Raw genomic sequence first — 72,089 nt, forward strand, 5'->3', positions numbered from 1 at the left:
AGATGAATATATCCGTCTAAATATATTGACGAGTTATATAATCTCATTTTTACATGAAAAGTAACCCATTATTCTATTTGTTGTTTGTCTTATTAGGTAAGTGATCACATATTTGACCCGTCTACAATTTTAGACCGATAATATCTATCTAAAATGAGATTTTGTGTTTTTAATATAGTCATTTAAATCTCATTTGTGACGGTATGTATCTGTCACTTTGCAGTGACGGGTACCATTTGCTCTCACAAATGACCCAAATAGAGGAGAGAGGGAAGCACATGGAGGTGCCCCCACCTTGTCCCCCCTATTCGTTTTGTGAGTGACATTACCCGTCACTTGGTCCGACCCGTCTTCAGCAAGACTAATTGTTTTAATATAGTCATTTAAATCGGGTAAAACTTCTCTTGTCGTGCTTATCCCTTTAGCTGCTTAAATACGTTGAATGAGTAAAGAGCTTCACTTGTTCTTTTAAAATGGAACTAGTTTAGACCCCGTGTATTATATGCACGGTACTTATAATTTAATATTTTTATAAAATTATTTATATAATATTGGTACCCTATAGTTATTTACATTTCTTATCATTGTATTTTGCTTTGATAAATAAAAGCTAGAACTGAAAATTAGTTAAGAGAATTAAATAATTAGTTGAAATATATTTTAATAAAAATATTTTATACCATAAAGTTAATGAGTTTCAATTTATATATTTTTTTTCAATTTTTTTTTGTTATGAAAGTAATAACAACGATTTCTAGTTTTTGTTTTATACAGAATATGGGTCAACTCGTCATCTAATAATAGGATTAATAAAAGATTTAGCAATTTATAATTTTATATCAATTTTATTTTGTTTTAATTAAAATATCATAATTTAGAGTTTAGTGAAAATAATATAATTTGATGAAAAGATTAATTTTAATGAAAGCATAATAGATGAATTAAATTGTAATTGTTAGTTGATCACTTGGCCACTGCAGCCCCCGAAGGGGATGGCTTACACGGTCCATGTGGTGGTGCGGGAATGCATGGGCCCGGGGGGGATTCAACCCCCTCGTCATCAAAAAAAAAAAAAATTGTAATTGATAGCTTCCTTATTAGTGAATGAACATAATTATCATTACTTTCCTTTTTTGAGAATATGCTTTTTGGCGGCAAAATGATAGAAATCACCTATTCATTTAGTATTGATGGGGCATATTCTGCACCGCTGCCCAAGTCAACATATTGAGCAAGGTCAAAGGTATTCACAGCAAAGTCAACGACTTAGACAGCCTAGCCGATGCATCCCATCGGCCTGTCACCTGGGTCTCGGCCAGGCAACCAGCCAGCCGGGACACATATCCGCGTACTCATTTCCAAGGACCCTCGGTCGGCCTGCCATAGGTCTATCGGCCGAGGGTAGAACGGTCTTTCCGCCTGCTAGCCACTTGGCCACTACGTGACAAAAGGTGAAAGTCTATAAATACTCCTCAACCCTCATTGAGGAAAGGATCCACAAATTGACCTAATAACCACTATTCATCTGGTAATAACTTCCTTATCTCTCTACATTATACTCTTAGCCAAGTAACAACAACTTACCTCTCTAAGTTAACTGACTTGAGCGTCGGAGTGAGTACGCTCGGCCAAAGCCGAGCCCTCAGTTTGTTCATCGTTTCAGGAAACCGCAAGGAAGATCCAAGTAAAGACATCGTTCTACGAGCTACGAGTGGTAACAAATATCTGCTCTGGAATTACACCCGGAACAAGTATATACAGGATGACTAATTCAGTAATTACTTTTTACTAAATTATTCTTACTTATCAATATGATTCATGTTATATATTTAATTTTTCCCTTCTTCATATACTTATAAAAATGTCGCTCAATCGCTCAATGATTATGAACAGTGGTAGATAGTTATGTTTCATACAAAAATTCATGATGAAGTTTTGTTTATCATAATAATCTTTTAATTAACAAGTTATTAGCGGTTAAAAACTTGATTTGATTCGGTTCAAGTTGATAATATTCATACTCAAGTTCAGTTCACCAGGACAAAACGAATAACAGTGACGACTTTATACTTTGGTTTTATATTTTGGAGAATAATTGTATAATATACAACAATCTTATAATTTATACACATTATTTATTTATTTATTATTATTATTATTATTATTATTATTATTATTATTATTATAAAAAATGTATTGTATAAGGTACGAGTATTAAAAAATTACTAGTATTGGTGCCCGACATCGTCTGGGCTACCTCTACTTATCATTAAAATTTATCTTCAATTAAACATAACTACTTTAAACTTGCATAACTCATAAATTTATCATTAACATACTTTTCTATGACATATCTTTAAATTACGATGGAATAAATTATGAGACAAATTCACAACTCCCGCTATTAATATTTTACTTAAATCGATTGGTTAGCTAATTGTTCATATATACTTTCTTTTGTTGTTAGTATTGTTAGTTTTATTAAATTCGTTGTTAGTTACTACTGTTACTTTCATTGCTCCCGCATTAATTAGTATTACTTTCACTACTCCCACCGTAATTATTGTTAATTCATTACTCTCGCACTAATATTGATAATTTCACTACTACCGTTATTGCTTCTATTACTTCCACTACTCCAGCTGCTAATATTGTTGTTAATATTGTTACTTTTACTATTCAAATAAGTGATTACTATCATTTTACTATATCCAATATTATTACAATTTTTTTCACCACTAACATAATTACTCTATTATTTAGCTATACAATTTTAAGAGACTTATATATTTATATAAATATATTACATACATGCATTAAATCAAATAGAAATAATCATGGAATATTATATTTTTTAGAAATCTAGCTTGATTTATTTACCTTTTAATAGTTTTCAAAATATAACATAGTAATAATATTATATTTGTGTATGTTAAATAATTAACATCTTTAAGCTAATTAATATTATAAGTGGGCCATGTTTATTTTAAGGAAAATCACCATATTCTGGTGTTGTCTAAATTTATACTTCAAACAAAACTATATAATATTTATATTGGAATTCTTTGGTCAGATCTATCACACAGTGCTATCGATTGATTGTTTAACCTTTCAAGCTAGCTTCAAAGCTCGAAGCTTATTGTAAACTGACAAATATTGGCCAGTTCAGTCATTGAAATTATTTAAATTGTTCGATTGATATATATCAGAATATTTTTTATGAGCGGGCTTGGAGGGGTGGTCTATGAACATTTTTCTTACTCCATACTCACCACTTAATCTTATTGGGACTATTTTTATTATCCGTTACTCTTTTTTAAATGAATTTTTATGACCAAGCTCGCTTAACTAGTGGGCTAAATGAGTCAGCTTGCATATGATCAGCTCTATCCAAAAGGCATATAAAATCGGAGAATACTAGTTTATAATTGTAGTAATTGGTGCTTGACTGCTTGGTTGGTCTCGAGGGATGACAAACTGACATGTCAAGCTAGAAATAGTGTACAGAGAAGCTAATCGGGCAGCTAACCTTATTAAAGAGTTTTAAAAGGCGTAAGTGGCATTCACGCTTAACTAAAGGATGTTTTATGTGTGCTCTAAAATTAAGAGGACCTACTAATATATATACTGTTCCGGGCGTAATTCCAGAGCAGTTATTTGTTTACCACCCGTGCTTGTAGAATGACGTCTTTGCTTGAATCCTCCTTGCGGTCTCCTGGAACGATGAACAAACTGAGGGCCCGGCTTTGGCCGAGCGTACTCACTCCGACGCTCAAGTCAGTAAACTTAGAGAGGTAAGTTGTTGCTTGGCTAAGTATGTGTTGTAGAGAGAGAAGGAAGATATTACCAGATGAATAGTGATTCTTAGGTTAAAATGTGGATCCTTTCCTCAATGAGGGTTGAGGAGTATTTATAGATTTTCACCTTTTGTCACGTAGTGGCCAAGTGGCCAAGTGGCTAACAGGCGGAAAGACCGTTCTACCCTCGGCCGATGGACCCATGGCAGGCCGGCCGAGGGGTCTTGGATATGAGTACGCGGATATGTGCCCCGGCTGGCTGGTTGCCCGGCGGAGACCCAAGTGACAGGCCGATGGGCTGCATCGGCTAGGCTGTCTGATATGTCGAATTGTTGTGGATGTCCTTGACCTTGGTCAATATGTTGACTCTGTCAGCGGGTGCAGAATATGCCCCATCAATTTGCCCCAGCGTAGTCTATGCCGTGGTATGGGCTCCGATGTGTGTTGAGCGTATATTCTGCGATCATTTTTAATAAAGCTTGTTTATTTTGCCTCCGGCTTGGCCGGGGTCTTTATCTCATTTTCATCTGAGTTGTCTTCTTACGTTATTAATTGAGCGCTTCTTTTCTGTTTCTACCATCGGCCTAGCCGGGGCAGTTAGAATGCGTATCTCAACTGTAAACGTTTTTAAACATGTTGGCCTGTCGGTGGCGTCCTCGTTCAGGCTCGATCTTAGTTAGCCGAGATGTCAGATTTGCGTCTCAACTGTACTCATACGTTCTTAAGCTCGGTCTTAATTTGCCGAGAGCAAGTCGCGTTTCCCTCGTCTCTTCCCGGCTTTAGCCGGGGCAACTGAGTTTACGTTCTGACTGCTGTTGTAAATATCTAGGCATATCGGCTCGTTCCCCCGTCGCCCTCGGTCTTAATTAGCCGAGGTGATCGAGGTTTTGGCGCTGTGCCGTCGTAAATATGTTAGCATGTCGGCTCGTTCCCCCGTCACTCCCGGCTTTGGCCGAGGTGATCGAGGTTTTGGCGCTGTCTGTTGTTGTAAATATCTAGGCATATCGGCTCGTTCCCCCGTCGCCCTCGGTCTTAATTAGCCGAGGTGATCGAGGTTTTGCGCCGTGCCGTCGTAAATATGTTAGCATGTCGGCTCGTTCCCCCGTCACTCCCGGCTTTGGCCGAGGTGATCGAGGTTTTGGCGCTGTCTCACTGTTGTAAAAATATCTAGGCATATCGGCTCGTTTCCCCGTCGCCCTCGGTCTTAATTAGCCGAGGTGATCGAGGTTTTGCGCCGTGTCCGTCGTAAATATGTTAGCATGTTCGCTCGTTCCCCCGTCACTCCCGGCTTTGGCCGAGGTGATCGAGGTTTTGGCGCTGTCTGCTGTTGTAAATATCTAGGCATATCGGCTCGTTCCCCCGTCGCCCTCGGTCTTAATTAGCCGAGGTGATCGAGGTTTTGGCGCTGTGCCGTCGTAAATATGTTAGCATGTCGGCTCGTTCCCCCGTCACTCCCGGCTTTGGCCGAGGTGATCGAGGTTTTGGCGCTGTCTGCTGTTGTAAATATCTAGGCATATCGGCTCGTTCCCCCGTCGCCCTCGGTCTTAATTAGCCGAGGTGATCGAGGTTTTGGCGCTATGCCGTCGTAAATATGTTAGCATGTCGGCTCGTTCCCCCGTCACTCCCGGCTTTGGCCGAGGTGATCGAGGTTTTGGCGCTCGTTTCTGGGCCTCCAGCTATATACTTGCTGAGGGCCCCCTTTTGGATTAGCTCTTCGATGGCGTTCTTCAGTTGCCGACAGTCGTCGGTCTTATGGCCGGTCTGGCCGTGGTAATCACAAAATTGGCTTGCGTCGCCTTCCCCCTTCATCTTGGGGGGTCTTGTCCACTTCTGCCCTTCGTTCTTGCTCAGGGCGAAGACCTCGGCCGGTGAAGGGGTGGGACCGCTGTACCGCTTATAGGTGTATGGTCCCGAACTCCCCCCGGCGCCCGTCGAGTGCTGTTTCCTGTTGGATTTCTCGGGCCGTGACCGATTATCGTCACGGCGTCCTTCATCTTCGTTGTCCCGGCGGCTCCTCCGTTCTGAGTGCCCAGATTCACTGTGGCTCACCCAGGTCTTGTAATAGTCCTCCACCTTTATGGTTTGGTCGGCCATTCTTCTGGCGGAGTCCAGGTTGAGGTCCCCGCACTTGATCAGCTCATTTTTGAGCTCGCCTTTCGGGAGGCCCTTCATCAGTGCGAAGGCCGCCAGTTCAGTGTTCAGCTCTCGGATCTGCTGAGCTTTTGCGTCGAATCTCTTCACATAGCTTCGGAGGGACTCGTCCTCACCCTGTCGGATAGTGAGGAGATCGGAAGTCTCCACGGCCCTCCTCTTATTGCAAGAGTACTGGGCTAAAAAGGCGTCCCTTAGGTCGGCGTAACAGTATACCGAGCCGTCGGGCAGCCCCTTGTACCAACTTTGAGCCATCCCATGCAAGGTCGTTGGGAAGACTCGGCACCAAACTTCATCGGGTTGTTCCTACACCGACATGTACGACTCAAAAGCCTCGGCATGGTCGGTGGGGTCGCTATGCCCTTTATATGTGAGTGCTGGTAGTTTCAGCTTAGTTGGCACGGTGGTTACAAGGACATAGGCACTGAGGGACTGTCTGACCACGTGTCGAACGACACGCGGCGATCGGCTCCTCGCATTCCTAGTCCGGCTCCTCTCCTCGTAGCGGGAAGGGCTTCTTCTCCGGCTCGGGCTTCTTCTCCGGCTCTGCTGAGTCGGACTCCTCTGGCTCCTTTGGGGTGTGCCTCGTTGGTGCCGCGGCGACGCTGTCCTCCCATGAGTGCGGGAAGGACTTAGGTCTACCACGACCACTCTGGGCTCCCCCGGCGTCTTGACAGGGCCAGCTTCCTCCAAGGCTTCGTTCAAGTTTCTCGGAGTCACATTTTCGGCCCTGGTCTCCTGGACGGGTTCCGCCGCTCTTGTCGGTGTGACAGTGTGAGCCGGCGTACTACCAATTAGGTCCAGGAGTAGCTTCAGTCTTGCTGTATCAACCACGTGTCCCATGATGGTGACTTGGTCGGCGGGCAGCGGCGTATCTGGTATATTTGGCATCCCGAATTCCGGTTGGATTACTCCGCCGGTGGAGGGTCGCGAACTCCGTAATGTGGACGGTATCATCTTGGCGTAGTTCGGTTTCGTTAGTTACGAATACCTCTTGTTGTTTCGACATCTTCTTAGCTTTTTGGGTGGGTTTTTGTTTTGAGTTTGGGAATGAATATGACTAGCTTCTAGTATCTTTTCCCACAGACGGCGCCAATTGTTCCGGGCGTAATTCCAGAGCAGTTATTTGTTTACCACCCGTGCTTGTAGAATGACGTCTTTGCTTGAATCCTCCTTGCGGTCTCCTGGAACGATGAACAAACTGAGGGCCCGGCTTTGGCCGAGCGTACTCACTCCGACGCTCAAGTCAGTAAACTTAGAGAGGTAAGTTGTTGCTTGGCTAAGTATGTGTTGTAGAGAGAGAAGGAAGATATTACCAGATGAATAGTGATTCTTAGGTTAAAATGTGGATCCTTTCCTCAATGAGGGTTGAGGAGTATTTATAGACTTTCACCTTTTGTCACGTAGTGGCCAAGTGGCTAACAGGCGGAAAGTCCGTTCTACCCTCGGCCGATGGACCCATGGCAGGCCGGCCGAGGGGTCTTGGATATGAGTACGCGGATATGTGCCCCGGGTCGGTTGCCCTACGAGACCAAGTGACAGGCCGATGGGCTGCATCGGCTAGGCTGTCTGATATGTCGAATTGTTGTGGATGTCCTTGACCTTGGTCAATATGTTGACTCGGTCAGCGGGTGCAGAATATGCCCCATCATATACATTTGCCGATTTTATTTGAAGTTAAACAAAATTCTTTATAATAATAATTTAATTAAAAAATACATTATATTAATAATCCTGTACAATGGTCTATATATTATCTATACAAAATTTTCTTCTGTTTAATATGAAAATCTATTTTGTTAAGTTAATCGGTTTTAAGTACTAACTTTACAACTCGTCACCTTGGTAACTGTATTAGATCAAACTAGTATTGGTGCCCGGCTTCGCCCGGGCTACCTCTATTTACCATTAATTTTTTTTCATTAAATAAAATTACTTAAAGTTGCATAATCCATAAATTTATCATTAATATAATTTTCTATGACATATCCTCAAATTACGATAAAATAAATTTCGAGACAAATTTACTACTCCCGTTATTAATATTTTACTCTTATTAATGAAACAATAGTAATAACATTTCACTACTTACCCATAATCATTGTTACTTTCACTACTCCCGCCGTAATTATTGTTACTGTCACTGCTGCCGCATTAATACTGATAATTTCACTACTCCCACCGTAATTATTGTTACTTTCACTATTGTCGCATTAATATTAATTATTTCACTACTCCCGTTGTTGTTTCTACCACTTTCACTAATATTACTGATAATATTCACACCAAAAAAAAAAACTAATATTTCTGATAATATGGTTACTTTTACTATTCAAATGAGTGATTACTATCATATAAACTAATTTTCAAAAAAAAATTATATAAGGGTGTAATTTTCAAAAAGTGGTTTTTATAAGGCCGTAATCAACAATTTTCTCTAATTAATATCATAAGTGTGCATGTTTATACTAATTAATTACAGTATTTTATTTTAAGGAAATTGACCATTTTCTAGTCTTCTATAAATATTTAGGAAAATTACCAAGCATCTTCTTTCTTTTAATCACCTTGAAATTGACCGTCTTAATTATTTTATTTTAAGGAAATTGATCATCTTAATTAATTATTTTATTTTAAGGAAATTGACCATGTTTTAATCTCTTACGAATATTTAGGAAAATTACGAAACTTCTATATAATTTAATTTTAACACAAACTAAATAATATTTGCATTGAGATCCCTTAATCGGGTCCATCACACGGTGCTATTGATTTAAAACTATATAGTATAATTAATTTGTATAACTTTCTTTAATTACATTGAAGTCCCTTGGTTTCTGGAATTAATATATAGTATTGATTTATTAGTCTTTGACCTAATAAAATTTGATGAAAAACTAGGCCTTGTTTGGTTCATCTAGGAATTTAATTGACACCGGAATATCCAATTCATGTGAATTACTTTCCTTTATACGAATTCACATGAATTCGGAAAAGTCGTTTGATTGGGCATGCGGGAGTTGAATTTCACAGGAGTTGTGAACTACCTAGGGGGAGCTTGGTCATTCAATTCCACCAGTAGGAATTCAATGTTTTTTGAAAAATTGAATGCCTATATTTTGCCAAAAAAGTGACAACCAAACATCTTCCCCTTTTTACAATTCATGGGATTTTTATTTGGGAAATGCTATATACAACCCAATGGGTTGTATTTAAGCATTTAATACCCTTCCAAATTTGGTATTAATTTAGAAATTAAAGAACAAATTACACATAAATTCATGCAATTAATGCAAATATTAAGTGTTTATTTCCTTTTTTAGTTTCTTAAATACAACCCAATGGGTTGTATTTATCATAACCCTTTTTATTTTCCAATGAATTGAAAAAGGTAACCAAACGATGCCTTATAACACTCCGTATCACTTAAAACCCTTATAACACTCCGTATCACTTAAAACCGCCCTAAGCTTACAACCAAGTCGTCATACTCAAAGCTCAATTGAAATTTTGTACTTCTGCTACGTATTTTTGAAGCTTAATTATTTTTTAGGCTTCCAAGATTTATTACTAGTATATACTCGCTTTATCTTAGTTATTGTTTACCTTTTTTTTAATATTTTATTATCGAGTGATATTTCAATCAAAATAAAAAAAATAATAAAAACGGAGACATATTTGAAAAAAACTGAAATCAATTGATTAATAAAACAGCAACCCAGTATATACACATATAAATCGATCTACTGTATAACAAACAGAACATGTCTAATAATAATTGAATTAAATTGAGTCAATTAGACAACCTAATCATAATCATAAGACTTATGATCAATAAGGAAGGATAGTTTCAAAACAATGAAGACCATCCAACTCAACAGCAAAACGAGGATTTCTCATAGTCTTCTTCACCGTCTTCGCCGCTGCGGCCGCCTTATTCTTTTCTTCAACACCAACTTTGTTCTCAACTTGTTGATTACTATTCTCCCTCTTCAAACCGGAGAAATTGAGCGGTTTCTTCCAGCCGGTGGATTCGGCGCATAAAGCATCAAACGAGCTGAACAACGACATCATCTTTACTTTAATTAATTAATTAATTACTACGAGTAATGACTTGATTAAAGAATGTGGGATTTTGAAAGTGTGTGTTTGATTGAATTGAATTGATGTGTGTTATGGAAGGAGAATAGGGGGAGTATATATAGTGGGGGGAAGGGAGGGGGCAGATGAATAAGGAAAGATCTGGAAAGCGCGGTAAGGAGCCAAGGAATTAGGAAAGTTACTCCTAATTTACAGAGGTATAAGGAATCGGGAAGGGTCAAGTTTTGGGTTCAAGTTGTCAAATTGCTCACGCGTGACCACCAAGTCAAGTCGGGACTACGCATATGTTATGTTTTGCTTCTTCCTTTTATGTTTGGATATGCTCATATAGGTTGATAAAGAGTGGTGGATCCAAGGAGGGGTTAGTAGGGGTGATTATTCCTGTTGGGAATCGGTAATTTCAAAGTTTTTATTTTGGGAAAATGCACGCGGTGCCCTTGAAGTTTCGAATTTTGCCCGAAATACCCAATTTTTTGTTCCGGAAAGCTTTAAGAGGCTATAACTCGTGTCTACGATTTCAAAAAGTGATAATTTTTTTTTTTCAAATCGATTATCTTTCCGAGAACTACGATTTGAAAAAAAAAATTGTCGTATTTGGATCCCGTGGCTAGGAGTTTTTGTACGTCAAAGTTTTTTTTACCGAACAAACTTTGAGTGACCATATCTCTTGGTCAAGAATTCCAAACTCTACAATTTTTTTTTTCAAGTCGTAGTTCTCGAAAAGATAATCAATTTGAAAAAAAAAATCGTCACTTTCTGAGCTCAAAAATACGAGTTATAGCCTCTTAAAGTTTTCCGGATCAAAAAATTGGGTATTTCGGGCAAAACATCAAAGTTCAAGGGCACCGCGTACATTTTCCGTTTTATTTTTAAGTTAAAATTTTTTAACTTTTTTCGAGTTTTCCTTAAATCATTAACTGTTCGTTATTGTTGAGATTTTTCGCTTTTTGCCACTATGCATAAACTTTTGTATATTAACGTGATTTTTTTTGAAGGAAAAGATCAATTTATTAATCAAACGCCATAATCGAAAATAATTCTAATAGAAATCAAAGGACAAATTTCTCCTGTAGAACTACGGATCTCAAAACATGATATGACAATTCGGCTCGTCCTTCTATCGCTATTTTCATGTGGCTTTTAAGGGGAACCTTTATTTGACTTATTGATGGAGAAAATTTACCTTCTACTGGCACCATAAATCGTTGACGAATAATGTATATCCATTGTAGAGTCGAATGATGAATCATCAACAAACCGCACTTATCCATAATTCCAATAATAATACCAAACTCTAGAAAGACAAGGAGTGAAAAAACTCCGAAAATAGAGACGGAAAAACAGATCTCACCAAAAGGGAGACTTTTATTGATTAATTCATAATATTTCATACAAGTAATTGATAAATGAAATTATTTAAGGGGCTTACCATCGATCAATGGTCAATGAAAGCCCCAGATTTGATTGATGGAGACTAGGTTTTTTTTAGAGGAGAGGGAGGAAAGAATTAATGTGATTTTAGATGGGTGTCAAAAATTTTATCTCTAGATTTGAGCGAGGTTTGACGAGAACAATCGTTGTAACAAAAACACAAATGATAATAAAACAAGATAAACTAATTAAAACGACACAGATTTAGTGACTAACAATACGGGTCAATTCAACCTCACACGATCTAGTCCCGCATTGCGAGTAAAAAATGGCAGCCCATCCACTCCGTATGTTGGCCAAGCACAGCCTGGGTCATCCCCTACCGGACGAGGTCAGTGCCACCTTTCCCTTTTCGTAGTGTAACTCCACCACTAAAATAGAAAAAAATAAAGTAAGACTGTCTTGGCGCGCTACTGAGTGCGCGGTACTTGGCCCACATTCCGAAACCCAACCCGTCACAGCCGAGCACTAAAAAAGAGTAATACGTGTCCAGGTGTAAGGAGCCGCAGTTGTATCGCTAAATTCCTAAAAATTGCACGCGCGGTCCTTCCACTTCGAGCCCTTAGATTTCTTATTTGTACTTATGTATTTTCATTTCTGTTTTTAGTTTCATTTAATACTTCAAGACTACTTCCTGTGTGTCAAATCTTGGAGTCTCGTTTTTAGTTCAAGATACGTTTTTAGGCGTTTAGAAAACATATCGCTATTCTACGCATTCAATGTAGAATATCCTGCTACCAGGACCAAACTATCAAATTTGCCTTTATGAGAGGTGCTAGTCAATCAAAAACCGCTTCTCATCCAAAAGCTTGATATTGCTTGTTTCTTGCTTTCAATAACCGTATTGCATACTTTTATTGCTTTCGTGTGCCGGACTTGATAATCGTGACTAGGATTCGTGACACACGCCAACCGAGACCGATTACGAATGCACTAGTAATCCCTTACTAGTGCTTGACGCTCTCGCTTGCATTCTTGTCGTGTGTTAGACAAGGGTGTACGCCACGTTCCGGCTCAAAGTTCCGGACCGTGACACCAGGCCCCTATGCCCTAACCCTCAGAACAGACCGCCCCTAGGCTGGCTTCGCCCCACTGACCCGGCCCTATGACCACCCCTAAATTACTTACGAAGTAAGTTACAATTGCATTAGTTTTGGGTGAATTGCATGTTGGGATTTGGGAACATGGCCTACAATCCTACATGACTACGTGTACTGTCTACGTGTAAGTTGTAACAGCTGGAAAATCGGGACTGCAAGAAAGCACGCACCATGGTTTTCTAGTTGATGCATCATGTTTTCAGTGCTCGAATTTTTAATATGGTCATCCAAATCGGGTAAAACTTCTCTTGTCGGGCTTATCCCTTTAGCTGCTTTAATTTAATACGTTGAATGAGTAAAGAGCCTCACTTGTTCTTTTAAAATGGAATGACCAATTCAGTAATTACTTCTTACTAAATTATTCTTATTTATCAATATCAAAATGATTATGGACAGTGGCAAATAGTTATGTTTCATACAAACATTCATGATGAAGTTTTGTTTATCATAATAATCTTTTATTTAATTAACAAGTTATAGTGGTTAAAAACTTGATTTGATTAGGTTCAAGTTGATAATATTCATACTCAAGTTCAGTTTATCAGGCCAATACGAATAAGAGTGAAGACTTTATACTTTGATTTTATATTTTGAATAATTGTATAATATACAACAATTTTATAATTTATACACATTATTTATTATTATTATTATTATTATTATATATTAGATAATATGTATTGTATAAGGTACGAGTATTATAAATGTTCCGGGTGTAATTCCAGAGCAAGTATTGTTACCACCCGTGGCTTGTAGAATGACGTCTTTGCTTGAATCCTCCTTGCGGTCTCCTGAAACGATGAACAAACTGAGGGCTCGGCTTCGGCCGAGCGTACTCACTCCGACGCCCAAGTCAGTAAACTTAGAGAGGTAAGTTGTTGCTTGGCTTAGTTTATGTATTGTAGAGAGATAAGGAAGATATTACCAGATGAATAGTGATTCTTAGGTTAAATTGTGGATCCTTTCCTCAATGAAGGTTGAGGAGTATTTATAGACTTTCACCCTTTGTCACGTAGTGGCCAAGTGGCCAAGTGGCTAGCAGGTGGAAAGACCGTTCTACCCTCGGCCGATGGACCCATGGCAGGCCGGCCGAGGGTCTTGGATATGAGTACGCGGATATGTGCCCCGGCTGGCTAGTTGCCAGGCCGAGACCCAGGTGACAGGCCGATGGGTTGCATCGGCTAGACTGTCTAAGTCGTTGACTTTGCTGTGGATATCTTTGACCTTGCTCAATGTGTTGACTTGGTCAGCGGTGCAGAATATGCCCCATCAATTTGCCCCCAGCGTAGTCTATGCCGTGGTATGGGCTCCGATGTATGTTGAGCGTATATTCTGCGCAAGTAATTTCTGAAACTTTTTCTGTATCGGCTTCTTCTACCTCGGCCTGGTTCTTCTTAGGCCGTACCATATCCCCCCTCCACATGGATGTGTAAAGGGCATCCGATGTGGAAAAGAAGGTGACGCTGGCCGAGACCAGGGTTGAGAGTGCCGGTTATTTTTGATTGCCCCCAGGCCGGTGCTTCCTAGCTTGGTTGATCTTGTGGCCGGCGGAGAGTAGATACCTAGGAATTTGTTGAGGAAGAGGAATAGGCAAAGAGATATGAAGGGGCGTGTTGAAGACGCTTGGTCACTGTTGCATTGATTGACGTTCAACTGTTGCAACGATTGACATTCCGTGGTTGCATGTCCGACACGTGTCTGTTCGCTGATTGGTCCTTCTTCATGGGCTTTTCCCTATAAATAGGGCAGTTGTTCCGTGAATTTGGCTACCGATTTCATTTTCTCAAATTTTTCTCCGAAATTTTCATCTCTCTAAACTTTCAAGGGCTTCTTTGTCTTCTAATTTTCAGAGTTGTTACTCCGGCGAGTGTTTTTCTTCAAGGTAAACAAACAAATTTTCTCACTTCTTATTTTGTTACGTAATCATTGCTATCATGTCTTCTGCTGACGCCGGGACTAGCACTTCTGCGCCGGGGGGTTCCCCGTCGCGTCTTGAAGAGGAGGGGGTACTAGATGCCATTCCAATAAGATCTGGGGGCCCTAGGTCTCCTTCTCCCGTAGTTGATCCACCAATTTTGGAGGAATGAGAGGATGAGGATGATGATGCTGATGATGATGAGAGGACTCCTTCTGATGGTGAGAGGCCGCTTATCCCGGATCATGGCGAGGCCTGCAGGACTGGTCTTGACCGTGTCTGGACCAATAAATTCGCCAGCTGTTCCGGTGCGACTCTTTTCGGAGGCCATTTCTCCTTCGGTGAGGGGTACAAAATTGTTATCCCTGAAGAGGGTCAGGCGGTCTGTTGCCCTCCCCCGGGTCACGTCGGCGTATATATCAGGCACATGGAGTATGGGCTCCGGTTTCCTTTGAATAGACACGTCATGGCCATCATCAAAGCTATGAACGTCGCTGTGGCTCAACTGCACCCGTTGGCCATGAGGACGATAGTTGGCTTTGTGTGGCTTTGTCTCTTTAGGGGGGAGGTCCCAACAGTTAACTTATTCCGCCGCCTTCATCATCTTCGGCCGTCAATCGCCGTAAAGTGGGGTGGTGCGGCGTGCGGACGGAGCCGCTACGTCTCCGTGTCCAAGCTTACTTCTTACAAGGACGGCAACGCGATGGGTGTACGTCCAAGTGTCGGAGGACTACCCATTGCCTCGGTCCTTCCGGAGAGCCCCGTTTTACTTGCGGTGTGAGAACCGGGAAGAATATGAGAAATGTATCTTCCGGGGTAAGGTTAAGATGGACGCTTCGATGGTCCCTCTTCTGCGGAGGAGAAGCGGGCGTCGCAGCTGTTTGATGCTGAGAAGGGATGGCTGCCCCCGACTCAGATTATCCTTCAAGATGAGCTGCTTTGCCACGTCGGCCTCATACCAGCCCTCAATCAGGGTGAGTGGGGTCGGTGTGAGGCCCATCTTTGCCTGTTATATTCCTGTTTTAGAGCTTTTTTTTACTTCCTTTATGTAACTCTTGTTTGATTTCTTGCACCGGTTTGGCCGGATCTGTCTCGAGAGGACTTTAAAGAGGTTAGGGCTTGATAAGGACGGGAAGGTTGTTCAACGGCATCCTACGGCTGACGCGCGTGATCGCAGACTGGCTCCCAACGAACTGATGGACAAGCAGCTGAAGGCATTGGATCCGGAGGCGGCCCATGCACGGGTTCTCGGAGGCGTGCCGAAGAGAATAAAGAAGGCAGCGTCCAAGTTGGCGGCGGCGTCAGTGCCAACTCCCTCTTCGACCCCAGTGGTCGAGAAGGATCATGTGGAGGTCATCGATATCACTGAAGGGTGGTGACCGTTGCTAAGGGCCCTTCTCCTCTGAAGAAGAGAAAAGAGCCACCGTCTGCTTCCACCGTTGCCGGGGAGAAGACTGCCCCAACCGGCCCTCCGACTAAGAGGGTCCAGACTGGTACGGATCTAAATTGCGGTTCAGACTTAGCTGGTTCGTTGGACATTCCCGATGACCGACTCTCTGATGTGTCGATGCATGTTGACGTGGATGCTCTGTGTAAATTTTTTGTAGATCCGCCGTCGGCAGCTGCCGTTCTCACTGAGCGGCGGTTGGAGAAGCAGCCTGAGAAGACGGGTGATAGAAATGTCACCGTTGACTCCTTAGTCCAGAAGGTTCCTCCCACCGAGCTCGTGGCGGAGGGTGAGAGAATATATAAGAGGCTGGCGAAGTGGACCCGTCTAGCCGGCTCCCACATCATGGAGCAGGAAAAGGCCATGGCCCAAACTGGGCCGCTGATCGCAAAGCTTAAGCTTGATCTCTCCGCTGCGAAGGGGGAAGCCGGGAAGGCTAAGCTGGATCTCCTTGCTGCCAAGAAGCGTGTGGAGGAAGCTGAGAAGCTGCTGGTGGCCGAGAGGGCCAAAGTTGAGGATGCTGATGCTGCCACCGCCAAGTTGATGGAGGAGCGGGACAGGTATAAGGGCGCTCATGACGCCGTGGTTGCCAAGAGGGAAGAGTGGAAGGGTCTGTACGATGCCCAGTCGGAGGCGCACAGGGCTATCCTTGCTCAAAAGGAGAAAGATATTGAGATGCTTCAAACTGAGCTTCTCCCTAAAATGTGCGCCGAATTCCGAGACCAGGCCGAGGAAGCGGCCAGGGAGGCAATCAAGAAGTTCTTCCCCGACGGATCCTTCCCGTGGGATAAATTCGACCATCTTCTGGACGAGATGGCCGATCTTTGCGAAACAGCTTGGTCAGAGAGAAGGCGGAGGCGGCGAAGGCGGCTCGAGATAGGCCGAGGCCAAGGCGGCCTATGATGCGAAGGTGAAGGAGGCTGAGAGGCTAAAGGTGCTTGAAAATGTCGAGCCTTCTCCTAAGCCGGCCACCGAAGATGCTTTGCGCTGCCGATGGAGGGCAAAGAACAGGCATAGGGAGACGGGCGGTCGTTACCAGACTCACCCGGCGTCTCGGATAGCTTTAGCTGTTCGGGGGCCAACTATTGAGCCTTTCCTCCCCGCCATCTTTTGGCGCTTCAAGTGACATGTTTGTAATCTTTTGCTTTTCTTTTGTTTTGTTAGTAAAATTCTTGGTAGGTTGTGTTTAGGCTTATCCCTATGGGGACGGCCGTCGTCTGTATTCGCCTTGTAATTGTTTTCAATAAAGTTCGTCTTATTGGCCTTTGGCTTGGCCGGGGCTTTGATCACAATCCTTCACTTGTCTTCTTGCGTTATTAATTGAGTGCCTTCGTTTTTACCTTTGGTATGACCGAGGCAGTTTGAATGCATATCTCAACTGTGTTTAACGTCTTTAGCGTATCGACCGACGTATCCCGTCGCTCTCGGCTTTGGCCGAGGTAATCGGGTTGCGGCTCGACGGCGTTAGAATCGTGTAGGCATATTGATCGCTAGATTTGCGTCTCAATTGCACTGAGTATACGTTTCTTCTAGCGTATCGGTCGATGTGTCCCCGTCGCTCTCGGCTTTGGCCGAGGTAATCGGGGTTGCGGCTCGACAATGTTAAGAATCGTGTAGGCATATTGATCGCTAGATTTGCGTCTCAACTGCACTGAGTATACGTTTCTTCTAGCGTATCGGTCGATGTGTCCCCGTCGCTCTCGGCTTTGGCCGAGGTAATCGGGGTTACGGCTCGATAGCGTTCGTAACTGTGTAGGCATATTGATCGCTAGATTTGCGTCTCAACTGCACTGAGTATACTATTCTTCTAGCGTATCGGTCGTTGTGTCCCCGTCGCTCTCGGCTTTGGCCGAGGTAATCGGGTTACGGCTCGATAGCGTTAAATCGTGTAGGCATATTGATCGCTAGATTTGCGTCTCAACTGCACGGAGTATACGTTTCTTCTAGCGTATCGGTCGATGTGTCCCGTCGCTCTCGGCTTTGGCCGAGGTAATCGGGGTTACGGCTCGATAGCGTTCAGAATCGTGTAGGCATATTGATCGCTAGATTTGCGTCTCAACTGCACTGAGTATACGTTTCTTCTTCTTGGGGTGACTGCCTGGTGGCAACCGTGGCGCCTACCTCGATATGACCACAGAGGGGATAAACACTTTGATGGAAAACTTGGATGTTTCTTCATTAGATATAAACACGCGCCGGGGTGCCGACAATAGTTTTGGACACCTCCGCCGCTATACAAAGTATTTCCTTAGGTTGTCAGTGTTCCAGTGGCTCATCAAGGGCACGCCCTCCATGTCTGTCAGCCGGTATGTACCCGGCCTCATCTCTTCAACTACTTTGTAGGGTCCCTCCCAGTTGGCCGTTAACTTACCATGAACATTTCCTTTGTTGGTGGCGGCCGACTTTCTTAGGACTAGATCTCCTATTTTTAAGTCCCTTTTGTGGACTCTTCGGTTGTAGGTTCTTCTCATCCGGTTTTGGTATACTGCCAAGTTGAGGCGTGCTGTATCTCGGCTTTCTTCGACCAGGTCTAGGGAGGCTTTCAGGCCTTCCTCATTTTCAACTGGGTTAAAAGTAGCCGTTCTGAATGTTGGCACCGTCGCTTCAATTGGTAGGACTGCTTCGGACCCGTAGACTAAGTGGAAGGGAGTGTATCCCGTTGCTTCTTTCTCCGTGGTCCGAAGGGACCATAGGACGCCTAGCAGTTCATCGGCCCATCTTCCCTTAAGGTCTTCAACTGTCTTTTTCAAACCGTTGAGGATTGTTTTATTGGCTGCCTCCGCCTGCCCGTTGCTCTGTGGGTGGCAGACGGAGGAGTATGCAAACTTGATGCCAAGCTCTTCTAACCAGTTCATTATCAGGTCGCACCAAAACTCCCGGCCGTGGTCGAATACCATGACTTGGGGTAACCCAAAACGAGTTATAACATTTTCCCAGATTACCTTTCTGACGGCCGCTGTGGTCTTCGCTGGTACTGCTACAGCTTCAACCCATTTGGTGAAGTAATCAACGGCGACGATCAGGAACTTTCTTCCTCCGGAGGCCGTTGGAAATGGCCCTAGCATATCCATCCCCCACTGTGCGAAAGGGAGGTGATTAAGCACCGGTTGTAGGTCCCGGGAAGGAGCGTGTATCACCGGAGCATGCATTTGACAGTTCGTGCACTTCTTGGTCTTAGCCTTGGAATCCGCAAGCATGGTGGGCCGTAAGCGAGCCGGCTCGGAGAGCTTTGTGGGCCAGCGTTCTTGCCCCCATGTGATGACCACAGATGCCTTCGTGAATTTCTGTCAAATATAGCTCTGCGTCGGCTGGGCCGACGCACTTCAAGAGTGGTCTTATTACGGACCTTCTGTATAATTCTCCTTCAAACAACAAGTACCTGGCGGCGATCCTCTTTATCTTGGCCGAGAGATTGCGGTCCTCCGGCAACTCATTTGCAAGTTTGTATTTCATTATCGGAGTCATCCATGTTGTCACGGCCTCGATGTTGCCCACCGTGCAGAGTGCGGTCCTGATATCCACTAGCACGGTTCGGCTGATATTCTTGATGGTTGAACTGGCAAGTTTTGAGAGAGCGTCGACTCGGTTGTTCTCGGACCTGGGGATGCACTGAATTTTGAAGAACTTTAATTTTGCTGTGTCTGTTTTCACCCTTTCCAGGTATCTTACCATTCCGTCGTCTCGAGCCTCATACTCTCCTCGATTTGGTTAGTTACCAAGAGAGAGTCCGTCTTCAACACGATATGCTCGCCCTTGGCAGCTCTTGCTAGCTCGACTCCTGTTATCACCGCCTCGTATTCGGATTCGTTGTTTGAGGCCGGGAAGGTAAATTTCAAGGCGTACTCAAACTCGTCCCCGTTTGGGCTGATGATAAGGATGCCGGCGCCCGAGCTGTTCGTTGTGGAGGACCCGTCGGTGAATACTTCCCATACACCGGGATGTACTTCTTCTTGATATGTGCATTCGGCCAGGAAGTCTGCAAGTGCCTGTCCCTTTATCGAGGGCCTCGGCTTGTATTGAATGCCGAAGCCGGATAGTTCTACCGCCCATTTGATAAGCCTACCAGATTGTTCGAATTTTTCTAATACCTTCTCCAATGGCTGGTCGGTTAAGACCGTCACGGATATGCGTCGAAGTAAGGTTTCGCTTTCCTTGCGGCTATGACGACAAAGAAAGGCCGCTTTCTCAATCGGCGGGTAATTTCTTTCGGTAGTAATGTATGGTGATAAAGTAGATTGGGTGTTGCTACTTGTCTTCTTCTTCGACGATCACGATCGACCGTGGCCGAGGTAACTGCTATGTATAGATATAGCGTCTCCCCCAGCATTGGCCTAGACAGGGTTGGCAGTGTCAGAAGGTGAGCTTTCAGTTGCCTGAAAGCTGTGCTCTGTTCCTCCCCCAGCTGAAATCTTTATTCCCCTTCAATACTTTGAAGAAGGGGGTGCTCTTGTCGGCGGACCGAGAGATGAAGCGGGCTAGGGCCGTCATCCTCCCGGTCAGTATCATGACCTCTTTTCGATTTCTCGGCTCCGGCAGGTCTAAGATTGCTCGGACTTTGTCTGGATTGGCATCAATTCCTCTGGCGCTGACAAGTACGCCGAGGAATTTACCTGCCCGGACACCGAAGTTGCATTTCATTGGGTTGAGCTTCATCTTGTATTTCCTTAGTGAACAAAATGTCTCGTGTAAGTCGGCCAAGTGCTCGCTGTCAGACTTGCTTTTTACGATAGCATCGTCGACGTAAGCTTCAATGTTTCGTCCTTTTTTATTTTGGAACACTTTGTCCACCAGCCTTGTGTACGTTGCACCGGCGTTCTTCAAACCAAACGGCATCATTTTGTAGATGTATGTGCCGTTAGCAGTGATAAATGCGCATTTAGGCATGTCTTCCTCGGCCATGAATACCTGGTGATACCCCGAGAAGGCGTCCGTGAGCTCAAGATAGTGTAGCTCCGCCGTGGCGTCAATTAAACTATCTATCCGAGGCAAGGGATAACAATCTTTGGGGCATGCTTTATTAAGGTTGGTAAAGTCTACACACATTCTCCATGCCCCCGATGACTTCCTCACCATTACAACATTGGCTAACCACTCAGGATAAGTACAAGGCATGATGAAGCCCGCCGCTAGTAATTTATCTACTTCGGCTTTGATGGCCTCATCCTTCTCGGCTGAGGAGTTCCTCATTCTCTCGCTTGATCGGGCGAGCGGTGGAGAGTACGTTCACTTTGTGAACAATCACCTCCCGGCTCACGCCCGGCATCTCGGCCGCCGAGTAGGCGAAGACATCTTTATTCTTCCTCACAGGTCCAGGAGGTCGGCTCAATTTTGGTTCCAGTTGACACCGACGATTCACGGTGCGGCCCGGTCAATCTCTACCTCCTCGGTCTCGCTCCTTCGACCATGCCGATGGTTCGGTCGTTCCGGACTGGGGTGTACTCGTATCCGGGAAGGATTTTAATTTTGAAGCGCCAGCTCTCACCCTCTCTAGATACTTTATCGTCCCATAGTCCCGAGCCTCGTACTCTCCTCCGATCCGTCGGTCACTAAGGGTGAATCTGTTTTCACCATGACATGCTCCCCCCGGCGCTTTAGCTAGCTCGACTCCGGTTATCACCGCCTCGTACTTGGATTCATTGTTTGGGGCCAATGAGGTAAGCTTCAAGGCGTGCTCAAGCACGTCTCCGTTTGGGCTGATAATAACGATGCCGGCCTTCGAGCTATTCGTCGTGGAAGGGCCGTTAGTGTAAACCTCCCATACGCCGGATCCTCCTCGTTCTTCGAGACGAGCTTATGCGCTTTCCCCGGTCCGAGACATACATCAATGTCAGGGCCCGGATGGACATCACAGCGTCGGCTTCGCTCAAAGTGACCCGGCCTATGAGGACGTTGTAGGCAGACGAGCCGTCAATAACCACGAACTCGGACATAACATTCTTGGCCGCACTTCCCTCGCCGAACATTACTGGCAGCTTGATTGATCCCAGGGGTACCAGGCCGGCCCCGTAAAAACCGTACAACGGTTTGGTGTAGGGGCTCAAGTCTTCAACCTTCGACCGAGGCCGAGGAAACATTCTCTGTACATAATGTTTGTGTAGGCGCCCGTGTCAATCAGGCATCTCTTCACCAAGTGGTTGGCTACGTCCAGGTGGACCACAAGTGGGTCGCTGTGAGGAGCGATGACTCCCTCGTAGTCTTTCTTCCCAATGGTCATATCGGGGATGTTGAAGCGGGGGTTCTTTGTGTTGGGCACAAAGTTGATGGCCCGATATAGTTCATTCAAAGTGCGTTTGTGCCCATGAGCGGACCCACCGTTCTCGTTGTCCCCGATGACGACATTGACTACTCCTACCCGCTCAAAACGGATTTCTTATTTGACCCGTCGCATTCTGTTTTTTTTGGCCTCCGGCTACGTATTTGCCGAGACTCCCCGTTCGGATCAGATCTTCAATGGCATTTTTCAAATGCCGAGAGTCTCGTTGTTAAGTGGCCGGTGTGGCCGTGGTACTCACAGTACTGGCTCGTGTCACCGTCACTCCTCGCCCTAGGGGGCCTTTCCCACTTTTGACCTTCGTTTTTGCTCAGGGCGAAGACCTCGGCGGCAGATACGACCAGGGGGGTGTGATTATTGTACTGCTTTCGGTAGTACGGTGCCGAACTCCCCCCGGCGCCCGCCGAGTTCTGTTTCCTGGCAGACTGGTCAGACCGTGACCTATTATTGTCACGGCGTTCTTCATCCGGGTTGTCCTCCCGGTGGTTCTTCTTCTCTGAGTGCTCGGCCTCGCTGGGGCCTACCCAGGTTTTGTGGTAGTCTTCCACCTTGATGGCTTGGTCGGCCAGTTTTCTGGCGGCGTCTAGGCCCAGGCCTCCGCACTTAATGAGCTCGTCTTTTAAGTCTTCACTTGGGAGGCCTTTCATCAGTGCGAAAGCCGCCAGCTCGGGATTAATCTCCCGAATCTGCTGAACCTTGCCGTCGAACCTCTTCACATAGCTTCGTAGAGACTCGCCCCCCCTCCTGTTTAATAGTTAGGAGATCCGACGTCTCCACGGCCCTCCTTTTATTGCAAGAGTATTGGGCTAAAAAGGCGTCCCTTAGGTCGGCGTAACAGTATACCGAGCCGTCGGGCAGCCCCTTGTACCAATTTTGAGCCATCCCATGCAAAGTTGTTGGGAAGACTCGGCACCAGACCTCATCGGGCTGCTCCCATACCGACATGTAAGACTCGAAAGCCTCGGCGTGGTCGGTTGGATCACTATCTCCTTTGTATGATATGGGCGGCAACTTGAGCTTAGTTGGCACCTGGACTTCTAGGACGTAGGCGCTGAGGGGCTGTCTGACCACATGTCGAACGACACGCGGCGATCGGCTCCTCGCATTCCTAGTCCGGTTTCTCTCCTCGTAGCGAGAAGGACTTCTCCTCCGACTCTGGTGAGTCGGGCTTCTTCTCCAACTCTGGCGAGTTGGGCTTCTTTCGCTCCTCCGGGGTGTGCCTCGTTTGTGCCGCGGCGACGCTGTCCTCTCATGAGTGCGAGAAGGACTTAGGTCTACCACGACCACTTTGGGCTCCTCCGGCGTCTTGACAGGGTCAGCTTCTCCTAATGCTCCGTTCAAGTTTCTTGGGGTCACATTTTGGGCGCCTCTACTAGAAAAATGGCATATTGGGGCGCTAAGTTTGAGGCGCTCTTAGAAAAAGCGCTAACTTAGATTCAATAAGCCCAAAATTGAGGCGCTTTTAAGAAGCGCCGCCCAACAACACCGCCATGATTATATTCTACGCGGGACTTGGAAAATCTAAGATCTCAATTTCCCCAAATAAAAAACCAAAAGGAATTAAAAAAAAAAAAGCTTCCCCTACTCTTCAAGTCTTCGCCTCCTTCAACATTAAGGTTTAAATTTCTCATGATAAATTTGTTTCTCTTACGATTTCTCATTGCTCTTTCTATATATTTGTATTGATTTTGAAGTTTAATTATGATCTTACTTTTATTTGTTCGTTTTCTATTCAGAATTTGGGGTTTCTCCAATTTTACACAAAGTTCATTCTTTATGTCTTGTTTCTGAGTGGACATCATTTCCGAACCCAGTTTAATCTCATATTCTTAAAGGTAAAGTATGATTTTTCTTCCGGTGTTCTAATTAAATGGATATTTGATCTCAGATCTGTTTCAAGCGAATAGTTAGGGTTTCTTAATTTTTGTTGATTTTAGTAGAATATTGAAATTGGATTTGAATCAATTCAGAATTTTTATGGTGTAGACTAATTGATTCAGTTATAAATGTTATTGTTCTAGTCATTGTTCTACTCATACTACTGATTTTGAGAATGTTTTTGTCTTTTTTAATCAACCAAAATCATACTACTGACTTTGAGAATGTTATTGCTCTAGTCATTGCTCTACTCATACTAATGATTCAATTAGGGATTGTAAAAGATCACAACTTTTAGTACTCATATTATTCTTCTCCTCATCTCAATTGATATTTCCGTTGGTTTGGTGAAAATTAAATAAATTGAATAACAACTACACACTTTGAGGCACAATCTGATTGTTCAAGTTATTGTTGATAGGCTGTGACTAAATTTCTACGTGCTCTTTATATTTAGTTTGTGTTAAATCCAAATGATGAAAGTGTATTTAGTTAACTTAGTTTTTGATCTTACTGCAGCTTATGAAAATTAAAGTGGTCAACTTGTAGATTGTGATGATGAATCATTACAATCAGGTATGTTTGATATATCGCAAGCGTCAAGAAGTTTAGACTTAGTATATTTGTTTTTTCGGTAAAATTTTGTTTGCTCTTTTCTTACTTTATTAACTATTGTAGGGACATTTGATCGTGTTGAATATATATGAGGACTTCTATCCATAAGAGACATTCGACATCAGGTGAGTCAGGTTAATGTATATAATAACTTCCATAGTATTATATGCTCACTGGGTATCTTATATGCTGATATGAAGTGTGAATTTTGTTTATTTTTATACTAAAATTTGTTGTCATTGGTTAGCTTTTAGAAACATTTGTCAGTCTGTTAGATTTTACATACTTGACTGATCAATGTACCATTGCTAAAACATTTGGGTGATTTCCTAGTTCCACAGTAGATAATTGATATTGTTAATAGTTTCCTCTTTTTCAGCTTTATTTGTTGTAAATAATCTAGTGGTGATTTTATTCTTTTCAGGTTACAGTTCTGTATATTTCTACACTATGGAGCGTAAGTTGACATCAATTCAACTCTCTTTGAGTTAATGCATTCTACTTCTGTGGTACAGGTGGTTGTTTCAGGCATAACCTAACATAGAAGATGGCAATGATGTTCCTCGCTCCTTGTTGCATCCTGAGTACATGGCCTGATGATAATCATTTCATGCTTTCCCATTTAGTACTTAAGTTGTTCTTTTTCTTGTACAAGATATGTACGGTCTTGGATTGCTATCCGTATTTGACATTGTAATGAGTTTGAAATTTTGTATCAAAAAATTGTGAAGATATGTATAAGATATTAATAAGAAAATTGTTTATTTGAAATACGTATTGTGCTTATCATATTTTAATACTATCGGTAAAAATGTGGTCTTTTAGCAACCTCAAAAGCTACTACAAGGTTTGAAGATATCTAGCACAACTAGCGCGATGCTTTTAGAAAGCGTTGCTAGGCTTTCGCAACGCTACAAAGCGCTGTAATTTCACTCCTATAGCGCCTCAAACATTGCGGCGCTTTTAATTGATCTATACCGACGCTAACAAAAAGCGTCGTAATAGGCGGTAGCGGCATAGGCAAACGCGGCGCTTTTTATAGCGTCGGTAAAACCCATTGCGACGCTATTTAGCGTCGGGACAAACAAATTAAAGCGCCGCAAGAGCACTTTTTTGTAGTAGTGCCCTGGTCTCCTGGACGGTTTCCGCCGCTCTTGTCGGCGTGACAGTGTGAGCCGGCGTACTCCCAATTAGGTCCAGGAGCATCTTCAGTTTTGCTGCATCAACCACGTGTCCCATGATGGTGACCTGGTCGGCGGGCAGCGGTGTATCCGGCATATTTGGCATCCCGAATTCCGGTTGGATTACTCCGCCGGTGGAGGGCTGCGCAACTCCAGAATTTTTGAAGGTATCATCTTGGTGTAACTCGGTTTCGTCATTTACGAATACCTCTTGCTGTTTCGACATCTTCTTAGCTTTTGGGGTGGGTTTTTGTGTTTATATTTTTTTTGTTTGGGAATGAATGTGACTAGCTTCTAGTGTCTTTCCCACAGACGGCGCCAATTGTTCCGGATGTAATTCCAGAGCAAGTATTGTTACCACCCGTGGCTTGTAGAATGACGTCTTTGCTTGAATCCTCCTTGCGGTCTCCTGAAACGATGAACAAACTGAGGGCTCGGCTTCGGCCGAGCGTATTCACTCCGACGCCCAAGTCAGTAAACTTAGAGAGGTAAGTTGTTGCTTGGCTTAGTTTATGTATTGTAGAGAGATAAGGAAGATATTACCAGATGAATAGTGATTCTTAGGTTAAATTGTGGATCCTTTCCTCAATGAAGGTTGAGGAGTATTTATAGACTTTCACCCTTTGTCACGTAGTGGCCAAGTGGCTAGCAGGTGGAAAGACCGTTCTACCCTCGGCCGATGGACCCATGGCAGGCCGGCGGAGGGTCTTGGATATGAGTACGCGGATATGTGCCCCGGCTGGCTAGTTGCCAGGCCGAGACCCAGGTGACAGGCCGATGGGTTGCATCGGCTAGACTGTCTAAGTCCTTGACTTTGCTGTGGATATCTTTGACCTTGCTCAATGTGTTGACTTGGTCAGCGGTGCAGAATATGCCCTATCAATAAAATTATCGTAGGATATATAACAATCTAAATAAAAAAAAAAGAGAAATCAAATTATAAAATTAATAGTTACTACAACTTACGACATGCGACTTACGAGCACGCAAACGGCCAGACATCCACTAGTTTTGGGTAAGTTGGATTGGTTGTCTAACCTTTCAAGTTTCAAAGCTTCAAGCTTATTGTAAACTGACAAATGTTGGCCAGTGGCTGGAGTACTTTAATAATATTTTGTTACTAATACACATCTATTACCCAAACACAAAATCTCATCTCATTATAGACGGTAACTATCCGGCTATAACTAAAGACGAGCCAAGTAACATACCATATTACGTATAAGACAAACAACAACTTGCATGGTGTGACCCAAAAAATATCACTACTTTAAGGGTATTTGACTCATCTCTTGCTATAGACGAATATATCGGTCTATAGCAAGACTTGCTGTTACCCAAAAGACATACCCAAATTAAATTTTACTACACGACCATGTTATGGTGCGACAAGAAGTAGTCCATTTTATGTAACAGGATGGCCATTATTATTTTTATGGAATTTATTTTTGCAATATGTTATTTTAACTTATTTTTGTTTGCACATTACTTTTCATTTAGCTTCCCTTGAGAAAAAAATGCCATATAAACGCTAATACTCTCAATCTCTAACACTTCAACCTTTAAATCAAGGGCTATGATAAATACAATCTAATGGGTTGTATTTTAGAAATTAAAAAAAAGGAACACTTAAAATATGCATTAATTGCATGGATTTATGTGTAATTTATTATCTAATTTCTAAATTAATACCAAATTTAGAAGGGTATAAATGCTTAAATACAGCCTATTGAGTTGTATATAGCATTTCACTTAAATCAATTATTAAAATTGTTCGATTGATAAAAAACAGAAATTACTTTTTTGCGGGCTTGGAGGGGCAGTCCATAAACATTTTTCTTACTCCATACTCGGCTACTCGCCCATTAATCTTATCGGGCCTATATTTATTGTCCGTTACTTATTTTTAAATAAATTTTTATGATCAAGCTCGCTTAATACGCGGACTAAATGAGTCAACTCGTACATGATTAGCTCTATCCAAAAGGCATATAAATCGGCGAATACTACTATAATACTAGTCTATAATTGTAGTAAATGGTGCTGACTACTTGGCCGGTCGCGAGGGATGACAAACTGACATGTCAAGCTAGAAATAGTGTATAGAGAAGCTAATCGGAAATAGTGTATAGAGAAGCTAATCGGGCTAGTAACGTTATCAAGGAATTTAAAAGGAGTAAATGGCATTCACGCTTAACTATCCTCCAAAAGATGTTTTTGAAATTTGTTGGCCATATAGTTTTAGTATTCAGTAAGTCTTGCTTAAAATGAAGTATTCAACTTAAATCTTTAAAACGGATTAAATACTGCTATATATTTGTTATAGCAAATCGGGCTATTAACGTTATCAAAGAGTCTTAAAAGGAGTAAATGCCATTCACGCTTTACTATCCATATGCAGAGTTCTAGAATCACCATCCTCGAAAATATGTCCTATGTGACGATGTGAGGTAGGTGATCCCGTGTTTATAAAGCACAAATAAGATATGGGTAAAGTAGTAAATTCAATTTCAAAAGACGTCTAAAAAGAAAAATATAAAGAATCGGTTGCAACAGCTTAAAAAGGATAACGTAAAGAATCTGTTGAATCGGATCGATAAAGTATATTTCAAAATTCTGAAGCAATCAATAAAACAGCAACTCAGTGTATATACATATGAATAAATGGATGTAGAACTCATAACACAACTACTATAAAAATAATTGAATCAATTAAAACCTAATTAGGACATTGATTAATAAGGAAGAATAGTTTCAAAACAATGAAGACCATCTAACTCAACAGCAAAACGAGGATTCCTCATTATTATCTTCTTTTTCGTCACTGCGGCCGCCTTATTCTTTTCTTCAGCACTAACTTTGTTTTCAGCTTGCTGAGTACTATTCTCCATCTTCAAACCTTCATCCTTACGCAACGCGGCGGGGGAGAAATTGAACGGCTTCTTCCACCCGTTGGATTCAGCGCATAACGCATCGAACGAGCTGAACAACGACATCATCTTTACTCTAATTAATTAATTAATTAAGTGAATAAGAATTAAGATTAGAATTGCTTGAATGCTTGATTCTTGTGAATTTTTAGGCTTTATTAGTTAACTATATATATAGGGAGGGGAGGATGAATAAGGAAAGATATGGAAAGCGCAGTAAAGAAATAGGAAAGTGAAGTTATTATAGGGAAGTTCCCGAGCTGGTTTCTCAATTTCGTCCTATCAGCCTTTGCAATGTTATTTATCGTCTTGCATCCAAATGTATAGCCAATCGACTTAAGCGGGTTATTTCTTCTCTTGTTTCTGATTCTCAACAAGCTTTTGTTCCGGATCGGCTTATGACTGATGGCTGTCTTATTGCTCAAGAAATTATGCATTATCTTAATAAGACCAAGAAAGGTAATGCTTGTTATGCAGCTCTCAAACTTGACATGCATAAAGATTTTGATCGCGTATCCTGGCATTTCCTTATGGCAATTATGCAGAAGTTTGGTTTTCCTACTCATTGGCAAAATCTTATTTGGGAATGTATCTCTACTGTCAATTATAGTGTGCTGATTAATGGGGAACCTTCTCTCTCGTTCAGACCTTCTTGTGGTCTGCGTCAGGGTGATCCTCTTTCCCCTTACCTTTTTATCATGTGTATGGAAGTTTTATCCTGTCAACTACGACAGGCTGAACAGATGAGGATGATACAGGGTTTGAAGATTTCTCGATATGCACCTCCTATTTCCCATTTGTTCTATGCAGATGATGCTTTTATATGCTGTAAAGCAACTCCGAACTCCTTTGAAGCGTTGCGGGATTTATTTAAGTGCTTTGAGCTTGCCTTTGGACAGATGCTAAACCTTGACAAATCCTTTATTAAATTCAGCCCTAATGCACCATCCGACTTCAAGTCACATATGACTTCTATTCTCAAAATGAAGGTTACTGATTGCTTTGGGAATTATTTGGGTGTTCCTGTTGATCTTCCCACCAAGAAGACGACCGCCTTTCACCCTCTTTTGGATAAGATGACAACTCAAATTATTTCCTGGTCGGCTCTTCACCTTAGCCAGCCGTGCAAACTCCTCATTATCAATGCGATCCTGATTGGTTCGATTCAGCATCTCATGACTGCTACACCAATACCTCTTGGGATTTGCCGGAAAATTGATTCGTTGATTACTGCCTTTTGGTGGCGTAAAGACATGGCTAACAAATCAATCCACTGCCTCACACGTGACTCGTTACAACTACCTCGAGAAAAAGGTGGCCTGGGTATTAAATCCGTATCGCTGTTAAGTCAGGCTTCTCTTATGAAAAATTATTGGCGTATCCATCATCACCCCTCGGGCTTACTTTCTAAATTTCTTGTTCCAAAGTATAAGAAGGATCTACCTGTTCCTGGTTCTAAATCCAAGGTGTCCCAACCTTCTTTTTTATGGTCCGGAATATGTCGGACAGTTGACACTTTCTCTCCTGCCTTATCATGGAAGCTTGGTAATGGCTCTTCGGTGAATCTACTCACAAGCCGTTGGGTGAATGGGAATGTACCATCTGTACGCCCATTTTCTCATCCTTGCACCCCTACTCTTTCTGACCTGCTCTCTGAATGCGGTGCATGGAACTCAACAGCTGTTTTTCGTTTATTTGAATCAACATGTGCCAAAGCTATTATTGCAATGGAGCCGCCATTGCTAGAAATAGACGATTTCCTCTACTGGAAATTTACAGAGGATGGAATTTATACTGTCAAATCTGGTTATACATTTTTGTTATCCCAGGCATCCATCTCATGTTCTCCGTCATTCTATGCTAATTTTCCCTGGAAAGAAATTTGGAAACACCATGCTTCTCCCAAGTTTCCTTTACTAGTATGGCGGATTGTTCATAATATCCTTCCATGTTTAGAGAATCTATCCTTTCGCGGTTTCAAGGTAAGTACTTCATGCGTCTTTTGTCACTCATGCCCGGAATCTTTAGATCATTTATTTCGTTCTTGTACTGTGGCTCGTCATGTGTGGAATTCCTCTGTTCTTGGTATAAATTCAGTAGCCAACCCAAGTGTGCCCTTTCAAAGGTGGCTGGCTGATCATGTCTTGTACCTTCACCGTCACACTGCTAATGCCGACAACTGCTTGCTCCACTTTTTCTGCATCCTTAAAGCTATTTGGACGGTTCGCAATTCTGTTGTCTTTGAAAACAGCACAGTTAACCCAACTCGGATTCTTCAAATAGCGGATTATATGTTTGCCTCACATATCAAGCTACCCTCTTTCCGGAAGTCTCTGACTATACCTATTTCTTCGGCCCATAAAATTTCTCAAGTTAGCAACTTCCCGTTCGCAGATGTTTCCTATAATATTGAGGTGAAAGAAATATTTCCTAGAGATCGCTTCAGCATTGTAATAACATACTCGCTCACTGGCATTACTGTTTCCGATTGCATTCGTGCCTCCTCTGCTTTTGCTGCAAGTACTAAAGGTCTACTACTCGCTATGTACAGGTCCCATTCCGCATCTTCTCCCTTTGTGTCTTTTCAGATCACCTCCAGAAAACTATCTTCAGTTCTGGCCTCCACAGCGCCAGTACCAATCACGTTGCGGCACTCGTTGCGCGCAATTCAATCTTTCCTTCGTATGTATCATTACTGGTCTGTAAGCTTAGCTACGGGATGATTCATTTCTTGTACCAGATGTATGTTTGTTCTTCTTTCTTTTACTTTATATATACAAGTTAATCATTGTCAAAAAAAAAAATTTATAGGGAAGTTAGAAGTTACGTGGTTGGTAAGAAATATAAGGAAATAGGAAAGTTGTTGTTGGTCAAGCGTTCGACCAAGTCAAGCCCGAGTAAACAAAGTCGCATATGTTTCCTTATTGACTTTATGAATGGATAACTCTTGTGAACTAAACGTGATTCTAGATGTGCGTTAAGTACAGATAGTCATGACTAGGCCGGGCAAATGGGTCATTTGGGCCGGATTCGGGTCGAGTCATATTGGGTCGGGTCATTTTCGGGTCAATATATAACTTATCAGGTCACTTTCGGGTCGGGTCACTTTCGGGTCAATATATAACTTATCAGGTCACTTCCGGGTCGGGTCATTTTTCAGTCGGGTCACTTCGGATCGGGCCAATATGGGTTATTTGGGTCATTTCGGGTCATGATTTGGCCTTAATTAGGTCATTTCGGGCCATTTTTGGTCACTTAAATCGAGTCACTTTGGATCGGGTCATTTTCGGGTCGGGTCACTTCGAGTCTGTCGGATGACTCGGGTCACTTTCGGGTGATGCATTTCGGGTCTCAGGCCAGCCTTATCGGATCAGGTCATTCGCGTCGGGTCAGCTTTGCCAGGTCTAGTCATGACTCATGAGCCGGATTTAGGACGGGTTAGTAGGGGCGCTTGCCCCCGCTAGCGAATGGAAATTTCAAAGTTTCCCTTAAATCATTAACCGTTCGTCTTCGCTGAGATTTTTCACCTCTTCTGGGGTCAATTCCTGACTCTGGCATTGGCAGTAGAAAATGTGGTTGGGTTGGCTCAAGTCTAACTCGTGGCTAGAGATGAAAGTTGGCATGCACACTAAAAGAAAACAAGACAAAGGCGACAGACATGCTACAGTCGCCAATTTGGCGACAGAAAAAAAAACTCGGGCGACCACTACCCGTCGCCAATTTGGCGACTATACCTTTTTATCCAAAAATCCGTATGTAATCCAAGGGCGACCGAATATTATCCATTTGGCGACCGAAAACAGTCGCCAAATTTGGCGACCATTACCCGTCGCCAATTTGGCGACCAAAAACGGTCGCTAATCTTCTGTTTATTTTTTTTTTTGCCAGTTTCTTCACCCCGTCCCTTCATTCATTCTATCATCAACTTAAAAAAAAAAATCGCCAAGAAACCCGACGACCCGACGCCACCACCAACTACAACGACCACCGGACGCCACCACTCGCCGCCGCCATCCGCACACTACATCACCACATCACTACCGACCCTTTGTTTTTAATAAAGGTTTGTTTTCGACTCAAATCGATTTAATTACTTCAATCCTTCATATTTTGTTTAAGTTGTGATGCTTATTTAGTATCTAGTTGTAATTTATACATTAGTGATGCTTATTAATGTATGTAGTTGTAATTTAATTAGCATTTTTGTTAATTAATTTGAGTTAGGGTTAGAAATTGGGGTTTTTGTTAAATTAGTAATGTGATTTGATTAGGGGATGTAATTGAAGGTTATCTTGATAATATTAGTATTATTGAAGGTAGTAACTTAGTTTTAGTAATATTGAAATAGTATTGTTGAAGGTAGTATAGTTTTATGAAGGTAGTATAATGTTAGGATTGTATAAATTTGCCTTATAATTAACCAAATTAAGTTAGAATGAGCATGATGTATAAATTTGTTAAATTAGTAATGTCATTTGATTAGGGGATTTTATAAATTTGCCTTATAATTTTGTTAAATTAGTAATGTCATTTGATTAGGGGATTGTATAAATTTGCCTTATAATTTTGACAACTTGTTTAATATATAATGACCTAGTACCCCTTCAAGAATTACTCATTAGGAGCAATTCTTGAATAGTCCCCATTTTGGGATCAAATCTTTGTACGTTTCAAGTCACTTAGGTAGTAAACACATAGTTGTGATTTTATTAATGAGAAAAGAATTTGGTTGCAATTTTCTCCAATGTTCTCTGAATACATATGTGGAATATGTATCTTTTCCACATTGTGTATTTGGAGAACTAAGGAGAATTGCTCACCGATTTTTTTCTCATTAATAATTCACAAATGTGTGTTTGCTAGTGACTTGAAACGTACATTGATGGGTTTAGGTTGGAGTGATAAGGACCCAATTGAAATCTTGAAATTAGCATAAAATGGAGGATGAGATAACCATTGCTTTTTTTGTTGAAATTAAATATTATTATTTAAAATGGTTAGTTTGCTATATATTGCTTATAGATTAAAATGAAGAGATCTGAACGTAGCTGGATGTACGAAGAAAGAGTAGATAAGAAGAAACGTCCAATCGCTAGATTTGTAAAGGGAGTTCGTGGATTTATTGAATTTGTTAGATGTCAAGATTCATATGATTTGGAACAACATAAACTTAGGTGTCCTTGTACTAAATGTAAAAACTTAAAATATTTATTTGACATTGAAGTAGAAGAGCATCTTGTTACAAATGGTTTTTTTCCAAACTACTACAATTGGATCTCCCATGGAGAAAAATATTATCCCGAAGAGCCTCAAATCCAACAAAATGAGAACCCATATAGAGAAATGGTACTTGATGCCTTTCAGTCTAATGGTTTCATTAATGACGACCGTGTACCAATGATTGATGAAGAACAACCAAACCCAAGAGCAAAAGCCTTTTTTGACATGCTAAGTGCTTCCGAAAAAACATTATATGAGGGGAGTAGAATGACATTGTTACAAGTTGCATCCAGGATAGTTTCTTTAAAATGTGAGTATAATATGCCATTTAAAGCCGTTGATAGTATTGCTACGTTGGTTGAGGATGTTATACCCGATAATAATGTTATGACCCGAAATTTCTATAATACCAAGAAAGTGGTCAAACGTCTTCAACTTCCACATGAAAAGATTGATGCATGTCCTAAAGGATGTATGCTTTTTTGGAAAGATGATGCTTTGCTTGACAAATGTAAGAAATGTCAAAGGGATAGATATGAGACAAGTGAAGGAAATATTGTTTTGAAGGGGAAGAAGGGTAATAAAAGGAGTGGAAAGAGAAAGAAACCAATATCATAAAACACATTAATTTATTTTCCATTAGCTCCTAGACTTCAAAGAATGTATGCCACGAAAAATCTTGCCAACCAAATGAGATGGCACAAAGAAAATCCTCGTACACCAGGAAAGATGTGTCATCCGAGTGACGGGGAGGAGTGGAAGCGTTTTGATAGGTTATATCCCGATTTTGCCGAGGAACCTCGCAATGTGAGACTTGGCTTGTGTACGGATGGGTTTGACCCTTTTGGTCAGTTTGGTAGAAACTACTCGTGTTGGCCCGTAATGACCACGCCGTACAACTTACCTCCTTGGCTTTGTCTCGAAAAGACAATTTATTTTCCTCTCTTTACTTATTCCCTGGTCCCCGATAACCCAAAAAACCATCTGGATGTTTATTTACAACCGTTGGTGGAGGAACTGAAGTATTTGTGGGAAGTTGGTGTAGAAACATTTGATGTGTCGAAGAAGCAAAATTTCCAACTAAGAGCTTCATTGTTATGGACTATAAATGATTTTCCCGCATATGGTATGCTATCAGGATGGGCAACCGCTGGGCGAACGGCATGTCCTTATTGCATGGATAGGAGTAAAGCATTTTATCTTCCTAATTCCAAAAAAATTAGTTGGTTTGATTGTCATAGATGCTTCTTACCGGATGGACATATTCATAGAGAGAACAAGAAATCTTTCTTAAAAGGTAAGGAGGTGCGTGACAATGCTCCGGTTCGACTCCAAGGGGATGAGATATGGGAGGTTGTACGTGATTTGCCAACAACTGTCGATGAGACTGAAGAAGAGTTTAAAGAGTTGAAAAAGAAAAAAAATTGGTTGGTTTAAAAGAAGTATTTTTGGGAGCTTCCCTCTTTGGAAAACAATGCGATCGACACAATTTGGATGTGATGCACATAGAGAAAAACTTCTTTGAGTTACTTATTCATACGATTATGGATGTAAAAGGAAAAACACGTGATGATATTAATTCAAGAATAGAATTGAAGAAATTTTGTGATCGTCCTAAACTTCATATTCGTAAGGATGGGGCTAAACCAAAAGCCATATTTACTCTTGACAAAGCTCAAAGAAAGGTATTGTGCGATTGGATAGGAAACTTGAAGTTTCCCGATGGATATGCATCCGATTTGAGCCGTTGTGTTGATTTGAAGGAACTGAAGTTGAAAGGGTTGAAAAGTCATGATTGTCATGTTTTCATGGAGCGCTTATTACCCGTGGCTTTTAAAAATTTACTCCCGACTACGCTTTGTAATGCGATTCTGAAATAAGTCAATTTTTTAGAGATTTATGTTCCTCCACGATATCGGTTGAGGACATGAGTCGTTTAGAAGACAAAATACCAGAAATTTTGTGTAAACTTGAGATGATATTTCCGCCTTCTTTTTTCAATTCGATGGAGCATCTACCTATCCATTTGCCATATGAAGCTAAAGTTGGTGGACCCGTCCAATATAGGTGGATGTATCCTTTCGAAAGGTTTCTTAATCATTTGAAGAAAAAATTGGTAATAAAGCTCGTGTGGAAGGTTCTATATGCAATGCCTACCTAACGGAAGAGATTGCCAATTTTTGCTCTCTTTATTTTGAAAAACATATTGAGACCAAAGCAAAATACTTGAATATTGATGAAGCGGATGAACTAGACACAAGTATACCCAAGTGTTTCCAAATGCAGGATGAAATAGGGTGTTCATCAGCTGGGGGAACAAGATTTCTGAATGACAAGGAGTATAACCGTGCCCACCTTTATGTGATATCTAATTGTGAGGTTTTGGAGCCATATGAAGCTCAATTTGTGACAGATTTCATTAAAGATCACCCAAATGTGAACAGAGAGGATGTTTGGCATAAGCATGAGGATCAATTTCCAGCCTGGTTTCGGAAGCATGTATGTAAGCTAAATATTCAAGATGATGTGATAAGAAGCTTGGCTTTGGGTCCTTCTCGAAAGGTTGTGACGTGGAATCGATATTCAGTTAATGGGTTTAAGTTTCAAACATTTGACTATGGCAAAAGTAAGGCTAAATGCAACTACGTCGTTACTATTTCTTCTCTTGATGGCAATGAATATTATGGCATATTAGAGGATATCTTTGAGTTGTGCTACAATGGCCGGGATCGGAGTTATAAAACCGTCTTATTCAAGATTCAATGGAGGGATAATTCCGTAGCTGGAACGAGAGTCCATGATCGTTACAAACTCGTGGAAGTGAATCATACTCGAACCTACTCTCAATATGACCCATTTATACTTGCACAACAAGCTCATCAAGTTTATTTTGCATCTCTTCCGAGCACAAGTAATGATAGACAACAAAAGCAATGGTGGGCCGTTTTTAAAACAAAGGCACGATCAGAAGTTGATACATCTTTTTTTCAAGAAGAGGTTGTATCAGAAACAGTTTTGTCCCCAGTTGATCATGATGAAATTATTTATGCAAATGAGATAGAACCGGAGGAGGAGTTAGAAGAGGAAGAAGAAGAGAATGATAAGGATAGGGATGGGATAGAAGAGGGGGAAGAAGAAGAAGAGGAGGAGGAAGAAGAAGAAGAAGAAGAAGAAGAAGAAGAAGAAGAAGAAGAAGAAGAAGAAGAAGAAGAAGAAGAAGAAGAAGAAGAGGATGATGATGATGATGAGTAAGAGAAGGTATTTAAAGTATACATATCAAAATTTGGAAACAATTATTATCGTTTTATTTTTTCTTTTATATCTGTTTATTAGGTTTTATTTTTTTGTATCTTATAATAATTATCCTGTAATATTTGCTAACACTTTTTATTCAATTGTAGTACACATGGCTCGTGGAGGAGGTAGGCAGCGCGGAGGCTGTAGTGAGAGAGGTAGTAGCTCCCGAGAGCAGGAGGAGGACGTTGACCGTTCTACTACGGAGGTGAGTGAGGAGGAGGAGGAGGAGGTTGCTGTACCCCGACATACTGACAGCAGGATGATCCTTGATCCGAATGGTCTTTGGTAATTTTTTATTCATTCTAGTTTGTAATTTTTTTATTTAGTAATAAATGACTTTTTTTAGACATATGTTAATTATACATTATTTATGTTTTCCTATATAATTATGTTTTTAACATGTTTGATTTCAGGTTTAGAAGTCAAACAGTTGTTCGTGGTGTGACTAATAGCACCCAAGAGAACATGACACACGGCGTTACTTGTTGGAGTAACGCTAGTGATGAAGATAAGGAGATGTGGTTCAACAACTTCCGGGTATCTATTTATAAAATATAATTTATTAAATATAATTTATTTATTCTAAATACCTTATTATTAATTTGTTTCTCATCCATGTGTTTACTTTTTGTAGCGTGTGTTCTATTGGCCAGCCGACCTTGAGCGCCTAGTTTGGCAAAGGTATAATGACATTGGCAAGAAGAGGCTAAGGGACAACATGTATAAGGTGTCTAAGAGGAAGAAGGCGCCATCTTTCATGAAAGGTATTTAGTTTCTTTTAATACCCGTAATTAGTTAAAATTCATTACATATTTTGAAACTATATTAATTAATAATTGATATTTTATTGATTATAGGTTCGTCATATGAGGAATATACCAAGTACCGGAACAGTCCTGAGTTCAAGGAAGCATCGGCCCGGAACAAGATCAACAGGAAAGGAGGAGATAAGGACGCGGAAGTTGATCCTACTCATTATGGAGGGTCTCAATCTTTTCATGATCGTGTGGTGTTAGATGTAAGTTATTTGTCTTAGCTTTTAATTTAATAGTCTTCTAATTTAGTCTCATTAATTATCATGTTTGAGTAACAATTTCCTTGTTTTTTTTTTCCGGAAGACCAAGAAGAATAAGGGCAAGGTACCCACGATTGTTGATCTCTTTGTTGACACTCACGCAAAGAAGACAAGCAAGGGCAAGTTGATCTTCGCGAAGGAAAAGATCAACATTATATGTAAGTGTCAAAAAAAAAAATTTCTTAATGTGTTAAAGTATATGTTTTATCAATTTTTAGATAAGTAACCTCTAACCATTAATGTTTTATCAATTTTTTAGGAACAATTCCTTGTCCGTAGGAAGAACAACCCGGAAATTGATGACAATGAGTTATGGTTTGATCTTGTTGAGGGGTTCCAAAGAGGAGATGTGTATGGAGCCGGGTCGGCAAAGGAGATTTTCTACCCTCCTACAAGAAGAAGAGGGTCAATTTCCTCCCAACAACAACCTTATAACCCAAGTGTCGTGAGTGTGCTCCAAGCTCAATTAGCCACCAGGGAGAGGCAGGATGTCGAGAGGGAGAGGCGGGATGCCGAGAGAGATGAAGAAATTCGGAGGATGAAAGAGGAAATGGACCGGATGAACTCCTTCTTCGCCAATTGCAACACCGGTGGCGCCAACCAAAGGATCCTAGAGATCCTAATTATGGAGGTGGTAGTGGAGCGGGAGCAAGTTTCCCTGTTATGTAGTTTTTTAGAGAACATGTTATTCCCGGATAATGTTAGATGACCAAAACTCGTAGAACTCGTAGTTGTGTGTATGGAACATGATTTTCTTTATCAAGTTTGGTTGGGTTGGCTTCCCATGTGTTCTCTGCTGGAAGTGTTGGTTTATTTGCAGGTTTTTACGTATTTGGCTAGGTCAAAAACGATTTTTACGCTAAAAAAAATGTAAATTTGGCGACGGATACTGGGCATTTGGCGACGGGAAACCGTCGCTAAGTCTCTGATCATGAATTAATTTTAGGGACATTGGCGACGGGGAACAGTGCATTTGGCGACGGAAATCAGTCGCCAAAATGGCGACCAAAAACAGTCGCCAAAATGGCGACCAAAATCAGTCGCCAATTCTGAAGATATGGAGATGACGTGGATTGTAAAAAGGCGACTAATGACAGTCGCTAAAAAGGCGACTAATGACAGTCGCCAATTTTGGCGACGAATTTCGGTCGCCCGCTTTAAAAAATTCATCGCCAAAATTGGCGATTTAAGGCTGTCGCCAAAAGCGACTAAACCTAGCTACGAAGTGCGGGCGACGGGCCTTAGTCGCTTTATTCTTAATGGCGACTGTTCTCAGTCGCCTTATATGGTCGCCAATTACCTTATTTGTTGTAGTGGCATACTGAAAGTTTTTAGTTAAAAATTTGTTCACGTATTTTGAATCTGTAATAATCTATACGTAATACACCTCATGTTATAAAACTTACTCCGTATACTACATTATATGACATACTTCGTACTATACACCAATTTTTTTAGAATCTGCACATAAATTTTTTGTTGTGATTTCTTGTGAGGAAGGAAGAAACTTGGTGTAACAAGGCTCAACAACTATTTACTAAGCACCAATTTTTTTTTCCCTCAATATTTGTGAGGAAGCACAAATATACATTCAAATAAGACTTAACCTGTGTACTATATATACATTTGCCGATTTTATTTTAAGTTAAACAAAATTCTTTATAATACTAATTTAATTAAAAAATACATTATATATGAGTAATAATCCTGTACAATGGTCTATATATTATCTATACAAAATTTTCGTCTGTTTAATATGAAAATCTGTTTTGTCAGGTTAATCGGTTTTAAGTACTAACTTGACAACTTGGTAGCTGTATAACTGTATTAGATCAAATTTACTTCCTATAAAAAAAAAAAAAAAAAAAAAAAAGTTGATGAAAAACCGAACTTATAATACTCCGTATCACTTAAAACAGCCTTTAGCTTAAAAGTTAAAACAAAGTCGTCATACTCAAAGCTCAAAAAACCGAACTTATAATACTCCGTATCACTTAAAACAGCCTTTAGCTTACAATAAAGTCGTCATACTCAAAAGCTCAATTGAAATTTTGTACTTCAGCTACGTATTTTTGAAGCTTAATAATTTTTGACGCTTCCAAGATTTATTACTCGTATATAATCGCTTTATCTTAGTTATTGTTTACCTTTTTTTTCAATATTTTATGATCGAGTGATATTTCAATCAAAATAAAAATAAATAATCAAAACGGAGACATATTTGAAAAAAACTGAATAAATTGATTAATAAAACAGCAACTCTCAGTATATACACATATAAATCGATCTACATCTACTGATTGATAACAAACAGAACATGTCTAATAATAATTGAATTAAATTGAGTCAATTAGACAACCTAATCATAATCATAATCATAAGACTTATGATCAATAAGGAAGGATAGTTTCAAAACAATGAAGACCATCCAACTCAACAGCAAAACGAGGATTCCTCACTATCTTCTTCTTCGCTGCCATCGCCGCCGCGTTATTTTCTTGAGCACCAACTTTGTTCTCAACTTGTTGATTACTATTCTCCTTCTTCAAACCAGAGAAATTGAGCGGCTTCTTCCAGCCAGTGGATTCGGCGCATAAAGCATCAAACGAGCTGAACAACGACATCATCTTTACTTTAATTAATTAATTAATTACTACGAGTAATGACTTGATTGAGAAGTTATGTGGGATTTTAAAAGTGTGTGTTTAATTTTTGGGGAATTGAATTGAATTGAATTGAATTGATGTGTGTTATGGAAGGAGAATAGGGGGAGTATATATAGTGGGGGAAGGGAGGAGGCATCAGATGAATAAGGAAAGATCTGGAAAGCGCGGTAAGGAGCCAAGGAAATAGGAAAGTTACTCCTAATTTACAGAGGTAAGGAATTAGGAAGGGTCAAGTTTTGGGTTCAAGTTGTCGTTGCTCACGCGTGCCGACCAAGTCAAGTCGGGACTACGCATATGTTATGTTTTGCTTCTTCCTTTTATGTTTGGATATGCTCATATAGGTTGCTAAAGAGTGGGGCAGAGTACGGATCGGGTATTTGATCAAAAGTGCTAGTTCGGATCGGATATTCATATTAGAAATCCTGAAATTAGATATCCAATATCCAAACCAAATGTCTCGGATATTCAATGTTCGGATATCCAAAATAATCGGATCGGATGCGGATATCCATACTTTTGAATTTACTTTAAAATTAAGTTTGAAACACGATTATATTCATATAGTTTTACATGATATTTTCTTTCGTATTCTTATTCCAAGGTTCTCGCTATAAAATTTAAGTACCACCTAGATATTTCTCTAATATTTTAAACATTAATTAAGTTGTTGTATCAAATAAAATTTTATTTTCTCGAAATTATACTAGAAAATTATAGTTTCGGATCAGATCGAATATCCAAATGTTTTAATTCTAATATCCATATCCAAACCAAACTTAACTTTCGGATCGGATATCCAAAAAATTTGGATCGGATTCAGATCGGATATCGGATCAGTTTGGATAATCGGATTTTTTGCTCAGCCCTACAAAAGAGTAGTGGATCCGGGAGGGGTTAGTAGGGCCGATTATTCCTTTTGAGAATCAGTAATTTCAAAAGAATTGCTTTTTAGTTAACATTTTTCAACTTTTTTTAAGCTTCCCTTAAATCGTTCACTTTTTGTTATTGTTGAGATTTTTCGCCATTTGTCACAGTGCATAAACTTTTGTGAATTAGGCCCTGTTCTTTTGGACTGAAACTTATCTGATCTGAATCGAATCAACTTATAGGATCCGAATCAACTAAATCAACTTATAGGATCTCGAATCAACTTATTGGATCCGAATCGAATCGAACTTATTGGATCTCGAATCAATCGAACTTATAGGATCTCGAATCGAATCGAATCGAACTTATAGGATCTCGAAGCGAACTTAAATTAAGTGAGGTATAAGACTGAATCGAACTTATAGGATCTCGAATCGAATTGAACTTATAGGATCTCGAATCGAATCGAACTTATAGGATCTCGAATCGAATCGAACTTATAGAATCTCGAATCGAACTTATAGGATCTCGAATCAATCGAATCGAACTTATAGGATCTGAAGTGAACTTATATTAAGTGACTTTAAGTCCAAAAGAACAGGGCCTTAATGTGATTAATTTTAGATGGGTATCAAAAATCTTATCTGCGAGTTTGAGTGAGCTTCTACAAGAACAATTGTTATAACAGTAACATTAATGATAATAAAACGAGATAAAATAAAACAACACACAAATTTAGTGACCAACACTACGGGCCAATTCGACCTCACACGACCTAGCCCCGCATTGCGAGTCAAAAAATGGCGGCCCATCCAACCCGTATGTCGGCCAAGCACAACCTGGGTCCCCCTACCGGACCAAGTCAGTGCCACCTTTCCCTTTTTCTAGTGTAACTCCACTAAAAAATAAAAAATAAAGTAGGACTGTCTTGGTGCGCGATACTTGGCCCACTAATTCTGAAATCCAACCCGACACAGCCGAGCACTAAAAAGAGTAATACCGTGTCCAGACCCCTACCCTAACCCTCAGAACAGACCACCTGCCCCTAGGCCAGCTTCACCCCCACTGACCCGGTCCTATAACCACCCCTAAAGGTGTGTTTGGATAACAAAAGTGGAAGGAAAGAGAGGGGAGGGGGAAGGAGGAATGAGAGTGTTTGGATACAATTTTCCTTTAAATCTTAGTCATTGTAGAAAGATTTTGATTAGGCTTGGAGGAGGAAAATTGAATTTCTCCAAATCACTCCCCTCCACCCTTATTTGCTATCCAAATAAGGGATTTTAAATCTCCTATTCTCCTTCCCTTTTTTTTTCCGCCAAATCTTTTAATCCAAACACATCCTAAATTACTTACTAAGCAAGTTACAATTGCATTAGTTTTGGGTGAATTGCATGTTGGGATTTGGGAATATGGCCTACAATCCTACATGACTACGTGTACTGTCTACGTGTAACAGCTGGAAAATCGGGACTGCAAGAAAGCACGCACCATGGTTTTCTAGTTGATGCATCATGTTTTCAGTGCTCGAATTTTTCATATGGTCATCCAAATCGGGTAAAACTTCTCTTGTCGTGCTTATCTCTTTAGCTGCTTTAATACGTTGAATGAGTAAAGACCTTCACTTGTTCTTTTAAATTTTGAATGACCAATTCAGTAATTACTTCTTACTAAATTATTCTTATTTATCAATATCAAAATGATTCATGTTATATACTCCCTCCATACCACATCAATGGTAACATTGAGAATATTGACACTATTCATAGTCGTTAGGAATTTTCAATATTATTCTTAATCTATAAGATAAAATATAGTCATGTGAGATCTTGTTTGATTTATCGTCATAAATGCTATAAGAATATCTAATTTTTATAATTTTTAATAATGTGTAGCTAAAGATATTCACGTTACAAAACATGTCTCGACAAGTGTGAAAAAGTCAATGTTATCATTAGTATGGTATGGAGGGAGTATTTATTTTTTCTTTCTTCATATATGGATTACTTATAAAAAACATTTATGATGAAGTTTTGTTTATCATAATAATTTTTTATTTAATTAACAATTTATAGCGGTTAAAAATTTGATTTGATTCGGTTCTAGTTGATAATATTCATACTCAAGTTCAGTTCACCAGGCCAAAACGAATAAGAGTGACGACTTTATACTTTGGTAATATAACAATCTAAATAAAAAATGATAAATCAAATTGCTAAAATTAATAGTTACTTCAACTTACGACATGCGACTTACGAGCACGCAAACAGCCAAACATCCACTAGTTTTGGGTAAGTTGGATTGGTGGTCTAACCTTTCAAGTTTTAAAGTTTCAAGCTTATTGTAAATTGACAAATGTCCGCCACTGGCTGGAATACTTTAATACTGAGAAATATTTTACTAAGCACTCCGTCTTATTATAGACGGCCACTATCCGTCTATAGTTATAAACGGATAGTGGCCCTCTCACAAAATTAAAGTGGAAGACAAATGGGGGTATCCATTTCCCACCCACTTTTATTTATGAGAGAGATACTATCTATCTATAGCTATAGACGGATAATGTCCGTCAATAATAAGAATTTGTATTTAATAATAATACGCTTCTAATTTTTTAAATGAATTTTTATGACAAAGCTCACTTAACTAGCGGACTAAATGGGTCAACTGACATGTCAGGCTAGAAATAGTGTATAGAGAAGCTAATCATGCTAGTAATCTTATCAAAGAGTTTTAAAAGGAGCTGGAACAGAGGGAGCAGTATTCGATAAGTTTTACTTAAAATAAAGTATTCATCTTAAATCTTAAAAGGGATTAAATACTGCTATATGTTTGTTATAGCTGATGGGGCTAGTAACCTTATTAAAGAGTCTTAAAAGGAGTAAGTGGCATTCACGCTTAACTGTCCATATATTTAAAGTTCTAGAAGCATCCTAGAAAAGAAGTCCTATGTGACCACGTGAGGTAGATGTTCCCATGTTTATAAAGCACAACAAGATATGCATAACGTAGTAATTTCAATTTCAAAAATGTCTGAAAAGAAAAATATAAAAAATCGGTTGGAGGAGCATAAAAAGAAAAACGTACGTAAAGATTTGTTGAGTCAGATGGATGGAGTATATTTCAAAATTCTAAAGCAATCAAATAAAACAGCAACTACTCAGTGTATATACATATGAATAAATTGATCTAACTGATAACACAACTATAAGAATAACTGAATTAATTATAACCTAATGATAACAAATGATTAATAAGGAAGAATAGTTTCGAAACAATGAAGACCATCCAACTCGACAGCAAAACGAGGATTCCTCATTATTATCTTCTTTCTCGTCACTGCGGCCGCCACCTTCTTTTCTTCAGCACCAACTTTGTTTTCAGCTTGCCGAGTACTATTCTCCCTCTTCAAACCTTCATCCTTACGCAACGCGGCGGGGGAGAAATTGAACGGCTTCTTCCACCCGGTGGATTCGGCGCATAACGCATCGAACGAGCTGAACAACGACATCATCTTTACTCTAATTAATTAAGTGATTAAGAATTAAGATTAGAATTGCTTGAATTAAGATTAGAATTGCTTGAATGCTTGATTCTTGTGATTTTTTAGGCTTTATTAGTTCTATATATATAGGGAGGGGAGGATGAATATGGAAAGCGCAGTAAGGAAATAGGAAAGTTAAGTTTATTATAGGGAAGTTAGAAGTTACGTGGTTGGTAAGAACTAAGAAATAAGGAAATAGGAAAGTAGTTGTTGGTCAAGCGTGACGACCAAGTCAAGTCCGAGTAAACAAAGTCGCATATGTTTCCTTATTGACTTTATGAATGGATAACTCTTCTGAACTACACAAATTCTCATCAAGGCATTTACATATCCGTCATGTTCAAGACGGATACCATTTTACCTCACAACGTGATCTCCACTTTTTCTCTCTCTGCAACACTATTAATGTGGTCCCCTTTCTCCACTAACCCATTTTGTTACCATTTTATCTCACAAAATATCCGTCACAAATGGTAACCCGTCACAAGGGAGACCAATTGTCTGAACTAAAGTGTATTCTAGATGTGCGTCGGTTAAGTAGAGATAGTCATGACTAGGCCTGGTAAATGGGTCATTATTAGAATATGTAAATATTCTCTTTTGATTATTGTTGTATCTCTTGTATTTTGGTTATATCGTTTCTTTAACGGTAACCTTTAACTTAGGAATGTATCACCTTAGGAGATACGGTTATGCTTGTATATATTTCGGTCGATTGTGAATAATGAAACTCAACCATTCAAACTCTATTATGGTATCAGGTTCATCGATCCTTCTCTAAAAACCCTAAAATTCTTCTACTCTTCTCGCCCCCTTCATCACCATGCCTGGCGGCAACGATGCAAAAACACCACCCTTCCATCCTGCTTTTTCCGTTTCTAATATCAAAAATCACGTTCCTATTACACTCGAGATGGAGAATGTTCATTATGCTTCCTGGTCCGAGTTGTTTCTCAACGCTACTCAGGCCTTTGACGTCGCCGACCACATCGTTCCTCCGAAGGGTGCGGCCGTCAACAAGGACGCTCAATGGACCCGCCTTGATGCCATTGTGAAACAATGGATCTATAGTACGATTTCTGTTGATCTTCTCCACACCATCCTCAAACCTGGTGCCACCGCTAAAGAGGCTTGGGATCGACTAAACGACATCTTTAGCGATAACAAGAACTCGAGAGCGGTATTTCTCGAGCAAGTATTCTCTCAACTCCACATGGATAATTACCCTAATGCATCGTCTTATTGTCAAGCATTGAAGATGTTAGCCGATCAATTGGCTAACGTAGGGGCTCCCGTGACCGAGGAACGACTCGTCCTCCGTCTCGTAGCCGGTCTGTCCTCTGCCTATAGCAATGTTGCGTCGATCATTCAGCAACAAGACCCGCTACCTCCCTTTTATAAGGCTAGATCAATGCTCACTCTTGAGGAATCTCGCCAAACGAAGACCCAATCTGTTGCTCCTGATGCTTGTCTGTTCGCCTCTCAGAACGATTCTCGTTCGAATTCCTCTCGCAACAACGACCCATCCTCAAATCGCAATAATACCAATCAGAATAATAATCGTTACAGGGGCGGTTGTGGCAAGGGAAATCGAGGAAAAAATAGTGGAAACAATGGGGGTGGATCGTCCTCCAATAAATCCAATGACAAAGGCAATTCCGGGCAGCAGCAGCCTTCTCAAGGCGGTCGTCCTACCTCCTGGACGTGGGTCCCCTTTCAGCCGGCTCCATGGCAGCAACAGCAGCAGGTTTGGGCCGCGCCGCCGTGTCCCTACCCCACCTCGGGTTGGGCTCCACCCACTGCCAATCGTGGTGCTGGGATCCTAGGACCACGGCCTCAAGCTTTTATTGCTCAAACCCCTGTTGTCGGGGGTCCTCAAGGCGCTTTAGTACCTACTGACATCGCCGCGACGATGCAAACTTTGAGTCTACAACAGCCGGATGATAACTGGTATTTGGATACGGGAGCATCGTCACACATGACGTCGAACGAAGGTACTCTTTCGTCCTATTTTAAATTGAGCAATAATCGTAAAATTATCGTCGGTAATGGCAATGAAATTCCTATTAGTGGTTCGGGTGCAACTACCTTGCAGCCTCCCCTCCCCCCTCTTATGCTTAAAAATGTGCTTCACGTCCCAAACTTGATCAAAAACTTAATTTCTGTCTGTAAACTAACAACTGATAATAATGTGTCCATTGAATTTGATCCGTTTGGCTTTACTGTGAAGGACTTGCAGACGGGGAAGCCAATTATGAGGCGCAGTAGTACGGGAGACCTCTACCCTTTACTTCCGTCCCCAAACACCAACTCCACAAATAATCTCGCTTTCACTGCCGTTTCCGCCCCCACCTGGCACGGACGCTTAGGACATCCCGGTCCGGCCATATTTTCTATTCTTCGTCATAATAAAAGTATTTCTTGTAGTTCTTTAAAGAACAATTTTTGTGATTTTTGTCAGCTTGGTAAACAAATTAAATTGCCTTTCTCTTTATCGAATTCTCATACTTTGTTTCCTTTTGATATCGTACACAGTGATTTATGGACATCTCCCGTTTTGAGTAATATGGGTCATCGTTATTATATTCTTTTGCTTGACGATTATACTAATTTCCTTTGGACTTTTCCACTTAAACATAAATCCAAAGTTTTTAATATATTCGCTAAATTCCATGCCCAAATTAAAACTCAATTCGGCAAACCCATTAAAACATTACAATGCGATAATGGTCGGGAATATGACAATTCTCAATTCCACGACTTCTTCAAAAAACATGGTATGCTTTTTCGACTTTCCTGCCCACATACTTCTCCACAAAATGGTAAGGCCGAGAGAAAAATTCGTACTCTCAACAATATGATTCGAACCCTTCTTCTCCACGCCCATCTACCTCCTTCTATGTGGCACCATGCCTTGGCTATGGCCACATATCTACATAATATCCTACCAAGCAAAGCAAATCACTTCACATCTCCCACATCTAGTCTTTACCTCAAAACACCGTCCTATTCTCATCTACGCACCTTTGGTTGCCTATGCTTCCCTCACTTCCCCTCATCGAGTATTAATAAACTCGATGCCCGTACTACGCGTTGTGTCTTCCTTGGGTACCCGTCGCATCATCGTGGCTACTTATGCCTCGACTTGTTCAACCACAAAATCATAGTAGCTAGACATGTCACTTTTAATGAGACATCTTTCCCTTATGCCTCGACAACCAGCCCGTCCCCTTCCTCCTATGATTTTTTGGACCCCGACACCTCACCCTACACGACACACCACCTGCATCAAATGGCCTCCTCCACGGTCAACCCTCAAACAGACGTAGCTAACGACCCTACGTCCCCTGCTACCCCTGTCACATCCCCCGTCGCCAGCCCCACCACTACACCGACCTCCTCCCCTCATCCAATGGGTTCGCCCAGCCCCTCCCCTCAAACAGCCTCGCCCGTGCCTCCTTCTCCCCAAATGACAACTAGAGCCCAACATGGCATTTTTAAGCCAAAGCCCCTCTTCGACCTCGCCGTCAATACCTCTCCTTCTCCTATCCCGAAAAACCCAATCACCGCACTTAGTGACCCTAATTGGAAACAGGCTATGACCGACGAATACGATGCTCTAATTAAAAATAAGACTTGGGTCCTAGTTCCTCGTCCTCCCAATGTTAATATCACTCGGTGCCTTTGGATTTTTTGCCATAAATTTAATTCTAACGGTGATTTGGAGCGGTATAAGGCTCGTCTTGTTGTCAATGGCAGGTCTCAACAGGTGGGGATTGATTGCGATGAGACTTTTAGTCCGGTTGTGAAGCCGGCTACTATCCGTACCGTACTTAGTATTGCCGTTTCCAAAAAGTGGCCCATTCATCAGCTTGACGTAAAGAATGCTTTTCTTCATGGGAATCTTGCTGAAACTGTATACATGTATCAACCTCCCGGGTTCCGAGATAAAAACCGTCCCGATCATGTGTGTCTCTTGCAAAAATCTCTTTACGGTTTAAAACAAGCTCCCCGGGCATGGTACCAACGCTTTGCAAAGTTTGTGTCCACTATTGGTTGTCGTCATGGTACGTCGGATACTTCTCTTTTTATTCTACATAAGGAGACTGACGTTGCTTATCTCTTGTTATATGTCGATGACATTATTCTCGCTACCTCCACGGATCAGTTGTGAGACTCGATTATTGGTCAATTGCGGTCTGAATTTGCAATGACCGATCTTGGTCCGTTGAATTATTTTTTAGGGGTTACTGCGGTTCGCCACAATGCAGGTCTTTTTCTCCATCAAAAGAAGTATGTTGAGGAGATTCTTATTCGAGCCAAAATGACGAATTGTAAACCCGCTCTTACCCCGGTTGACACCAAACCGAAGCTTAGTGCCGAGTCTGGTCCAAAATTTGATGACCCCACGCTGTACCGGTCTCTCGCTGGGGCGCTGCAGTATCTCACCTTCACGAGGCCCGACATTTCCTATGTCGTTCAACAAGTATGCCTTCATATGCACGATCCACGAACGGCTCATTTCGCAGCACTTCAACGAATAATTCGTTATATACAAGGTACTAAGCATCTTGGTCTCCATATTAATCCATCTTCGGTGACTCGTATGACCGCTTATAGTGATGCTGATTGGGGTGGCTGCCCCGATACGAGACGGTCGACCTCCGGGTATTGTGTCTACCTCGGAGATAATCTTATTTTGTGGTCCTCCAAGCGACAACCCACTCTTTCTAAATCTAGTGCTGAAGCCGAGTACCGAGGTGTCGCAAATGTTGTAGCCGAGTCTTGTTGGCTACGGAATTTATTGCTTGAGCTTTTATGCCCCATCACAAAAGCTACTATAGTTTATTGTGATAATGTTAGTGCAGTTTATCTGTCCGGTAACCCCGTTAATCATCAACGCACGAAACACATTGAGATGGATATACATTTTGTTCGTGAGAAGGTTGCCCTCGGACATGTTTCGGTTCTTCACATCCCTTCACGGTACCAATACGCTGATATTTTTACGAAAGGTCTCCCAAAACCGCTTTTCAACGACTTCCGCTCCAGTCTCTGCATTCGACCTCCTCCCGCTTCGACTGTGGGGGTGTATTAGAATATGTAAATATTCTCTTTTGATTATTGCTGTATCTCTTGTATTTTGGTTATATCGTTTCCTTAACTGTAGCCTTTAACTTAGGAATGTATCACCTTAGGAGATACGGTTATGCTTGTATATATTTCGGTCGATTGTGAATAATGAAACTCAACCATTCAAACTCTATTAGTCATTTGGGTGGGTTTGGGTCAGGTCATATTGGATCGGGTCCTTTTCGGGTCAATAGCTTATCAGGTCACTTTTGGGTGAGTTATTTTTCGGTCGACTCACTTCGGATCGGTCAATCCGGGTCGTTTGGGTCATTTCGGGTCATGATTTTGTCTTAATTAGGTCATTTCGTGTCATTTTGGGTCAATCGAGTCATTTTGGGTCACTTAAATCAGATCACTTCGGGTCGGGTCATTTTTGGGCCGGGACACTTCGAGTCTGTCGGGTACTCGGGTAACTTTCGGGCGATGCATTTCGAGTCATTTTTGGGTCTCAGATCAGCCTTATCGGATCGGGTCATTCGGGTCGGGTCAACTTTGTCAGGTCTAGTCATGACCCATGAGCCGGATTTAGGACGGGTTAGCAAGGGCGCTTGCCCCCGCTAGCTAATGAAATTTCAATGTTTTCCTTAAATCATTAACCGTTCGTCTCTGCTAAAATTTTTCACCTCTTTTGGGATTAATTCCCGACTCCACCACTGACAGTAGAAAAAGTGGTTGGGTTGGCTCAAGCCTAACTCGTGCCTAAGTTGGCATGCATACTGAAGTTTTTAGTTAAAAATTTGTTCAGCGTATTTTAAATGGATAATAATCTATACGTAATACACCTCATGTTATAAAACTTACTCCGTATACTACATTATCTGACAACCTTCGTACTATACAACAATTTTTTTTTTTAGAATTTGCTCATAAATTTTTAACAAAGTTTTTTTAATGACAAGCATATTCATGTAAAAAAGTTAAAATTAGTCAAATAAATATCATTTGATAAAACTGTCTAGTGACTAGTGACTATCAAAAAAATTGTCATATTACAATTATGTGACTAGTTACTATCAAAAAAATTGTCATATTACAATTATGTGGTAATATTTTGATCGTTTTAATGGCAAAATGATATGATCGCCTTGGAAAGATTAAAACAATTTTATTACAATTGCATTGGTATGTTTTGGAGCCATTAGATGTTGGGAACACGGTGTACGTCGTGACTATATATGTGTAAAGAGTTGGAAACCCGGGCATAGCTAGCATGCACCATAGTTGATGTTTTCAGTGCTAGTTAGTTTGGGATGACAAACTGACATGTCAAGTTGAAAACTGCGTACCAGAAGCTAATCGATGAGGCTAGTAACCTTAGCAAAGAGTTTTAAAAGGAGTAAGTGGCATTCACGCTTAACTATCCTCCAAAAGATATTCTTGAAATTTGTTAACTCTTAGCCACGTGGTCCAAGTACGACAATTTTTTTTTTTTTTTCAAATCGCTCGTAGTACTCGGAAAGATGATCGATTTGGAGAAAAAATCGGCATTTTCCGAACTCGTAAACACGAGTTATGACCTCTTATAAATTTTCGGATAAAAAATTGAATATTTCATTTAAATGTCAAAACTCAGGGATAACGTGTGAATTTTCCGTTGATAAAATATGTTATTTGAAATTACTTTTGGAGTTGGACGGTTGGTACTTGGTTACTTAAGTAGTGAACTAACCTAGTCTAGATGGGATAGTAACGGCCAAGAACATTTGACATAACACGTTGAACACATGATAAAATGCCGAGAAAGTAAAATCCGTGGTTCATATTAGAGGCGGCAAACGGGTCAGTCGGGTCGGGTTTGGGTCGGGTCACGTCGGGTCGGGTCATATCGGGTTCGGGTCATATCGGGTCAGCATACCCTTTCGGGTCGAGTCGGGTCGGGTTTGGGTCGGGTCATTATCGGGTCTGGTAACTTAATCGCATTACTATAATTTTTTACCATTAAATATAGTTTTTAACCTATAATTTAGTTTAATTATTTTATTACTAAGTCAAACATATCAATCTAAACACAAAATCACTTTCATTTTGATCAAAATTAAGCTTAATAATTATCGGTTCATCAATTTAATCGGGTCAACATCGGGTCGGGTCAATATCGGGTCGGGTCTGGGTCGGGTTCGGGTCATAATCGGGTCATGTCGGGTTACGGGTCATCATCAGGTCAGGTCCGGTCGGTTTCGGGTCGCAATATTTTCGGATCGGATCGGGTCGGGTTTACTCGGGTTCGGGTCGGGTCGCTCGGGTCGGGTCAGACTTGCCAGCTGTAGTTCATATGCATACGCACCTTGATCATTGATTGCGTACCTAGACAATCATGGATTGTGATTTGTGACACTTTTTGAGGTCGAAATTGGACATGTTGTCACTATCTAGTGTCTATGGTGTATTCACTAGTGTATATAGAGAATATATCATCTGCCTAATTCTCGTCTATGTAATATATTTAGTTATAGTATATATTTCCTATATCTCGCCTTGTATCTTTCCCGTATCTTGTGTATATCTCGTATTCCTTATTTTGTAATTATGTAACCCTAGCATCCTAGCCTTGTAACCTACTATAAATATTGTATTCATGTTTCGTAAATAATACAAGTTAATTCATCCTTCACATGGTATCGAGCCTTAAACGATCCTCTACAAAAATTTTCCGACCTCACGTCATCTCAGGACCTCACGTCCAAAACTCCGACGGACACCAACCATGTCTCCCACCCCGTTTCACATTCCCAACGCCGCCGAACCCAAGAACCCGCTCACCCTTGTCACGTTCAATAACTGCACCCAACTCAAGGACACCATCACTTTTCGCCAATGGCGCTTTCAAGTCCGTGCTATCATGAACGGCCTTGAGCTATTTGGTTTACTTGACGGCACCACTACACCCCCCGCTGAAATGCTAACCACCGAACCCACCCCACCCGACACCAAAACCGCTGTCATTCCCAATCCAGCCTACTCCACTTGGTACCGCCAAGATCAACTCATTCTTGGTGCCCTTGCTGGAACCCTAGCCCCACCCGTTGCTGCCCTTATCGTAAACGACTCTACCTCTCACGCCGCCTGGACTACCCTCACCAAAACCTTCGCTAACTCATCCCGCGGCCATCGCCTCGAAATCAAAGACCGTCTTGAAAACATATCCCACACCAATATGACCATAACTGAGTACATGACCGCAATCAAAGCATGCACCGATGACCTTGCCCAATTAGAACGACCCATGGATGAGGACGATGTTACCAACAAAGTCCTCAACGGCCTAAACCAAAACACGTATCGATCCGTCATAGAAGCCATCCGAGCCCGTGACACACCCATATCCTTTGAAGCCCTACATGAAAAGCTTATCCAACAAGAATTACGACTCAAAAATTCGACCCCCAATCCGGAATTTACCCCCGCTGCCCACGCTGCCAATTACCGTTCCCAAAACCGAACCCCGTATACTCCTCGATATACACCCAACACGAACCAGAATACCACTCAAGCTAACCCGAACTCCGAATACAAAAACCTGTATAAAGGTCGTTGTCACTTTTGCGACATTGTTGGTCACATTGCCTCCAACTGTCGCCTTCTTCAAGAACGATATCCTATGGTTGTTTTCCCTACACGACAACCTCGCCAATCCCGTCCCCAAGCACACTCTGCCTCTCACGCACCTATCCCGCCACCCCATGCCTGGACTGTTGACAGTGGCGCTTCTTATGATGTCACCGATGACCTAAACACACTCTCACTTCACTCCGTCTATGACGGACCCGATGATCTCACGATTGGTGACGGCAGTCCTCTCCAAATCACACACACAGGTTCCTTTAAATTTCACTCCTCTGCTTCAACTCTTTTCTTTAATAACGTCTTAGTTGTTCCACAAATTTCCCGTAAATTATTTTCTGTCTCGCAATTTTGTTTAGACAATAACGCCACCGCTATTTTCTTACCCGATTCTTTTCTTATTAAGGAAACTCTGACGGGCAAAACTCTCATTCAAGGCCGTCGCACTAATGGCATGTATGTCTGGGAACCGTCCACGCCTCACGCTCACGCTGCAATTCTACCCACTCAAGACTCTTGACACCATCGCCTTGGTCATCCGTCTATCAATACTTTAAAATTTCTAAGTTCGAAATTTAATTTACGTATTTCCGATTTTAACGAATGTATTTCTTGCCATATCAATAAAAGTCACAAACTCGTTTTTGGTATTTCTTCGCTTAAATCGTCTGCCCCTCTTGATATTATTTTTTCGGATGTTTGGACATCCCCTATTTTGTCGAAACAATCGTTCAAATATTACATTATCTTTGTCGATCATTTCACTCATTATATTTGGCTATATCCCCTCAAACGCAAATCCGATTCACATTCCACGTTTACAAAATTCCGAGCTATAGTCGAAAACTATTTCCAACGAAAAATTAAACAATTCTATTCGGATAATGGCGGTGAATACACCACCATCACACCTCATCTACACGACACAGGAATCACCCATTTAACGTCCCCACCCCATACCCCCGAACACAATGGATTTTTTGAAAGACGTCACAGACACATCGTCGAAACCGGACTATCACTTCTAACCCACGCACAACTCCCACTCGACCTTTGGCCTTATGCATTCACTACCGTTGTTCACCTCATTAATCGACTCCCTACCGCTACTCTCTCCAATAATTCTCCTTATTTTCTTCTCTTTAATCAAGAACCCAATCTTCGAAAATTACACAACTTCGGTTGCTTATGCTTCCCATGGCTTCGTCCGTATACTAATCACAAGCTCGATCCTCGCTCCTCACAATGTGTTTTTATTGGATATTCATCCACACAGAGTGCTTATCTCTGTCTCGAACCCGTCACTTCTCGAATTTATACCTCACGACATGTCCGTTTTCTTGACAACGAATTTCCGTACAACCGTCTCCTTAAACAACAACCCATTTCCCCCTCCACCACGGCCGAGGACTGGTGCTCCTTCACCGTGCCCGTCCCTGCCTCTCCTACATCCGTACCCACCACACCACCTGACACTCATGAACTCCCACCCGACATACCAGCCTCCCCCGCATCTCCTGCCTCTCCCACGTCCCCTGAAACACCCCTGCCCTCCCCTGCTTCGCCAGCTTCAACACCTCCCCCACCACCACCCCCTCCCCCACCACGGCCTCCCCATGTCACACGTATGTCCAATAACATCCGCAAACCCAATCCTCGCTATGCCAAATTCTCCCACTCCACTGCCACTCCAGTTTATACCACCCCCACAACTGTAAAACAAGCGCTCCTCGACCCACTTTGGCGCGCAGCTATGCAGTCCGAATATGACGCTCTCATACGCAATAATACCTGGTCCCTTACACCACCTGACCCATCACAAAATGTTATTGGATGTAAGTGGGTATTCCGTTTAAAATATAACCCCGATGGCTCTCTTAAACAACACAAGGCTCGCCTTGTTGCAAAAGGGTTTCATCAATGCCCCGGTATAGACTATTGTGAGACTTTCAGTCCCGTAATTAAACCAACCACCATTCGTCTCATTTTATCCCTCGCCATTACACATGGTTGGTCCCTCCGTCAACTCGACATCAATAATGCATTTTTGCAAGGTACGCTTACTGACAATGTTTATATGATGCAGCCTCCTGGTTTTCCGAGTCCTACTACTCCGTCCTATGTGTGCAAATTGCGTAAAGCGATTTATGGTCTTAAACAGGCCCCTCGTGCCTGGTACAATGAGCTCCGTGATTATCTTTTACAACTTGGTTTTCGTAATTCGCTATCCGACTCATCGCTATTTATTTATGTTCATAAAAATGTCCGAATATACACTTTAGTTTATGTTGATGATATTGTTGTAACTGGTCCTAATCCGTCTGACATTGCTTCGTTCATCACTTCATTGTCAACCCGCTTCTCCCTTAAGGATTTGGGACCCCTGTCCTATTTCCTAGGGGTCGAAGTCACGCACTCCCCTTTGGGAGTTCACCTCAATCAGACTAAATACTTGGCTGACCTTCTACTCCGTCACGATATGCTCGATAGTCGCCCTATGCTCTCCCCGATGGTTGCTTACCCTCCGTTGGTCAAGCAACCAAATGCTCCAATACACGATGAGTCGACTTATCGAGCTATAATAGGTAGTCTTCAGTATCTCGGTCTGACCCGCCCCGACATAGCATTTTCGGTTAATAAACTTGCCCAGTTTCTAGCTCATCCGACCACTGATCATTGGACTGCCCTTAAGCGCTTGTTAAGATATCTAAGTGGCACTCTTGACCGTGGCATTACTCTTCATCGTCACTCTCCTCTTACATTACATGCCTTTTGTGATGCTGACTTGGGTGGCGATCAAGCTGATTATGTTTCGACGACTGGTTATATCGTGTTTATGGGCAAGAATCCGGTTTCTTGGTCATCTAAGAAACACGTGCTTTATCTCGTTCCTCCACCAAAGCTGAATATCGAGCCATTGCTGACACCACTGCTGAAGTCTTATGGCTTAAATCTCTGTTGTCTGAGCTCGACATTTCCACGCCTAACGTCCCTGTTGTTTTTTGTGACAACCTGGGAGCCACGAACTACTCTGCAAATCCGATTTTCCATTCCCGAATGAAGAATCTTGCTCTTGCCTTTCACTTCGTCCGTGAGCAGGTACAGCTCGGTGCTATCCGCGTTCACCATATCAACGATGACGATCAACTCGCTGATACGTTGACTAAACCGCTCCCCAAGGATCGATTTCTCCTTCTTACTTCCAAGATTGGCCTTGTCTCACGACCGTCCATCTTGAGGGGGCGTATAGAGAATATATCATCTGCCTAATTCTCGTCTATGTAATATATTTAGTTATAGTATATATTTCCTATATCTCGCCTTGTATCTTTCCCGTATCTTGTGTATATCTCGTATTCCTTATTTTGTAATTATGTAACCCTAGCATCCTAGCCTTGTAACCTACTGTAAATATTGTATTCATGTTTCGTAAATAATACAAGTTAATTCATCCTTCACAGTGTAGAGGCCGGCTTACAGCAACGTTTTAATATTAGCGTATACGCCAGGTGAAGTGAATGTAACAAGCAAAATCTACAAGAGAAAAAAAGAGTGAAAGAACGCATCGATGATTAAATCGGTTAATTTGAAAAGTTTGTAATCTTGAAATTCCTGGTAGATGGTAATTAATTAGAAACGGAAAGAAAATAACGATAATTCAGATGTCAATCAACTTGGTCTAAAATATTTTAATAATAGATCAATGATTAATATGAAGTAGAAATTCGAAATTAACGATAGGATACAACTTATTTATTCGTACCATGAAAATTCTTATTCCGAAACGTTAAATAAAGTGACATGCATATACTCTTCCTAATTAAAGTCTATTGAATAATTAAGGTTTCAAAACAATTTAAGCCATCAAATTGAGGTGCAATTATTGGCATTTTATTAGTTTGTCTCAATACATCCCTTGCTTTCTTGGCAACGTAATTGCTTGCTGACTCCTTCAATGATTCACTGCCCTGCCATCTTTGAGAAATTTGTCACAATGTAAGCTTATATGATCTTGTACAACGGTCTTATTTCTCGTATTTTACATTGCTAACTTGATTATATAAATAACATAATACGGAGTAATTAGATTCAGGAATATAACTCGTGTTTACTCTAAGGTCCCATGTTAAAGGAAATTTAGATAATAGAAATCATAAACTTAAAACTATTTTTTGGAAATATAGGATAACAGAAGCTACCCTTTGTTACTAACTAGCTTAGACTCGGGTTGAAAAAATAAGAAATAATTTACCTTAGTTGCGGGGATATGAAAGTGTTGATGAACATAAAAACCAACCGATACAGTAACTGCGGATACTATTTTGTGTCCCATTCATTACCACATTTATTATGTATTTTTTATTTTTGTGTCCCATTCCGTGTCTCACTCCATACACATGTTGACACATCAACACATTTATTGTGTATTTTTTATTTGCAACAAGTGATGTGTCAATATGTGTATGGAGTGGAATACAAAATGTGACACAAAAGTGGTATTGAGGATCCTCACTGCACACAAATGGCTTGTGGTTGCAACTGCATGCCTTCCCATATGCTAATATTCCACTTTAGAATTGAGGGGGGGGAGATTCGAACTCGTGACCTTTTGGTCATACTGGCTCCGATAGCATGATAGATGAATTATCTCAACCAAAACCTTAAGTTGATGGTTGAAGTCCCATGATCGGTTTTATATTCTAACATATGGAACTCGTGACCAAGAGATATGGTTAAACAAAGTTTGTTCGGTTAATAGAACTTTGACATACAAAAATTCCTAGCCACGTGATCCAAGTACGACAATTTTTTTTTTTTTCAAATTGCTCGTAGTACTCGGAAAAATTATCGATCTGGAGAAAAAATCGGCATTTTCCAAACTCGTAAACACGAGTTATAACCTCTTAAAAATTTTCGGATAAAAAATTGAATATTTCATTTAAATGTCAAAACTCAGGGATAACATGTAAATTTTCCGTTGATAATCTATGCTATTTGAAATTACTTTTGGAGTTGGACGGTTGGTACTTGGTTACTTAAGTAGTGAATTAACCTAGTCTAGATGGGATAGTAACAGCCAAGAACATTTGACATAACACGTTGAACACATGATAAAATGCCGAGAAAGTAAAATCCGTGGTTCATATGCATACGCACCTTGATCATTGATTGCGTACCTAGACAATCATCGATTGTGATTTGTGACACTTTTAAAGGTCGAAATTGGACATGTTGTCACTATCTAGCGTCTATTGTGTAATTAGTAGTGATAGAAAAACTATAGCAACGTTTTATTATTGCGCATACGCCAGGTGAAGTGAATGTAACAAGCAAAATCTACAAGACGAAAATAGAGTGAAAAAACGCATCGATGATTAAATCGGTTAATTTGAAAAGTTTGTAATCTTGAAATTCCTGGTAGATGGTAATTAATTAGAGACGGAAAGAAAATAACGATAATTCAGATGTCAATCAACTTGATCTAAAATATCTTAATAATAGATCATTGATTAATATGAAGTAGAAATTCGAAATTAACATAGGATACAACTTATTAATTCGTACCATGAAAATTCTTATTCCGAAACGTTAAATAGAGTGACACATACTCTTCCTAATTAGGTCTATTGAGTAATTAAGGTTTCAAAACAATTTAAGCCATCAAATTGAGGTGCTATTATTGGCATTTTATTAGTTTGTCTCAATACATCCCTTGTTTTCTTGGCAAAGTAATTGCTTGCTGACTCCTTCAATGATTCACTGCCCTGCCATGTTTGAGAAATTTGTCACAATGTAAGCTTATAAGATCATTTACTCGTACAACGGTCTTATTTCTCGTAAATATTTAACATTGCTAACTTGATTATATAAATAACATAATACGGAGTAATAAGATTCAGGAATATAACTCGTGTTTACGTTAGCAGAAATTGATAAACTTAAAAACTATTTTTGGAAATATAGGATAACAGAAGCTACCCTTTGTTACTAACTAGCTTAGACTCGGGTTGAAAAAATAAGAAATAATTTACCTTAGCTGCGGGGATATGAAAGTGTTGATGAACATAAAAACCAACCGATACAGTAACTGCGGATACTATTATGGAGTAATTAAACGCGATAATAGCCATTTACGCTTCTTAATGAAACTCGACTCAATATTTATTACTCCGTAGTACTCTCGATCGAATGTTGGACTACTAATGTGAAATGTACTTGAATAGATTGTAGATTGAGGAAAGGAATATGTAGACGACTTGTCGTCGAAGGCAAAGGAAAATTTCAAAGCAAGCAAATTAAAAGTAAAATTACAAGGCAGGAATGCAACGAGGCAGAGAAGATTTAGCTCTTTAATATACGCCGATTTATTATTATTTAATTTAATTATTATATACTAAAATATTGGATTAATTTGGTTGATTCTTTAGATAAGTGGCTAATTAGATATGGTAGAATGATTCGTTGCTCAACTTTGAATCAGTATATATGCAAGGAAACTTAATTTATCATGTGCCCAAAACTTTATTCTTAGTTGATTTCATAATAATTTATGCCTATATTCGGTGGGTGTCTTTCGAATTTGATGATCATATATGCTTAAATTTTGATATGATTATAATAAATTTCTAGCAAATTATTCTCATATTGTACCATAGTAGTTAGAAAACTTACGGAGTGGTATTTTCTCGTCACTGATCACCGTAGACAATCAACGAGTTAACAACTTCGCGACTACATCACTATATTATATACCGTATGTATGTGACGAGTATCTTAATGAAATGGACAATTTCGCAAGTAGAGGGGTATGTTAAATTCCAGTACGACTGCCTATTTATACAAATCTACGTCTAGTAGATTTCAAAATATGTTGATTATGTATTAACTTGACAACTTTGATAATTTAAGTATTTCTTATATATCTTGCATTCTTGCAAGCAGATGCAAAGTTATTGCTAACAATTGTGTAAGATCAAATTTACTCGTCTCTAATCTAATCTAATAAAGTGCGTTTAAAAACTAATCTTACTTAAATCATCTTTACTCGAATAAAGTTCGATTAAAACTAACCTTAGTTAAAACCGTCTTTAGTGTATAATCTTTTATACTAACACCGTCTTTAATCTAAAAAGTTTGATTACAAACTAATACTCCCCGTACGTCAACTACTACGTATTTGAAGCTCAATTATTGATCATGTTAAATTATTGAAGTGTCCAAAATTATTATCCAGATATATATAATACGATTTTTCTAACACGTAGAAATTAAGAAGCTAATTAACGAAAGATTCAACAACAGTATATAACTCAAATAATCGAAAACAAACAATTGACATATTTCAAAATATGAATCATCAGTCGATAAAACAGCAACTCAGTATATATACATATGAATAAATTGATCTGCAACTGATAACAAAACAACTAGAAGAATAATTGAACCAGTTAAAACCTAATTAGAACAATAATCAATAAGGAAGGATAGTTTCAAAACAATGAAGACCATCCAACTCAACAGCAAAACGAGGATTCCTCATAGTCTTCTTCACCGTCTTCGCCGCTGCGGCCGCCTTATTTTCTTGAGCACCAACTTTGTTCTCAACTTGTTGATTACTATTCTCCTTCTTCAAACCGGAGAAATTGAGCGGCTTCTTCCAGCCGGTGGATTCGGCGCATAATGCATCAAACGAGCTGAATAAAGACATCATCTTTACTTTAATTAATTATTACTACGAGTAATGACTTGATTGAGAAGTAATGTGGGATTTTAAAAGTGTGTGTTTGATTTTTGGGGAATTGAATTGAATTGAATTGAAGTGTGTTATGGAAGGAGAATAGGGGGAGTATATATAGTGGGGGGAAGGGAGGGGGCAGATGAATCAATAAGGAAAGATCTGGAAAGCGCCAAGGAAATAGGAAAGTTACTCCTAATTTACAGAGGTAAGGAATTAGGAAGGGTCAAGTTTTGGGTTCAAGTTGTCGTTGCTCACGCGTGCCGACCAAGTCAAGTCGAGACTACGCATATCTTGTGTTTTGCTTCTTCCTTTTATGTTTGGATATGCTCATATAGGTTGATAAAGAGTGGTGGATCCGGGAGGGGTTAGTAGAGCCGATTATTCTCGTTAAGGATCGGTAATTTCAAAAATTTTGCTTTTTAGTTAAAATTTTTCAACTTTTGCCAAGCTTCCCTTGAATCATTCACTTTTTATTATTGTTGAGATTCTTGGCCTGTTAGAACACATTGGATTGATGATGCCAAGTCCCCTTATTATTTGATTGTTTGCTCTTAGTTGAAATAATTAGTAAATGAAGCAATCAAATGGACTTTCAACAATGATTCAAGATGATCAAGCCAAACAAGGAAGTCAAGACAATGATACTTTTCAAAGCCTTAGTCGATATATGTAAGAGTAAGTGTAACATTCTCATTTAAGTCAAGTAATGGCAAAACCATGCAACGGTACGCTGTACTGTGGTTTCTGATACTATTATACGGAGGAGGAATTTTTGACCAAATGTTTTTAAGTGTCAAAACTTTTCAAACTTTAAACCTTAAACATTTGAATTTTCAAAAGCTTGAAAATAATCTGAAATTTTGGAGTCACAAGCCCACTTGTCTAAGCCTCTAGATTTGTGCAAACACCTTTTACTAAAATGGCAAAAAAAGACTTGTCAAACTTCTAAAGTAAGAAAAGCTTTTTGCCATTTTGATAAATTGTCACATGTTGAGTGTAGAAGCTTAAGTTTTCTGATTTCTTAAGCCCCAAGCCTATAAGTCTAACACTTACCATCACTCAAAGCTATCATTTTAATATTGGATTTAATTTTTCAAAGTGTACTTACCTAAGACTAAATCCACTATAAATATAGTGTCTTAGTCACATTTATTTCCTAAGACTTCCAAAGCATTTATTGTAAAAACCTTGCAAATCATTTGTGCATTTAAAGCTTTGTTCTTCAAGTGTTTGCAAAACGTTTTTCTGATTTTAAGTCTTCAAAATTGTTTTCGAAAAAAGCCAAGGTCACTCAAAGAAAAAGGGGATCTGGATCAAAAACCAAAGCATCCAAAAGGGCTCGTTATCAACGGGATTTGCCGAGCATAGATGAGAATGAGATCATTGAGGAGAAGGTTCCTCTCAACACATGCATGGACCTTGTTATTGCTCCTTATGCCGAATCATTCAAGAATGATATCCTCAACCATCTCAATTCTCTCGATCTCCCGGAGGAGATCTTCAAGATATGCCACGGTATGCTGATTTGTTGCTTCCACAATGGAAGGCGTTATAAGAAATCCTGGTATGACACCTCTCTTGCTTTCAAATACTTCAAAGAGGCTATGTATGCACAGGGTTGGGTGAATCTGTTGGACAAATATAGTCCCATGTACTTGTCCGAAATCATCCAATTCTATGCAACAGTCAAGGTAGATGTTGAATCTGGAACTCTCTCAGCCTTTATAAATCAGAAACCCTTTGTCCTAACCATTGACCAACTTGCTGCTCATCTGGATATTTGTGATGTCGGGCTTACCTCCTTCCCAAAACGTGATTGGGGTGAAGTTGATGAGGTTACCTCCACCCAGGTCATGAAGGTTCTTCGACCTCATGATGATGATGGCCCTACCAACATATATGCCTTTGAATTAACCGCACCCATCCGGTTCATCTTTAACCTGGTTTTTCGTAACCTTGTCCCTTCCAACAATAGCCGTGGGAGATGTTCTCTCCTTGACATGCTCCTGATTTATCACATCGTCAAGCACAAACCCATTAACCTTCCCCGTCTTATGTTTCACCGAATTCTTGAGATGTCCACTGAGTTCCAAAGTGGCAACTTTGACAAAAATGTCGTGGTTCCTTATGGTATGTGGCTCTCGATCATTTTTATGAGGGAGGGGTTAGTGTTGAAGGGAAGCCCTGCAATTGAGAAATTGAGTGATGAAATGACACCGGGCCTTCTTTCTCGGATGAGCTTGGAGATTAAGAATGGAAAATTGGAAAGGAAGAATCAGTCCGGTTCTACAGCAGGTTATACTGTTGAAATGGGTGTGGTGTTAGCAAAGTTGGATGAACTCCTTGGAATTTTGAATCGGTTGGTCAAAGAACAGGCCAAGTTAAGGGATGAAGTCGGTGATCTTCGCACCATGAATGAAGATCTACTTGAACGTCTTCAGAATGCCTCCTAAACTCTTGCCTCTTTAACCCGTCTCTCCTTATGAACTTTGGTTCTTTGTTGTTTTTTAAAGACACTCTCTTGCACCTTCGGCTGTTTGTTTTTATCTTGCTTGAACTATTTGCGTGTGTTTTAATCGTTTTGCTTGATTTTTGGACATGTTTTATCCTCCTTTGACGATGTCAAGAGGGGGAAGTAGTTTAATTATGCCATGTGTGATCTTCTAACTCTTAGGCTAACGTCCACCTTAATTATGTCTTAGCTTCCATGATTAGATGTTTTACTTTGGCCAAGCATGTTGCACCTTTCGACTACCTTGATCATATTTATTAATTATGTTTATGTTGAAATTGACCAAAGACCGACTAACCATGGGCTAAGGGGGAATATCGCACATGTTTGGACTTGTCATCATCAAAGGGGAATTTGTTAGAACACATTGGATTGATGATGCCAAGTCCCCTTGTTATTTGATTGTTTGCTCTTAGTTGAAATAATTAGTGAATGAAGCAATCAAATGGACTTTCAACAATGATTCAAGATGATCAAGCCAATTAAGGAAGTCAAGAGAATGATATTTTCCAAAGCCTTAGTCGATATATGTAAGAGTAAGTGTAACATTCTCATTTAAGTCAAGTAATGGCAAAACCATGCAACGGTACGCTGTACTGTGGTTTCTGATACTATCATACGGAGGAGGAATTTTCGACCAAATGTTTTTAAGTGTCAAAACTTTGCAAACTTTAAACCTTAAACATTTGAATTTTCAAAAGCTTGAAAATAATCTGAAATTTTGGAGTCACAAGCCCACTTGTCTAAGCCTCTAGATTTGTGCAAACACCTTTTACTAAAATGGCAAAAAATGACTTGTCAAACTTCTAAAGTAAGAAAAGCTTTTTGCCATTTTGATAAATTGTCACATGTTGAGTGTAGAAGCTTAAGTTTTCTGATTTCTTAAGCCAAAGCCTATAAGTCTAACACTTACCATCACTCAAAGCTATCATTTTAATATTGAATTTAATTTTTCAAAGTGTACTTACCTAAGACTAAATCCACTATAAATAGAGTGTCTTAGTCACATTTATTTCCTAAGACTTCCAAAGCATTTATTGTAAAAACCTTGCAAATCATTTGTGCATTTAAAGCTTTGTTCTTCAAGTGTTTGCAAAACGTTTTTCTGATTTTAAGTCTTCAAAATTGTTTTCGAAAAAAAAGTCAGTAAAACCTCCAAGTATCGGTTCATTTGTCTTTGTGACATGATGAGTTTGTTCCATGATTCTCGTGTTAGATCTTCATTGTAATCTCCATGTTCATTTGAGTGAACTCTTGAGATTCAAGATTCTGTAACACCTTGAGATAGAACCCATAAACTCTTGAAGCGGAGTAGCTTTAAGTTTGAGTGCAACCGGAGTAGGTTGGCGAGTTATTTTCATTGTAAGGGGTTTAGTAAGTTTGAGTAAATTTCTAAACAAGCAATAAAATAACGGTTGGACGTAGGCCTCGGAGTAGAGGCTGAACCAATTTTTAAAATGTCGTTTGTTTGTTCATTTACTTTTACGTTCTTCCACTTTGCTATTTCTCGCATGTACCTAATCAAGTTACGTGTCACGAGTCACCTATCTTTGTGACATAGAATCATTGTACCTTCTTGTGAACTTACATTCAATTAAGTTTCTCAAGTCTTGTACTTCTTTATTCTTAGCTTAAAGTAGTTAATTAATTAAGTTAAGGATAAAATTTTTAAAAGGTACACCTAATTCACCCCCTCCCCCTCTTAGGTGTTAATCGTTCTTAACTCTTCATGGCCCTTTGCCATTGTGCATAAACTTTTGTGAATTAATGTGATTAATTTTAGATGGGTATCAAAAATTTTATCTGCGAGTTTGAGTGAGCTTTTCAAGAACAATTGTTATAACAGAAACACAAATGATAATAAAACAAGATAAAATAAAACAAACAAATTTAGTGACCTATAATACGGGTCAATTCGACCTCACATGACCTAGCCCCGCATTGCGAGTCAAAAAATGGCGACCCATCCAGCCCGTATGTTGGCCAAGCACAGCCTGAGTCCCCTACCGGACCAGGTCAATGCCACCTTTCCCTTGTCCTAATATAACTCCACTAAAAAATAAAAAATAAAGTAGGACTGTCTTGGCGCGCTACTGAGTGCGCGGTACTTGGCCGATTGGCCCACTAATTCCTAAACCCATCCCGGCACAGCCGAGCACTAAAAAAGAGTAATACCGTGTCCAGGCCCCTACCCTAACCCTCAGAACAGACCACCTGCCCCTAGGCCAGCTTCGCCCCACTGACTCGGTCCTATGACCACTCCTTAAGGTGTGTTTGGATAGCAAAAGTGGAAGGAAAGATAGGGGAGGGGGAAGGAGGAAAGGAAAAGTGAGAGAAGGGAAGGGGAGGGGAGGGGAGGGGAGGGGAGGGGGAATGAGGAGTGAGTGTTTGGATACAAATTCCTTTTAAATATTACCTATTGTGGAGAGATTTTGATTAGGTTTCGAGGAGGAAAATTGAATTTCTCCAAATCACTCCCCTCCACCCTTAGACCATGCCCAAGCAAGGTCACCAACTGGGTCGTCACCTTGTTGGGTCATGCTAATGACGGTAATTAAGGAGTATTAAGGTGGTAATTTGGTGACCTTGAATAACTTAGGGTCAATTGGTGACCTTGAGTTGAGTTGAGTTGATGACCTTGTTGGTGACCTGGTAGGTGGCGCTCTTCCATTGGCTGGAAATAAAAAAAAAAGTACAACCGTCAAAACAAAGAGAAGGTGACCTTTGGTTGAGTATGGTGACCCGGTAGGTGGCAGTCTCTTATTGGCTGGAAAGTGGAAAATAATTGGGTTGCTGACCTAGGTCGTGACCTTCTGCTTGGGAGGATAAAAGTGGGTCGAGATAATTAAAGTGTGATTAAGAGGAAAAATATTGGTGACCCGTTTATCTCGACCTTCTGCTTGGGAATGGTCTTATTTGCTATCTAAATAAGGGATTTTAAATCTCCTATTCTCCTTCCCTTTCTTTTTCCCCAAATCTTTCAATCCAAACTCATCCTAAATTACTTACTAAGCAAGTTACAATTGCATTAGTTTTGGGTGAATTGCATGTTGGGATTTGGGAATATGGCCTACAATCCTACATGACTACGTGTACTGTCTACGTGTAACAGCTGGAAAATCGGGACTGCAAGAAAAGCACGCACCATGGTTTTCTAGTTGATGCATCATGTTTTCAGTGCTCGAATTTTTAATATGGTCATCCAAATCGGGTAAAACTTCTCTTGTCGTGCTTATCTCTTTAGCTGCTTTAATACGTTGAATGAGTAAAGAGCTTCACTTGTTCTTTTAAAATCGGAATGACCAATTCAGTAATTACTTCTTACTAAATTATTCTTATTTATCAATATCAAAATGATTCAGGTTATATACTCCCTCCATACCACATCAATGGTAACATTGAGAATATTGACACTATTTATAGTCGTGAGGAATCTTCAATATTATTCTTAATCTATAAGATAAAATATAGTCATGCGAGATCTTGTTTGATTTATCGTCATAAATGCTACTCCCTCCATTCAACTCCACACTACCACTTTCTTTTTTCACGTTTGTCAACGCGTCTTTTACGCGCTAAATATCGTTAGCTAAGTATTTGCGAATAATATAAAAGTTAGATATTTTTAATGTACTCGTAAAGACGAATAAAACAAGATCTCACATGAATATATTTTCACTTATGTATTGGGAGAAAATTGAAATTGAATGTTTAATTATGAATAGTGTACAAAATAAATAATGGTAGTGTGGAGTTGAATGGAGGGAGTATAAGAATATCTAATTTTTATAATTTTTAATAATGTGTAACTAAAGATATTCACGTTACAAAACATGTCTCGACAAGTGTGAAAAAGTCAATGTTATCATTAGTATGGTATGAAGGGAGTATTTATTTTTTCCTTCTTCATATATGGATTACTTATAAAAAAACATTTATGATGAAGTTTTGTTTATCATAATAATTTTTTATTTAATTAACAATTTATAGCGGTTAAAAATTTGATTTGATTCGGTTCAAGTTGATAATATTCATACTCAAGTTCAGTTCACCAGGCAAAAACGAATAAGAGTGGCGACTTTATACTTTGGTAATATAACAATCTAAATAAAAAATGATAAATCAAATTGCTAAAATTAATAGTTACTTCAACTTACGACATGCGACTTACGAGCACGCAAACAGCCAAACATCCACTAGTTTTGGGTAAGTTGGATTGGTTGTCTAACCTTTCAAGTTTCAAAGTTTCAAGCTTATTGTAAATTGACAAATGTCCGCCACTGGCTGGAGTACTTTAATACGGAGAAATATTTTATTAATACGCTTCTAATTTTTTAAATGAATTTTTATGACCAAGCTCGCTTAACTAATGGATTAAATGGGTCAACTGACATGTCAAGCTAGGAATAGTGTACAAAGAAGCTAATCAGGCTAGTAATCTAAGAGTTTTAAAAGAGTAAGTGGCATTCATGCTTAACTATCCTCCAAAAGATGTTTTTTTAAATTTGTGAATGAAGTATCCTTCTTAAATTTTAAAACGAATTAAATATTCTTATATGTTTGTTATAGCTAATCGGATTAGTAACCTTATCAAAGTGTCTTAAAAGGAATAAGTGACATTCACGGTTAACTATCCATATTTGTAGAGTTCTAGAATCATCCTCAAAAAGATGTCCAATATGACTATGTGAAATAGATGTTCCCATGTTTATAAAGCACAAACAAGATATGCGTAACGTAGTAATTTCAATTTCAAAAGATGTCTGAAACGAAAAATATAAAGAATCGGTTGCAACAGCATAAAAAGAAAAACTTACGTAAAGATTTGTTGAGTCAGATGGATGGAGTATATTTCAAAATTCTAAAGCAATCAATAAAACAGCAACTACTCAGTGTATATACTGTTCCGGGTGTAATTCCAGAGCAGATATTTGTTACCACTCGTAGCTCGTAGAAAGATGTCCTTGCTTGAATCCTCCTTGCGGTCTCCTGAAACGATGAACAAACTGAGGGCTCGGCTTTGGCCGAGCGTACTCACTCCGACGCTCAAGTCAGTAAACTTAGAGAGAAGTTGTTGTAACTTGGCTAAGAATGTATTGTAGGGAGATAAGGAAGATATTACCGGATGAATAGTGGTTATTAGGTCAATTTGTGGATCCTCTCCTCAATGAAGGTTGAGGAGTATTTATAGGCATTCACCTTTTGTCACGTAGTGGCCAAGTGGCTCATTAGGTGGAAAGACCGTTGTACCCTCGGCCGATGGACCTGTGGTAGGCTCGCCGAGGGTCTTGGATATGAGTACGCGGATGTGTGTCCCGGCTGGCTAGTTGGCCGAGACCTGGGTGACAGGCCGATGAGCTTCATCGGCTAGGCTGTCTAAGTTGTTGACTTTGCTGTGGATGCCCTTGACCTTGCTCAATATGTTGACTTGGTCAGTGGTGCAGAATATGCCCCATCAATTTGCCCCCAGCGTAGTCTATGCCGTGGTATGGGCTCCGATGTATGTTGAGCGTATATTCTGCGTAAGTATTTTTGAAAAATTTCTGGTATCGGCTTCTTCTGATGCATCGGCGTGGTTCTTGTTAGGCCGTACCATATCCCCCCTCCACATGGATGCGTAAAGGGTATCCGATGTGGGAAAGAATGTGACGCTGGCCGAGACCAGGGCTGAGAGTGCCGGTTATTTTTGATTGCCCCCGGCCGGTGCTTCCTGGCTTGGTCGATCATGTGGCCGGCGGATAGCAGGTACCTAGGAATTTGTTGAGGGAGATGAACAGGCGAAGAGGTGTGAATGGGCGTGTTGAATACGCTTGGTCACTGTAGCATTGATTGACATTTAACTGTTGCAACGATTGACATTCCGTGGTTGCATGTCCGACACGTGTCTGTTCGCTGATTGGTTGACGCTTCATGGGCTGTGCCCTGATTGGTCCTTATTTGTGGGCTTTTCCCTATAAATAGGGCAGTTATTCCGTGATTTTGGCCACCAAATTTATTTTCTCAAATTTTCTCCAAAATCTTCATCTCTCTAAACTTTCAAGGGCTTCCATTTCTTCTAATCTTCAGAGTTTTTGATCCGGCGAGTGCATTTCTTCAAGGTAATCAAACAAATTTTCACCTCTTATTTCGTTAGTAATTGCTGTGAACATGTCTTCTGCTGATGCTGGACCTAGTAAGCCTGCGTCGGGGGGCCCTAGGTCTCCCTCTCCTGAAGTTGATCCTCAAATTTTGGAGGAATGGGAGGATGACGATTCCTATGGTGATTTTGGTGATGATTTCGGTGATGAAGTGGAAAGGCCTCGTCCTAATGAAGGGAGGCAGTACGTCCTGGATCACGGCGACGCCTGTAAGGTCCGTCTTGACCGTGCTTGGACTCATAAGCTCGCTAGTTGTTCAGGCGAGAAATTTTTCGAGGGCCATTTCTTCTTCGGTAGGGGATACAAAATTGTTATCCCTGAGGAGGGTCAGGCCGTCTGTTGCCCTCCACCGGGCCACACCGGCGTGTATATGCGGCATTTGGAGTATGGGCTCCGGTTTCCGCTGAATCGTGCAGCCCTCCGCCGAAACAATGAATTAATTATAACCTAATGATAACAAATGATTAATAAGGAAGAATAGTTTCGAAACAATGAAGACCATCCAACTCGACAGCAAAACGAGGATTCCTCATTATTATCTTCTTTCTCGTCACTGCGGCCGCCACCTTCTTTTCTTCAGCACCAACTTTGTTTTCAGCTTGCTGAGTACTATTCTCCCTCTTCAAACCTTCATCCTTACGCAACGCGGCGGGGGAGAAATTGAACGGCTTCTTCCACCCGGTGGATTCGGCGCATAACGCATCGAACGAGCTGAACAACGACATCATCTTTACTCTAATTAATTAAGTGATTAAGAATTAAGATTAGAATTGCTTGAATGCTTGAGTCTTGTGAATTTTTAGGCTTTATTAGTTGACTATATATATAGGGAGGGGAGGATGAATAAGGAAAGATATGGAAAGCGCAGTAAGGAAATAGGAAAGTTAAGTTTATTATAGGGAAGTTAGAAGTTACGTGGCTGGTAAGAAATAAGGAAATAGGAAAGTACTCCTAGTTGTTTGTCAAGCGTGACGACCAAGTCAAGTCCGAGTAAACAAAGTCGCATATGTTTCCTTATTGACTTTATGAATGGATAACTCTTGTGAACTAAATGTGATTCTAGATGTGTGTTAAGTAGAGATAGTCATGACTAAGCTTGATAAATGGGTCATTTGGGTGGGTTTGGGTTAGGTTATATTGGATCGGGTCCTTTTCGGGTCAATAGCTTATCATGTCACTTTTGGGTGAGTCATTTTTCGGTCGGCTCACTTCGGATCGGTCAATCCGGGTCGTTTGGGTCATGATTTTGTCTTAATTAGGTCATTTCGTGTCATTTTGGGTCAATCGGGTCATTTTGGGTCACTTAAATCATATCACTTCGGGTCGGGTCATTTTTGGGTCGGGACACTTCGAGTCTGTCGGGTACTCGGGTAACTTTCGGGTGATGCATTTCGAGTCATTTTTGGGTCTCAGATCAGCCTTATCGGATCGGGTCATTCGGGTCGGGTCAACTTTGCCAGGTCTAGTCATGACCCATGAGCCGGATTTAGGACGGGTTAGCAAGGGCGCTTGGCCGCTTGCCCCC

The 72,089-nt window shown here is 40.7% G+C and overlaps 2 protein-coding genes across 2 annotated transcripts; both read left to right on the plus strand.

The window, feature by feature from the left end:
* Positions 1-29,215: 29,215 nt before the first annotated feature.
* On the plus strand, positions 29,216-31,540 carry LOC141608547 (uncharacterized). Its single transcript, XM_074427889.1, has one exon. The coding sequence runs from the start codon at positions 29,216-29,218 to the stop codon at positions 31,538-31,540; it is 2,325 nt and encodes a 774-aa protein (XP_074283990.1).
* A 1,211-nt stretch (positions 31,541-32,751) lies between these two features.
* On the plus strand, positions 32,752-40,190 carry LOC141608548 (uncharacterized). Its single transcript, XM_074427890.1, has 7 exons — positions 32,752-32,880; positions 37,439-37,619; positions 37,748-37,871; positions 37,969-38,098; positions 38,192-38,352; positions 38,453-38,567; positions 40,186-40,190. The coding sequence occupies exons 2-7, from the start codon at positions 37,444-37,446 to the stop codon at positions 40,188-40,190; spliced, it is 711 nt and encodes a 236-aa protein (XP_074283991.1). The 5' UTR covers positions 32,752-32,880; positions 37,439-37,443.
* The last annotated feature ends 31,899 nt before the right edge of the window (positions 40,191-72,089 follow it).

Source organism: Silene latifolia, chromosome 10, assembly GCF_048544455.1.
Source record: "Silene latifolia isolate original U9 population chromosome 10, ASM4854445v1, whole genome shotgun sequence".
Classification (NCBI taxonomy): Eukaryota; Viridiplantae; Streptophyta; class Magnoliopsida; order Caryophyllales; family Caryophyllaceae; genus Silene; species Silene latifolia.

Bases quoted from the DNA above. Each gene is read 5' to 3' on its own strand.
- LOC141608547 (XM_074427889.1), top strand. From the start codon at position 29,216: ATGACTGATGGCTGTCTTATTGCTCAAGAAATTATGCATTATCTTAAT.
- LOC141608548 (XM_074427890.1), top strand. From the start codon at position 37,444: ATGGCTCGTGGAGGAGGTAGGCAGCGCGGAGGCTGTAGTGAGAGAGGT. The intron at 37,620-37,747 runs GTAATTTTTTAT...GTTTGATTTCAG, and splicing joins CTTGATCCGAATGGTCTTTG to GTTTAGAAGTCAAACAGTTG. The intron at 38,353-38,452 runs GTAAGTTATTTG...TTTTTCCGGAAG, and splicing joins ATGATCGTGTGGTGTTAGAT to ACCAAGAAGAATAAGGGCAA.